Source organism: Microtus oregoni, unplaced genomic scaffold (genome assembly GCF_018167655.1).
Source record: "Microtus oregoni isolate MIOR12 unplaced genomic scaffold, Mior012 000065F_ref0000479, whole genome shotgun sequence".
In the NCBI taxonomy this organism is placed as follows: Eukaryota; Metazoa; Chordata; class Mammalia; order Rodentia; family Cricetidae; genus Microtus; species Microtus oregoni.
In genome coordinates, this window is record NW_024543875.1 from 9,881,558 (window position 1) to 9,935,065 (window position 53,508).

At 42.3% G+C, this 53,508-nt stretch overlaps 2 protein-coding genes across 3 annotated transcripts; one reads left to right on the forward strand and one right to left on the reverse strand.

The window, feature by feature from the left end:
- Positions 1-6,299: 6,299 nt before the first annotated feature.
- On the reverse strand, positions 6,300-15,126 carry Atp5f1a (ATP synthase F1 subunit alpha). Its single transcript, XM_041640874.1, has 12 exons — positions 14,976-15,126; positions 13,312-13,390; positions 11,466-11,635; positions 10,685-10,858; positions 10,422-10,588; positions 10,086-10,234; positions 9,047-9,198; positions 8,722-8,946; positions 7,846-7,953; positions 7,593-7,737; positions 6,833-6,983; positions 6,300-6,517 (listed from the first exon to the last, which is right to left on the reverse strand). Exons 1-12 carry the CDS (start codon positions 15,033-15,035, stop codon positions 6,436-6,438), a joined length of 1,662 nt encoding a protein of 553 aa, XP_041496808.1. The 5' UTR covers positions 15,036-15,126; the 3' UTR covers positions 6,300-6,435.
- Positions 15,127-27,156: 12,030 nt separating this feature from the next.
- Haus1 (HAUS augmin like complex subunit 1) lies at positions 27,157-39,539 on the forward strand. Of its 2 annotated transcripts, XM_041640872.1 has the most exons (9): positions 27,157-27,209; positions 27,831-28,005; positions 30,254-30,389; positions 32,113-32,247; positions 33,258-33,381; positions 33,730-33,795; positions 35,203-35,274; positions 36,648-36,695; positions 38,692-39,535. In XM_041640872.1, the coding sequence occupies exons 1-9, from the start codon at positions 27,180-27,182 to the stop codon at positions 38,740-38,742; spliced, it is 837 nt and encodes a 278-aa protein (XP_041496806.1). In that variant the 5' UTR covers positions 27,157-27,179; the 3' UTR covers positions 38,743-39,535. The 2 variants fall into 2 exon arrangements, with proteins under 2 accessions (XP_041496806.1, XP_041496807.1); XM_041640873.1 differs by lacking the exon at positions 32,113-32,247 and having other exon boundaries at positions 38,692-39,539.
- The last annotated feature ends 13,969 nt before the right edge of the window (positions 39,540-53,508 follow it).

Sequence of the window (53,508 nt, forward strand, 5' to 3'; positions counted from 1 at the left end):
CCCTCGTGCAACCCCAAACTCTGAGCTTTTATTCCACATCAGTCCCTATCCCACACTCACTGGGTGAACTTGGTAGGTTCCCGGGGCCCCTCTGCCCTCTATGCTGTGCACAGTCCTTATCAATACACCTCGATATTTTCCCACTTCTTGAATTTTTACAACTTAGCATATTTATCAAATGAATTAGCCTTAAAGATCATTGCTTATAAGCTCACGTTCTCCTCTAGCTTTTGTTTCTCACAGATACCTCCCAAGAAGATTGCCCAGTACCAAGACAAGAGTGGGATTTTCTCCTGCAAGCACGTAGATTAGACAATGGAAAGGCCAACGGGGAACTCAACAGCCGGACTCATTTTTATTGCAGTTTCCTCATATTCGATTTCTCTCCTCCAGAGAGCCAGAGCACATCCAACAGGGGAGCTGATGGTCATGCAGTTGAAACAAAATGGCAAGCACCCCAGGAACTTAGACTGGCCAAACAGAGGCCTGTACCAGGCCTTTTCTTTGGACCCACAACCAGCTCCCAAATCGTGACACAAGTCTTAGTCTCTTAGTTATGAATGCTCAGCCTTAGCCTAGGCTTGTTTCTTGCTAACTCTTATAACTTAACCAGTTTCTCTTTATCTATGTTTTGCCTTGGGGCTTTTTACCTTTCTTTCTTTCTTTCTTTCTTTCTTTCTTTCTTTATTGATTGATTGATTTCTTTATTTATTTATTTCTATCCTACTTTCCTGCTTCCTCATGTCTAGCAGGCAGAGGTCTGACTTCTAGTCCCAGGAACATCCCTCTTCCAGAGGTCCTAACTTCAATTCCCAGAAACTACATGGTGGTTCACAACTATCTATAATGATGGTTTATTTAGACAGAAAAGGGAAGATGGTGTGGAATTTCCCTCTATATGCTGTAAAGGTGTTTTATTATCATTGGTTAATAAATAAAGAAGCTGCTTTGGCCTATGGCAGGGCAGAATATAGCCAGGCAGCAAATCCGAACAGAGATATAGAGAGTGTAGATGGAGTAAAAGAGATAGAAATAGGTTAATATAAGTTATAAAAGTTAGCCAGGAATATGCCTAAGCTATAGGACAAACGGTGTTATAATTAATATAACTTCTGTGCAATTATTCAGGTCTGGGCAGCCAGGAAACAAACCAGTAGTCTCCATCTACAACAAACACCTTGGTTTTCAATCCTGGGGAGGTGGAAATGGGAGAATCCCTGGGGCTCGCCAGCCAGCCAGTCTGGCTAATCAAAGAGCTCAAGGTTCAGTGAAAGACGACTTCAAAACTAAGGTGGAGAGCAACTGAACATACCCAGCACTGACCTCTGGCTCTATAGCCACCCACACACATTCACGCATGCACAATATAAACCCAAATGAACACATACAGGGGAGGAAGGGAGAGAGAAAGAGAAGGGTTAAACTGTGTGTAAGTTTTACTGCCTGTAACCTCTGCACTGGGAAGGTTGAAGGAAGACTCCTATCAGATTGATGCCAGCCTAGGCTACATTCTAAGTTCCAGGCACGTCTTGGCTACAAAACAAGACCCTTTCTCAAATATAGTAAATACAAAGCTGGAGGATGGCTCAGCAGTTAGGAATACTCGCTGTCTCTTTCAGAGGGTCAGCGTTTGCTTCCTAACACCCACAGGAGGCAGTTCACAACTCCCGGCGGCTGTGTCAGAGGAACAGCACGTGGCAATTGAAGTTCAAGGTGCCAGTCCACCAGGAGGAACCCCCCAATGGGTCAATCTCAGTTAGGAAAGGCTCCAAAACCACAGATCCCAGTATGTCTTTTGCTCATGCTGGTCTTTACATGTTTGCTAACACTGTCCTTCTCTGGGATCTAGCACGGTGTGAGTGGATGCGGGGAAACTCACACACACACACACACACACACACACACACACACAAGCTGTAATGCACTGTGTCTAATGGATACATCATGTTCTACTGGGCATCTTCACCTGTGAATTACTATGGAGATGATTTCTTCCTAAGCTGTCTAACTGATAATAATGTTAGCTTATACAGAGTTTTGATGAATAAAAATACAAGGAAATACAGCCAGGACCTATGAGTTTCACTTAAGGAGCTGCATAGATCATAGCTTAAGTTAATGATTAAGAAAAATTGAGTCCCCAGGAGCCAGGCTGGCTCTAATTCTCTTAATGCTGAAAGACACAGCCACAGGTTTAGCTGTGTATCATTAGCTGAATCAAAGCTTTAAAGTAACTTTAGATCAAACATTTTGATGAGAGCTTTGAGATGAAAAACCCTAGAAAAGTTCACAAGGATACACAGCTGAGGTAAAAAATACAAAGCAGTCCAACTGTTACTAGTTGTCCTTGCTAGGGTTGGTTGACAATCAAAGGCAATGATTAATTCTTTATACCCAATTTTGACATCAATCTACTGATATAAAAAAAATTGATGAGTATGTACCCTAAGGATTTAAAGTAGAGACGACTGATTCTTCCTCATGTATAAATTTTAATTTTGTGATTCCTTTAAGATTCCTATAAGATGCCGGGCGGTGGTGGCGCACGCCTTTAATCCCAGCACTTGGGAGGCAGAGGCAGGCGGATCTCTGTGAATTCGAGACCAGCCTGGTCTACAAGAGCTAGTTCCAGGACAGGCTCCAAAAAAACCACAAAGAAACCCTGTCTCGAAGAAAAAAAAAAAAAAAAAGATTCCTATAAGATTACCTTTCAAGGTAAGCAATAATTGGCCCTTTCTTTGTAACTGCAAAAGTGCAGCCTGTAGCCAAAGGCCTGACAAGAACACCTTAACTTGCCCACATGGTTAATCTATAACAAGATGCTTGAGTATGAATGTACATGGGTTCTTGGGTTTTCTTCTGTGATGTGTAAAATGCTTAATTATGTAAGAGATATGGAAAGCATGCTGTTTTTACTGTTTTGTATTCATTGTAATCATTCACTTGAGAAACAGAATGTAACCACATTGTGATTTTTATATTGCCTGGGAGGTTTTGCTGAGATATATAAACTGTAAGGGAAAGAATAGAGTCAGAGGTTAAGAGTTAAAATGGACTACAAGGAAAACATCAAGAATGAGAGAATAGAGAATAAAGGAAAGGTTTGAAGGAAACCATCAAGAGTGTGTGTCTTTTTCCCGAAGCCCCTCAGAAAAGTCTACTGCATGCCAGTGATGTGGATTTTTTTCAAGTCTTTTGCTATCTGGAGACTGCCTCCCCGCCCCCCCCCCCCCCCCCCACACACACACAAAGCTGCAGCTAACTCTATGAGATCTGATGCCTTCTTCTGGCCCACATGGACACTGCTGAAACTGACTTTAGTCCTCTGTAAGAGCAGTTTGTGCTTTTCTTTCTTTTTTTTTTTAAATATTTTATTATTTATTATGTATACAATATTCTGTGTGTATGCCTGCAAGCCAGAAGACTCCATTACAGATGGTTGTGAGCCACCATGTGGTTGCTGGGAATTGAACTCAGGACCTTTGGAAGAGCAGGCAACGCTCTTAACCTCTGAGCCATCTCTTATGGACCATCTCTCTAGGCCCCTTGACTTTTCTTTTTTAAAAGTTGTATTGCTTTTGGTCATGGTATTTCATTAAAGCAATAGAAAACTCGTTACTACAGAATTGGAACCTATTTTGTTTAGGAATTAGATGACTTTGAACTTTGTAAAGTGGTTGGATGAAGCAAGCTTAATTGGGCCATTCTGGCAAGAGCCTGGAAGACAGTAGGACTGAGATACACTAACTGTGGAGCCCCAGCTCCTGAGCTGGAGGCATTAGAAAGAACCTAGCTGTGTTCTCCCCTTAACAACTTGTGTGAAGGGACGGACTGGAGAGATGGCTCAGAGGTTAAGAGCACTTGCTGCTCTTCCAAAGGTCCTAATTTCAATTCCCAGCAACTACATGGTGGCTCAAAACCATCTATGAGATCTGGTGCCCTCTTCTGGTTTGCAAAAATACATGCAGACAGAACACTGTATACATAAAACATAAACCATTAAAAAAATAAACTTGCATGAAACTAAATTTAAAGTGGTATACTAATTTAATGGAGGAAATTTCAAGACAGCATCACATTTTAGTCTGTGGCATGATTGTTACTGATTGCTCTCTAGAAATAAAAACAATGACAAGTGAGACAAAACTTGGAACAGAAGAGCACCTAGTTTAATGTTGCAGCCAACCAAGCCATGGTTAAAGCTGTTATTGTTTAGATTAGTGCCATTAAAAGAGAACCCTCCCAGTTTACCCTGGAAAGAAGCCTTCAAATCAAGACCCTACCAGGTAAAATTCCAATTTGTAAAATAAAAAAAAAAAAAAAACCTAGAAAAGTTCTTGCTTCCAGAATGCAACTATACATAGGCTGCTATAAATTGTGATCCAAAGGTTCATCCCAAGCTGGCAGCTAAATTTGGCAGTGTTGCCTAGGTGGTAGTGGCACACGCCTTTAATCCTTTAATCCCAACACTTGGGAGACAGAGGCAGGGATCTCAGTGAGTTCAAGGGAAGCCTGGTGTACAAAGTGAATTCCAGGTCAGAACTGTTATACAATCCTTGTCTCAAAACAAAAACACTTGGCAGTGTCATGCACATAATACTGGTCTGGAAGATAACAAATATCAAGGGGGTTGTGATTGTCCCTTGATGGTTTCATAGCTGTTGAGGCCAATGTGTAGCAGGGAAGGGACTCTTCAAGACCTGAGTGAAGCTGAAGGCAAGAACTACTCATATCATAGATGTGGAACACAACAGACGGACACCACTCCTCCCTTTTGGAATAGGAATGTATTTCATTGTGTGTTGAAAGCATGTAAATTTTATAGGTCAATTAGATTGCCTTGAGACCTAAGAGATTTTAAACTTTAAATGTTGAGACTGTTAAAGATTTTAGACTTCTGAAATTTGCAACATGAGACAGCCATGAGACTACTGGGGTACAGGGGAAAAATGAGGTTTGAATAAGAAATGTTCCCATAGGCTCATGTATTTGAACATTTAGTACTAACAGAAAAGTGACTACTACATTCACTATAGTCTAGTCCTACAAAATACTCAGATTTAATGTCCTTCCTTATTCCACCCCAAAGCTCTTAAGGTTTTTGTTTTCTTAAAGAGTACTTCAACAAACCATATCCCCTACCCAAGATGTCTTTATCACCTCATTACTTAAGATTGAGTGCCTTAGTGGTATTCAAAGCCCTGTAGAAGCCCCAGTGCATAAACAAACTCCGTATGCAAACTGATACAAACTGAACTAGTCTATAGGGAGACCCTGCCTCAAGGTGTGTTGGGGGGTGGGGGGAGACTGAAATAAAATCAGCCACAATGGCACGAAACTTACCAAGCAGGAGGCTGGAGGATAAAGAATTCAAGGTCAGCTCCAGCTATATACTAAGTTTTAGCCAACATGCATTATGAAATCCAGTCTCAAAAACTGAAGTCCTATGGTAAAACCGTTACAAAGGTGTGAGGCCAAGTTTAATCCCCAATATCATGTTACAAGAGAAAGAATGGTTACAATGGACAAAACTGAGACAGGATCTCCTGTATCTCAGGCTGGCCTTAAATTCACTACATAGCCAGTAATGACCTTGAACTTCTGTTCTTCCTGCCTCAATTAAGTGCTGGGATTGTAGGCCTGTGTATTCCCAAGGTGTTTTTTTTTTTTGTTTTTGTTTTTTTTTCCCGAGACAGGGTTTCTCTGTTGCTTTGGAGCCTGTCCTGGAACTAGCTCTTGTAGACCAGGCTGGTCTCGAACTCACAGAGATCCGCCTGCCGCCTCCCGAGTGCTGGGACTAAAGGCGTGCGCCACCACTGCCCGGCTCCCAAGTTGTTTATGTGATTCTGGGATTCAAACCTAGAGCTTCATGAATGTTAGTCACGTACTTAACAACTGAGATACATCTCCAACAGATTTCTCTTTAATCAGTTACAAAGAACTTTAGAATCTTACAGTGATCAGTCCTTAATTATCTAGCCATGCTGACTGTACCAATATTTAAGTGGAATGGGCTAAGAGAGCATTTTGTCAGTTCTGCCAGGTAGACTGCCGAAGAGCAGCCTGTGCTACTCAAGTGAGTTCTGAGACCAGCCATGGCTGATGGGAACACAAATAAGCCGCTACCTTACAGAAACAAATTTTTGAACTTAACATGAAAATAGGCAAGATGGTGCCATCATTCCTGATGACCCAAGTTACAGTCCCAGGGCCTACAGAGTGAAAGGAGAGCACTGACCCCTACAGGCTGACCACCACACACAAGCACAGTATACCCCTGCACCTACCCCAACACAAACTAACACACAATACGGAACTTTTATTTATGTGATTTCTGTACATCAGGAATACGAGAGCAGTCCTTTACAAATGGAGCTGATTTTACCAGAATAAATGACAAAAGCAAAGCAGTGTTGGACATGGATTCATGGGGCTTTATGGTTCAAACCCAGCCAAGAAGTTTGTTACAATCTCTTTTAGCTTTGCGTCTGATTGCTCTGAGATTTTCCCATCAGACCTGTTTGGAAATAAAAGTAAAAGATTCAATGATTAGTACAAATGACCTAGGCAAAGATTCGATGACAAGGCTACCTAGACAGCTGAAAGATACCAGCTAAACTTTCCTAAATATAGTGGGTGGTTCACACCTGTGGTCCAGCTCTTGCAAGGCTAAGGCTAAACTGCCAAATATTGAGAACACAGGTACACAGTGAGTACCAAGGAAAGGCAGGGCTAGTATACAAGACCTGATCCTAACCTCCAACCCCCAGAGAAACAAAGACTGTATAAAAACTGCACTAGTCACAATAAAGGCCACTAGCTCCATTCATACCTGATATTGCCCAAGAGGGACTGGTGCTGGCTGATAACATGAGACAAGAAAGCATTCTCAAACTTTGTGATCTTACTGGGCTCCAGTTTATCAAGATAGCCCCTCACGCCTGCATAGATAACAGCCACCTGTTCTTCAATAGCCATGGGAGCTGAAAACAAGCACATCATCAAATGAATTACTAATGCCATTTTACCAAAGCCACAGAGCTATTTTCTCTTTTAATACTAGACACGGTCCATGGCCCACTCACTCCGACACCCTGTACCTACAGCTATAAGCACGGCTTATAACCTGGTAATGTTTACAACACAGTATCTGTGGTAAAATTTGCTGGTTGATTTTTAGGCAAAATATATATATAATCACTAGGCTGGAGAGATGGCTCAGCAGTTAAAAGCACTGGCTGTTATTCCAGAGATCCTGAGTTCAATTCCCAGCAACCACATGGCAGCTCATAACTGCGTTACTCCAGTTTCACACAGGCATATATGCAAGAACACTAATGCACATAAAATAAAAATAGACACTACTGTTCTACTAAGTTCGCTAAATTCCATATCTTACAACATGAAGATATATTAAATATAATTGATTGTCCTTACCTCATAATACTACACTCATACGGTAATAAGGACTACATTAGCAAAATAAAACTGGTGGTTTTTCTTTGAAAGAAGATCTTGGGGTACATGCAGCACTGTAGACCTGGCAAGACCCTAAATTACAACAGGAACCTGACCAAATGAAAAGGACTTACAGTATTGTCCTTGCTTTAACAGCTCGGTCAGACGCACACCACGACTCAGGAGCTGCTGAGTGGCAGCATCAAGATCAGAACCAAACTGGGCAAAAGCAGCAACCTCCCGATACTGAGCCAATTCCAGCTTCATGGTACCTGCCACCTGAAAACACAAGTTGATGTGAACATGACTCAATGTCACATATAGCAGTAAACAAACAGTTAACAAACACTTTTCAACAAACTCCCTCTCAAAGTGAGGTAAAATTACCTGCTTCATGGCCCTGGTCTGGGCAGCAGATCCGACACGGGACACAGACAAACCCACGTTAATGGCAGGGCGGATGCCTTTATAGAACAATTCTGTTTCCAAGAAGATCTGCGATTCAAGAATACAAATATAATAAGCTCTAATAAATATACTTTTTTTGCCAAATTTAAGTCACTGTGCCAAAAGCTGAGACTCAAAACTTGAATAAGATTGCTAAGGGACTTTTCAGGGTATACACCAGTCTACACACCCACTGTTGAGAACAGGTAATATGGAGGTGGGGGAGATACTTATATTGAAAACAAACTACATGCATGTTGCATACGGCTGTGATCCCAGCACTCATGGGCAAAGGCAGAAGGGTCACTGAGATTCCAAGTCAGTCAGTCTGGGCTACACGAAGTTCCAAGCCTATCTAGACTATACAACGACACAGTCTCAACAAACTAACTAAAACAAGGGCAGTAACACAACTTCTCAAATACACTTTAAAATTACCTACAGCTAGAAAGTAATGAACCAAAACATGCCTAGCCAGGTGGGATGGCTTATGGTTTATAACACCTAGGAGGCTGAAGCAGGCCTTGTGGTCAAAGTCATTCTCAGCTAAACAGCTAGGACAGCTGTCTAGCACCCTAGAAGTGGAGTTACAGTGGTTATGAGCAATCAAATAGATGCTGGGCTCTTAACCAGTGAGCCACCTCTCCAGTCCCTATTCTCTTCAGTTTTATGTTCACTGTATTCCATAAAAATACACTAGGGTTACACAGAGAAAGTCTGCCTTGAAAAAACAAGGCAAAAGCAATTTACTAATTCATGCTTATTAGCCTCAATCAGTGCCTTAAAAATCAAACATTTTAGCCATTAATCTGTTACCTGTCCATCAGTGATGGAAATAACATTCGTTGGAATGTAAGCAGACACATCACCAGCCTGGGTTTCTATGACTGGCAGGGCAGTCAGAGAGCCACCACCAAAAGAATCGTTCATCTTGGCTGCTCTCTCCAGCAGCCGAGAGTGTAGGTAGAACACATCACCAGGATAGGCTTCACGGCCAGGGGGTCGGCGCAGCAACAGAGACATCTGGCGGTAAGCAACGGCCTGCGGTAGAGAAGAAGGTGGTGAAATTCAACTGCTAAGCAAGCTGCATCTGCTAATATCCACTAATACAAACATACAAGTTATAAAGACATCCTTTGACCTGTTTGGATAAATCGTCGTAGATGATCAAAGCATGCTTGCCATTATCTCTAAAATACTCTCCCATGGAGCAGCCAGAGTACGGAGCCAGATACTGAAGGGGGGCAGCATCAGAAGCAGTAGCTGACACCACAATGGTGTACTTCATGGCATCTGAGGAGAAAACAAGGTTTACATTCTACAAAGCTATCAATACTGTGATTTTAAATTAGAGGCTATGAAACAAAATTGTCCACTGCCCTCATTCTGTAAACTTAATGGGTGGGTGGAGTCCTAGGGGCAATGGTGCTTGCTATGAAAACATGAATTCAATTTCTAGACCCCACATAAAGGTGAAAGGAAAGAACTCAGTCGGTAGAACCCATCTTCAACAGGCTTCAAACGTCCTAGATTTGAACACAGGCACCAAATAAATCAGGCACAATAGAGCATGCCTACAGTCCTAGGAGGTGGAGACAAAAGAGCAGAGTTCCACATTATCCTTGGCTATAACAAGTCCAAGGCCAACCAGGGACAGATGAGATACAGTATACTCTTCCTCACACCCTGTGAAATAACCCCAAGCACAAGCCTCTAGTCCCCAGTACCTGGGAAGTAGAAGACGATTGTTTAAGGTTAGCCAGAGCTGCATGAGACCCCATCTTAAGAAAAGACATCAACATGGGCAATGGTGGCACACACCTTTAGTCCCAGCACTTGAGAGGGAGAGGCAGGTAGACCTCTGTGAGTCTGCAGCCAGCCTGGTCTACATAAGAAGTTCTAGGACAGCGAGGGCTACACAAAGACCTTGTTTCAACCTTCTCCCACTGCCCCAAAATTAAAATATTAAAAAAAAAAAACCCAAAACAAACAAAACCCCAAGCAAAATAGTAATCAAATCCACAAGCACTCCAGCTAGGAGGAGCTGCACAGCACTTCCTTGTTTGTTCTGATTTCTATTAGACCCTTCAGTTCCCTGGAGTTAAAATCAGCCTTGGTTATAGAGACACTTCCAAGATTAGCAGCGATAGAGCAGCCATTAGACTAATGTTCTTCAGTACCTGCATCTGTCAGTCTCTTCACCAACTGGGCAACGGTGGACCGTTTCTGACCAATAGCAACGTAGATACAGTACAGCTTCTTCTTTTCATCAGTCCCATCATTGAAACGCTTCTGGTTGATGATTGTGTCGATAGCAATCGATGTTTTCCTTTAAAGAGAGTGGCACAGGTGTCACTAAATACAGGATTTCTAGGCAAAATTGTGCTACCACTGTTAACCACCATTATCACCTGCCACTGCCCCATTACAGTCAAGGTATTTACCATTTAAACACATAAATTATTTACTTAGAATCAACACCAGTTAGAACTTTTAACAAGATTTTGAGTCTTTACCCAGTCTGTCTGTCACCAATGATCAGCTCACGCTGACCACGACCAATCGGCACCAGACTATCCACAGCCTTAATGCCAGTCTGCATTGGTTCCCGCACGGAGATTCGGGGAATGATTCCAGGGGCTTTCAGGCCCACTCGTCTACGGGTCTTGGAACCAATTGGACCCTGTAAAAAACATTAAGCATTAAAAATAAATAAAAAGGAACCCTCAAAATTGGTTTTGATGTTTACCACACCAGAATCCAATTAGCATTAACTCACCTTCCCATCAATGGCATTACCAAGGGCATCAACTACACGGCCCAACAGCTCCTCACCAACTGGAACATCCACAATGGCTCCCGTTCTCTTCACAATGTCGCCTTCTTTAATTAGCTTATCATTTCCAAACACGACAACTCCAACATTGTCAGGTTCCAAGTTCAGGGACATACCCTGCACAAAAGGGACAAGTGAACAAGGACGCCAGAGAGGCTCTCCCTGTCACATTAGTAACACAGCAAGCAGCAGAGTAGTGTTCCCTTCCACCTGCGTTAGTCTAGTATCTTTCACCTAATGTTCTCTGGTGAAGACTTCATGCAACATAACAGGAGACACTATGGTATGCTGGCCCCAATCTCCACTAGCTAAGTTCAAAGTATCAGCAGAGCTCTGGACAGCTACACACTGACTCAACTTTCAATAATGGAACTACTCTTCTTGGGAAAAGAATTTAGTTCAAGTAATCAAATGCTTTTGCATTAAACAATTTGAACAGCTACAAAGGAACTGGCAGGAATTCATTGAAATTTGTGTCAATGTTTACTAAAGTTTTAATGTTGGTGCCAGTGGAAACAACTTATTTATCAGCACTTATGAGAGAACAGGAGACTGGGACTTGGCTTAACCAAAACTTTGCTACTTTATTCTCTTTATAACCTGTAATAGGGGGAAATGCGGCAAATTGAGACTTAAATGTTTTTAATTTTTGACAAGCTCTAAATGAAATGAAAAACCAAAGCCACAGATCCTAAAATAACAAAACTCCCACTTTATAAATTACCTTTAAGCCTGAGGAAAATTCTACCATTTCCTCTGCTTGAACATTCCTCAGTCCATGTACTCGGGCAATACCATCACCAATGCTTAAGACACGCCCAGTCTCTTCGAGATCAACAGAAGTATCAGCTCCAAGAATCCGTTCTTCAAGAATGGAGGACATCTCAGCAGTGCCTGCGACAGAACAACCCAATTTAAATAATCTGGTCTAAATAGCTTCTCAAAACCATTTCCCAACAACCGCTTCATGATAACATTCAAAATCATTCTAAAACATAATACACAATCTTTTTTAAAAGTTGGGTATCCTAGGCTGGAGAGATGATGGTTCAGTGGTAGAAAGCATTTGCTACTCTTCCAGAGGCTCTGGGTTCAGTTCTTCACCCAAATGGCAACTCGCAGCTGTATCTAACTCCAGTTCCAGGGATCTAAAGCCCCCAGAGGGCACCCAACACCCACACACTTGCATACACCCTGGCAAAGCACTCATACATGTAAATAAAATTTTTTATAAAGCTGGATATTCATCACTCAAAATTATTGAAAACTCCCAAGTGATTTGAGAGGAAACACTTCTCCACAGGCAGACAGTAATCCAAACAGCTGCGAAAATTAAATTTTACCTTTCCTAATGCTTTATCTTGTTTACTCATTCAATTTCCAAAGAATCTGTACATATGTTAAATCTGAACTTTTGGCTAAACTCCACTAACACCTTAAAATGTAGTCCATTAAAGAGAAGGCAGTGAGAGCAGCAGACTACTAGTTCCTTAAGAAAAGTGGCAGTTGACAAACCCAATAACCTAACCTTGACCCCAAGACCCACAAGGTAGTAGAACAAACACTCTCAAAATGCTGTGCTCTGATCTCAAGCACACAGTGCCTCCCCACCCCCCAGCTAATAAAATAAACGGCAGCTAGGGAGATGGCTCACTGGGTAAAGGCACCAGCAAGCCTGGTACAGAGTTACAGTTCCAGAGACCCACAAGGTAGGAGAGCTGGCTCCTAAAAGCTGCCTCCACACATACATGGGCTTGTTCAATGAACAAATGCAAAAATAAACCCTTTAAAGCACCCAAGCGGGCTGAGAGATGGCTCAGAGGTTAAGAGCACTGACTGTTCTTCCAGAGGTCCTGAGTTCAATTCCCAGCAACCACATGGTAGCTCACAACCCTCTATGATAAGATATGGTGCCCTCTTCTGGCCTGCAGGCATACATGCAGGCCGATGCTGTATACATAATAAATAAATCTTAAAAAAAAAAAAAGCACCCAAGCACCAGTGCTCATCTTACTATACACACTATGTATGCATTTTACCTTTATCCTAAAATTACCACTACATGGCCAGGGACGCTGATCAGCAGTGTTTGCCTACCAAGCTCTGGGTTCCACCCCCAGTACCTCCAACAGAAAAAGAGGAAAAGCCCTCCAGCACATCCCCAAAGTAACTCCCCAATCAGTGTCTTTTTTTATGTATATTTGGCTCCCCACATCCCTATGTACCTGCAGGTATAAAACAGAAGCGATTTGAAAAGGCAATTGCATTTGAAAAAGCCTATCAATAATAAATAAAAAAAAAAAATCGCTCCTCTTCTCACACTTCTTACTAAAAAAAAAATCTTTCATAGTTGAGACAGAGCAGGTACCTATTGCATATGTATATTGTTTTCATCCAAAATAAATTATTAGAAGCCATACAGCACTAACAGAAATATACAGTTTCATTAGACAAAGAGAATCCATCAAGACATTTTAAATGGAACATTAATGGTTTGAAAACTTGAGTTTCTGTAGTATGCTTTAAAAGAGAAAAAAATCTCCACGGTGTAGATTTAAAAACTGACTTACCAGTCTTCTGAAGTCGAGTGTTGGAGGCATGGAGATTTCTTGCACCAACGAAGGATGACCCCAAAGCATTTTTGGAGACCTAGTACAAAATATTCTTTAAGCAACTTGGCCCTAGAAAAAGGCTTCACCAGACATAAGCTACACTCATATACTTGCACACGCAAGTATACACACATGCACAAGGCATAAACACAGAGCTTTCACAAGCTAGTTGTGATAGTGGTACATGCCTGTAATCCTAGCACTCAGGAAAAGGCAAGAGGATCTCCTGGAGTTTGAAGCCATGGTGGTTTAGATAGCAAGTTTCAGGCCAGCCAGAACCACAGCAAGACCTTTCTCAAAAACAACAAAACAAGCAGCGAAGCCTCCATAAAACACGTTTAAAAACGGGTTTAGGCTGACCAAATGGTAAATTTTGCTTATCAGTCAAAAACTTATAGAAAAGCATGCTGTGATTCGAGGATTTAGTGTGGAAACTGCTGGTGCACAAGACTATGGGAAGCTTATTTTCAGAAACAAATGTTAAGAAATTTCTTCCCTTAAAGGCATTACAATTTTGCTATTAGATTTCAGTTGAGGTGTGGAAATCTCAGTAAGACAACCCCTATCTAATGGGGGGGGGGGGACCTCAGGGTATTTCCTACCTTAAAAAGCAAAGACTGGGTAAACAAAACGATGCTGCAGGTAGATTAGAAAATAAGTCCAACAGCAAAGTGAAACCTGGACCCCCGCATTTCCCTTCTACAAGCAAGATCACTAGTGAGGGGCACTGACTCAACGTTTTCCAACCTTCTGTTCTATTTTACAACTCTTTAAACATGAGGTGGACAATTCAAGGACAAAAAAATTTTTTTAAATTGATTTTTATTGAGCTCTACATTTTTCTCTGCTCTCCCCGCTGCCTCTCCCCTACCCTTCAACCCTCTCCCAAGGTCCCCATGCTCCCAATTTACTCAGGAGATCTTGTCTTTTTCTACTCCTCATGTATGTCTCTCTTAGACAAGGACAAATCTTTAAACGTGTCCAAAAAAAAAAAAAGAAAAAAGAAACACCCATTAAAGTCTTCTGCCTAATTTTAGGCCATTTACAAAAATTCCATCGTCGTTGACAGTGTAAACCACACAAACTGCTTCTGTACCTAGCGATGTCTGCACGACCCCTTCCGTGTTCAGCACCAAGTGATCAACCGCCCAACTACTTAAAAAATCACTTTCATTTATTCCTTTCCCTTGAAGTGACCTCCGAGCACAGGTGAAAGGATCGGGCCTGCTGACCTTCAGACAATGTCAGGCTCTCCTTGTTCACGGGCCCAAAGCCGCTGACAGCTCCTTTGACCTTCAGCGGAGCCGGACCCCAGGAAAAAGCCTCAGAGCAGGCCAAACAGACAGCGGACAAACCCTGACCTTCACCTCGGGCCGCCCTCACCCCAACACCGGAATCCTCCTAACACCCCTTTGCCCAGCCACGCCGAGGTGCGGATCCCCTGCACCACCGCCCACCGCAGGCCTGCAAAAGCAGCCATTCGTCCGCGCAGCCGAGCAGCCACGGTGCAAGATGGCGCCGTACGCCCCGGCCCCGCGCTGCACAGCACGGCACAGCCCCGCAGCACTCCGCAGAATCCACCAGCCGCGCCCACGCCCGCCTGCCCAGGCCCCGGCGCTCACCAGTCCCGCCCGGCGAGGGAGGGCACGGGCCACGGCCGCGGCGACGCGCACGGACAGCATCCTCACAGCTAGTCGGAGAGATCCTCTGCAGCCGCAGCCTCCCGACGACTGGCACAAAATGGCCGAGCGCGAGGGAAGGTCAAGGCAGCCAGCCCACCTGACCCGGAAGTACCGCCCCTCGCCTTCACCTCCGGACGCAAATCCTTTTTTTTTTTTAATGTTCATTTTTTTTATTTTCTTTTCTTTTAAAATAGCAAGTTCTAACATTTGGAACTAAAAATGAACGAATCACGTGTTCCCAATTTCCCCCCTAGTAGTCATACTTTTTTTTTTTTTTGTCTTTTGAATCGACCTTGTGGTTGCCCCGGGCGACCAAGTGAGTAGCGGAGCTACCCTGAACCGACTGCTCAGATTTCAGCAGGATTACCAGTCTCGGCGGGGTTACACCGCATGCTGAGGCCGTCCAGGGCAGTGTAACTCCTGCACAATGCACCCATCCTGAGGATTTAGTCCTCAGGTCCTGGCCATCTGAAGTCATTTTAAGTGTTTATTATTACTAGTGTGTGGTATGTATGCTCCAGCGCCAAGGCGTGCATGTGAAGCCCAAAGGGCAGGCCTCTCTTTCCACAAGATGTGGATCCTGAGACTCAAACTCAGGTCAGGTTTGGAGTACAAGCACTTTACCCAGTCGGCCATCATGCTGCCCCACAATTTGGGTTTATAATAAATACTCAGATATTTTTAATTAAAATGTTTTATTTTATTATGCATATGAATATTTTGTTTGCATGTATGTGTGTGCACCGTGTGTTCCTGTGACCTCACAGGCCAGAAGAGACTAAGATACCGTGGTACTGGAGTGACTATGGAGGTGCTAGCAGTCAAACCTGGTCCTCTAGAAGGGCAGCAGTTTGTGCTCTTAACCTTTGCTCCATTTTTCCAACCCAAACACCCAAATCTATAGTGGGTTGAAATTCTTTAAGGTTCAATCTAAAAGAACCTTTTCAGGGAAGCTGGGCCTGATGACTCAGTCCTGTAATCCCTGTTGGGAAAGTTAAAGGATGAAGATTAACAAATTCTAGATCAGCCTGGACACAAGCAAGATCTTGTCAATCGATTAATCAACCAATCAATAAAGGGGCTAAGAACAAATCTCAATGTAGCCAACCTGCTTGCGGTGTAGCAGGCTCTGCGTTCAATGCCCAGTTGGGGAAGGGAGTGGGAAGAATCCTGTCTAAATGAGATAGGCTCAAAACTTGCAATAATCCTGTCTAAATTAGATAGGTTCAAAACTTCTAAGAATCCTGTCTAAATTAAATAGGCTCAAAATTTCTAACAATCCCAAGGAGTTTGAGAGAGTGGTCGACAATCCTACTGAGAATGGTTCAAAATCAAAAATCACCTTTCTATGTTCAGATAAATCTCAAGTTTTCTTCTGCCAACAACTACTCTTGTCACTCTAAGGATTCTATTATATTTTCACTTTTATAGTATAATAGAAATAATGTATTCTCTCTCTCTGTCACACACACACATACACACACATATCCTATACCTACTCTAGGAAATTGGAGAGCAGCATATTTTACACACAGGGGTTTTAAAGATTTATTTTATTAATGTTATTGTTGTTTTGGTTTTGTTTGTTTGTTTTTTGGAGACAGGGTCTCTCTATGTACACCTGCCTGTCCTGGAACGTACTATGTAAAACAGACTATCTTCGAGCTTACAGAGAGCCCACCTGTCTCTGCCTTCCAGGAGCTAGGAATAAAGTCATGTGCCACCACACCCATCTTAAGAGTTTATTTTCTTTTTATTTTGTGTATATTTGTGTGTGAAAGAGTTTAAGTATGTGTATTACATGCTTGCAAGTGCCTTCAGAGGCCAGAACAAGCATCAGATCCTTTGGAACTAGAGTTACAGGTATATTTGAAACACCTAGTGTGGGTGCTGAGAACAAAACTGGGGTCCTATACAACAGCCTCCTGCAGTGAAAACACTCCTTGTAGGGATAAGTCCCGCCCCTTGGGGGGGCGTGTTCGCCTCGGGCTAATGTTTGCCTATAAATTTGGCAAGCGAGCATGCTCCCAGCCATTGCTTCTGCTTTCCTGGTCTCCACAGGAAACTCTAAGTCTATTTCGCCATTAAAGCTGTATATATAAGCTGTATTACAATCTGTCTGCATTCGCTTATGCCCTTACATTTTTGGCGTCCAACGTGGGCTATTTTGACCCCGACTCAAGCGGGTAGCCCGCTAGCTAACACAGCACCCTCCTTGGTGCTGTTTTTTAGTTCATGACTCGGGCCCCAGTGCCAAGTCCGAGATGCACTCGGCCACACAGGCCCATTCTGCCTGCCTTGGCTAAGTTTGCAGTGGAACCCCACTGCCTGAATTAGCAGAAGCTCAAGTACCTGCGGTTTTGCAACAAAAGCCACCACACGGCAGATTTGGTCTGATACAAAGTGACTTGGCCAGGTGGTGGTGGCGCACGCCTTTAATCCCAGCACTTGGGAGGCAGAGGCAGGTGGATCTCTGTGAGTTTTAGGCCGGCCAGGTGGTAGTGGTGCACGCCTTTAATCCCAGCACTTGGGAGGCAGAGACAGGCGGATCTCTGTGAGTTCGAGGCCAGCCTGGTCTACAAGAGCTAGTTCTAGGACAGGCTCCAAAAATACAGAGACCACAACTGGCAGGAACCGATCATTGCAGGTAAAAAATTTTTCTTTTATAAATAAAATGTCTGAACACGTTAGTATTCAAGAATTTAACAGATTTTTTAATTGTACCATGTGGGAGATTTTACAAGAGGTGTCTATCACCCCACATCTATGGATCCTTCTGGGATTCGTAGTTTTCATTGGCACTAAATGGTTTGATAAAAGAAATATGATAAAGTCTTTACGAGACAAATCCAGGATTCTTAAGGCAGAGATTGAACGCTTAAAAACAATTGAGAATCAGTTTGAAGTTCTCCAGGCTGATGTTAAAGAGAAATTCATTACTATGGAAGAGGGAACAGCTGATCTGGATCGTAAGTTCAGTCCCTTTCTGTAGGAACTGAAACATTAGTGGCTGATATTAAGGAAAAATTCATTACTATGGAAGAAGGAACAGCTGATTTGAATCGTAAGCTTCAGTCACTTTCTGTAGGAACTGAAACATTAGTGGCTGATATTAAGGAGAAATTCATTACTATGGAAGAGGGAACAGCTGATTTAGACCATAAGATTCAGTCCCTTTCTGTAGGAAATGAAACATTAACTGAGAGAATCAAAACTGCTGAATGTGACAATCGGATTTTGTCTAAAGCTTATGACAGATTGGCGGAAAGATTATCAATACAAGAAGGCACGGTTTATGCCATAAAAATTATGTCCAAAGATGAGATGTTATCTCTAACAGACAAACTTCATACTTTAGAATCCTCAATGAAGGCTTTGGAACATAATTGTGGACAGGAGATTCAGACATTGCAGAAGGCAATGGTGAATAGAATTGAAAAGATTGAGGAATTTCTAAATTCTGATGAAGAAGAGCAAAGGGTAGAAAGGCAAATTTTAACTACATCTATGGGTAAATCTCTCCGGGACAATTTTCACAAAGCTCTACCTACAGCTCTACCTGCCTTTCCAGTAATAACAACAGAGAAGGTGATTGGTTCCAGAAACCCTAGGGTCATCAAGGAGGATACATGGGAGCCTGTCCGTATGAATGATCTCAAGGAAATAAAACAGGCTCTCATGACTTTTGGGATGCAAGCCTCTTTTGTTAAAGAGATGCTAAGAACTTGGGCCACGACAAGCAGAGCAACCCCCTCGGACTGGCTCCAGCTGAGCTCTGTGGTACTTGAGAGTGGACCGCAATTGAAATGGCAATGCTTATTTAGGCAAGAGGCTAGACTCTTAGAACAGCAGGAAAAAGCGAAGTGAATTGACATTTCCCTAGATAAAATTCTAGGTGAAGGGCTCTTTTCCGACCCTCAGGAACAAGCTAATTTGGATGAAAACACACTCTCCATGTGTACTACAGCAGCCTTAAGGGCTTGGGACAGGGTACAAGACCCAGGACAGAGAATGGAATCATTTGTTAGAGTTAAACAGGGTCAGAGAGAACCCTTTAGTGACTTTTTACAAAGATTAACTAAGGCTGTACAAATAGGAATATCTGACCCTATAATGATTGAGTCTTTGGCTTATGAAAATGCAAATGTGGAATGCAAAAGGATTTTGGGTCCTTTAAAGCTCAGATCAGCAGCCTTGGAAGAATGGGTCTTGCATACACTCAATGTTGATACATTTGATTATGGCACTGAAGCATGGGTAGAAGAAGCAATTACCAATGGTAAAAGAAGACACCAGAATACCAAATGTTTTAATTGTGGCAAAATGGGTCATATGAAAAGGAATTGTAGACAACTGATTTTCAGAATTAATAATAATAATAATAATAATAATAATGCATCTTTCAGAAATAATAATAATAATAATAATGCATCATCTAAAAATAACAGAAATAGGAGGAATCAGCCTTCAGGTTTATGTAGAAGATGTGGAAAGGGCAGACATTGGACGAATGAATGCAGGTCTACAAGAGATAGACAAGGCAACCCGATACAGTCGGGAAACGTGAGGGGGGGCCTCACAGGCCCCCATGGCAAACATGGTTCAGTCATTTCCAGTTTCTGCAGAGAACGTGCCTCGTCAGGACAATTAGGAAGCCCCATGCCTACTGTTACAAGCAATAATGATCAGAAAGATAAGTTACGTGTGTTTTGGCAAACTTCTATAAATGATCAAAGACCTAAACTGAGAGTGTGTGTAAATGGCATTTTTATTACTGGCCTGCTGGACACAGGTGCTGATGTAAGTATCATTACCCTAGAATCTTGGCATCCGTGTTGGCCTCTTCAGAATGTAAATGTTCAGCTCCTGGGAATTGGAACCCTATCTCGAGTAAGGCAGAGCACGAGATGGGTTGAATGTATAGGGCCAGAGGGACAAATAGGAAAATTAAGGCCATATGTAGCCAATATCGCAATGAATTTATGGGGTCGTGACCTATTACAACAATGGAATACCGAAATTAACATTCCTGCTACTTCTAGAGCCTATATTTCTGAGAATAATATTAAAAGATATTACAAATGGAGAAAACCGGCCATTCGGGCTGTACAAGAACAAGCAATTGATGTCCCTTCAGAGATACCAACAGCCTTGCCTCTAAAATGGTTGACTGAGAAACCAATATGGACAAAGCAATGGCCTTTAGCTGAGGAAAAGTTACAGGCTTTAGAACAGCTGGTACAAGAACAATTAGATGCTGGACATATAGAAGAATCTACCAGCCCTTGGAATTCTCCTGTATTTGTGGTTAAGAAAAAATCAGGTAAATGGAGAATGGTGACAGATCTCAGGGCCATCAACAAGGTTATTCAACCTATGGGCCCTCTGCAATCTGGAATTCCTTTGCCCTTTTTATTACCAAAAGGATGGCCTCTCATAGTTATTGATTTAAAGGATTGTTTTTTCACTATACCTTTGCAAAAAGAAGATAGAGAAAAATTTGCCTTCACAGTGCCTACTTATAACAATTCTCAACCTTCGAGGAGGTACCACTGGACTGTTCTCCCCCAGAGTATGTTAAATAGCCCCTCCCTGTGCCAATATTTTGTGAACCAACCATTGCAAATAATACGCAAGAAATTTCCCAAATCTATAGTATACCATTACATGGACGACATTTTGTTATCCGATTCAAACATGGATACCTTGAACAGACTGTTTGAAGAAATAAAGATACTTTTACCTAAATGGGGATTGCAAATCGCTCCTGAAAAGATTCAGAAGGGAGATTCTGTTAATTATTAGGTTATAAAATAGGTTTGCAAAAAATTAAGACACAGCCGGGCGATGGTGGCGCACGCCTTTAATCCCAGCACTCGGGAGGCAGAGGCAGGCGGATCTCTGTGAGTTCGAGGCCAGCCTGGTCTACGAGAGCTAGTTCCAGGACAGGAACCAAAAGCTACGGAGAAACCCTGTCTCGAAAAATCAAAAAAAAAAAAAAAAACAATTAAGACACAAAAAGCACAAATTCGGAGAGATCGCCTATGGACTCTTAATGACTTTCAAAGACTGTTAGGAAACATTTCCAGTCTATGACCAGCTATTGGAATAACACCTGATCTAATAATTCATTTGAACAAAACCTTGGATGGTGATAAAGATTTAAACAGTCCCAGAGAATTAACAGCTGAAGCAGAAAAGGAACTGACAATGATTGAGGAAAAATTACAACAGGCACATGTGGACAGGGTGAATCCAGAACTCGATTGTATTCTTGTCATACTACCATCAAAAATTTCTCCTACAGGAATTTTAATGCAGAGAGATGATATTATTCTGGAATGGATCTTTTTACCACATAAACCAAGTAAGAAACTGAAAACTTATGTGGAAAAAGTCTCTGAGTTAATTATAAAAGGCAAGCTGAGACTTCGTCAACTAGCAGGCATAGACCCAGCAGAAATTATAGTGCCTTTCACTGCTGATGAACTAAAGAAATTATGGGAAGATAATGAACCATGGCAAAGAGCTTGTGCTATTTTTTTGGGAGACATTAATAACAACTACCCAAAAAGCAAGAGGCTTAACTTCATAAAGAGAACTTCTTGGATTCTTCCTCGAATCGTCCGTGATGCTCCAATAACTGGAGCCCGTACATTCTATACTGATGCCAATAAATCAGGGAAGGCAGGTTACAAATCAGAAGACTTGGATAAGATGGAACAAAGTCCGTATAATTCTGTCCAGAAGGTGGAATTATATGCCATTCTTATGGTGCTAAGGGATTTTAAAGAACCTATTAATATAGTTACAGATTCACAATACGCAGAAAGAGTTATTTTACATATTGAAACTGCTGAATTTATACCTGATGATACTGAACTAACCTCATTGTTCCTCCAGGTTCAAGATTTGATCAGGAACAGGCTTTGCCCTATGTACATAACACACATCCGATCCCATACGGGTCTGCCAGGTCCTCTAGCACAAGGTAATGCAGAAATTGATCAATTATTGATTGGTAGTGTGCTACAAGCCTCTGAATTTCATAAAAAACATCATGTTAATAGCAAAGGTTTGAAGAAAGAGTTTTCAATTACATGGCAACAAGCTAAGGAGATTGTAAAGAAATGCCCTACTTGCTCTTTCTATAACCAAACGCCACTGCCTGCAGGGGCTAATCCAAAGGACACCCAAAGGAATGAAATCTGGCAGATGGATGTGTTCCACTTTGCAGAATTTGGCAAATTAAAATATGTTCATCACACCATTGACACTTATTCAGGCTTTCAGTGGGCAATTGCTTTAAGTTCAGAAAAAGCTGATTCAGTAATCACTTATTTATTAGAAGTCATGGCTATCATGGGTATACCTACACAAATAAAGACGGATAATGGTCCTGCTTATGTTTCTAGGAAAATGAAATGGTTTTTTGATTATTACAATATCAAGCATGTTACAGGTATACCATACAATCCTACAGGTCAAGCAGTCATAGAAAGATCAAATCGAACTATAAAGGATATGTTGAACAAACAGAAAGGGGTGGAAAACACCCCCAGAAATAGGTTACATAATGCTTTGTTAAACTTGAATTTTCTCAATGCTAATGAGAAGGGAACAACAGCTGCAGAAAGACATTGGATTATGGAAAAGTCTACTGAACTACATCAACCAGTTTATTTCAAGGATGTGCTGACCTCACAATGGAAGCCAGGAGATGTGCTATGTTGGGGAAGGGGTTTTGCTCTTATCTCCACAAGTGAGGAAAAATTGTGGATACCGTCAAAATTAATAAAGATTCGATTTGAAGAAGAGAAGCCACTTGGAAAAGATAAATAACAATTCTTTCATAAGGATGGCGAGCATACTGATGGTAAGAAATACAGATAGGTTGGAGGCAGTGTTCTTTTCTTATCTCCACAGGAAAATACTCATCTTCAAAGAAATTAAGGGACCCTGAATATTTAATTACTGATGGATGGACACATTTTGTAAGTATTAATTTATATATATATATATATATGTCTTATTAAACATTTCTTTATAAATATGTAGAGCTGGTTTTGAAGTTGGACTCTGGCTCAGTCCCTCTCCAATTCCAAGCCTGTTAGTAAGAGAAAAACCCAGAGTTTCTGGAGTTTCTGTCTCATGTCAAGAGCCGTGATATGGGACAGAAAGAAATATGAGTTTAGAAAACATCTTTGCTTTTCTTCATATCTATCATACTTTTCATTAAATATATCTATCATGCCTTTCATTGAATATATATATGTATGTCTATATATGTCTATATGATTAATGTTTAAGTTTTTCACAATGAACAATGAGTTTTTCCTGAAGTGACATTTGAAATTTCCAGGAAGAAGATGGGGCCCCACAACAACAACTCTACCTGGTTGATATGACGTCATGATACTGATAGCGCTACTACAAATCCTGTTTTGGATACCAGCTGCATAAGACGATCCCAACTTGGTTAGCTGAAATGGTGCACATCTTGTACAACATTCTGGCCAGACCTCCACAAAATACTCAGAGACTATTTGCAATTTTCAAAGACATTGATCTTGAAATTTAACCATCATTTTACTTTCACAGGATCCCCCAGAAAGAACGTCGCCCCCATGACAGCTGGAAGTAATTCTAGAGGACAATGTCCCCTCTCCCAGTAAAGTTTACCCCTGGGTTTAGGGACATCATTTAGGGGTTGGGAGGTTGGGGGAGGAATTTTATAAGCTCAGGGATCATTTTGGAAAAAAAAAAAGAGGGAATGATAGGATAATAGATTTATAATTGTGAGTTACTGCTTTTAGACAAATATATTGGTATTCGTTCTTGTATATTGATACAAAGTTAAATTATATTGACTATTGTATGCATGCATGTTTCTATCTCTGTTTAAAACATTTTTTATGTATTGACATATATTGTATTGATAAATATATGTTGTATATATTTACCATATTGCAGTGTACATTTCTACCTCTGATTAAGATATTTATATAATGTTTGTGTATTTATATACATTTACCATATTGCAATGTATATTTGTACAGTGTTTATATTTGGAGGTCATTATCCTCATTTGTTACACAGTTGTTTATTGTCTTAGTCTTTAAGTTAGATAGATATTGAGAATTATATAGATAAATTGTCATCTAAGTTTGTCATTTATAATTAGACTAATCAGGTTCTCTAGATATATAGAGATTATACTCAGTATAGATAGATAATCTTCGACCTCTTCAAAGAGCTGTAGAAAATGGCCTTTAATATAACTCAGAGTTTCGTGATAGTGAGACACAATTGCTCCTGGCAACACCGCTCTATTCCCGAGAGAATGTTGAGCACCAAAGACACTCCACCTGGAGCCTTTCTATTTGGCAGAACTGGCCTTTGGGCAAAGAAATGCCCATACCTCAACCACTGACAGAGATACAGAGCGTGCATCAATGGATAAAACAGGACTGTCATATCCTGCCAAGACAGGGTAAGATAGTTTTGAAAAGTTCCTTGCCTTTAATAATGGTATGTCAGTTATGTTAGGCCTTAGCCAAAATTGGTTGACTCAACATTGCAAACAAGACTTTGGGTGATTGCCCACGTAGTCAGTTGTCTCTGTCAATTGTTGCACATTTTGGATATATCTCGTTTGTTGAGTAGTGTTTATTCCCTTCTCAGATCTTTGATGGAGTTGAAGATTATATAATTGTAGTTACTCTCTACATTATTTGGACTCCTTGAGATAGAATGTTTAGCAAAGCTTTTGTTCTCAATATTGTTTGTTATATTTATTATTTGTTGTTATTGTATATAGTTGTATTTGGTTTGGTTCTGTCTTATTTAGACAAAAAGGGGAGATGTAGGGATAAGTCCCGCCCCTTGGGGGCGTGTTCGCCTCGGGCTAATGTTTGCCTATAAATTTTGCGAGCCTGCTCCCAGCCGTAGCTTCTGCTTTCCTGGTCTCTGCGGGAACGGTGGTTCTGTAAGTCTATTTCGCCATTAAAGCTGTATATATATTTTTACAATCTGTCTGCATTCGCTTATGCCGTTACAACTCGTAATCTCCACACTTGGGAGCTGGATGTAAGGGACCAGAAGTAGAGGGTCACCTTTGACTACAGAGTAAAACACAGAAGAAATATGCGGAATTCAAAGTCGTTCTCCGGTGCATGGCAAGTTCCCAGCCATTTTAGCCACATGAGAAAGCCTCAAATCAAGCATAAATAAATAAAAAAGGCTACGGAGATGGCCCAGTAGGTAAAGGTGCTTGCTTTCAAACCTCGATCCCAAGTTTGATCTTTAAGTTTGACCTCAGGGACCTACATGTTGGAAGGAGAAAATCTATAGACGGAGTTTCTCTGTGTCTCAGCAGTCCTTTCCAAATAATCACACAGAGATTTCTTATTAATTATGGATGCTCAGCTGATAGTGTAGGCTTATCTCCAGCCAGCTCTTATAACTTAAATGAATCCATTTCTTTTTTTAAAATTGTTTTTATTGAGGTATATATTTTTCTCCACTCTCCTCTCCTCCTCTCCCCTCCCCTTCTACCCTCTCCCATGGTCCCCATGCTCCCAATCTACTCAGGAGATCTTGTCTTTTTCTACTTCCCATGTAGATTAGACCCGTGTGTGTCTCTAAATGAACCCATGTCTATTCATCTATGTGCTACCCCGAGGCCCCCTGACCTCATCTATGCCCCCGTCATGCTGCATCTTCCCCATCTGGCTGGCGACTCCTCTGTCTCTACCCTTCTTCTCCCCAGCATTCTCCTGGCCCTCAAATCCTGCCTCGCCATTGGACAATTTGCTTTTAATTATCAATGAGAGCAGCACATCTTCTCAGTGTGCAGTTGTATCCCACAACAAGAATCTATCTGTTCTTGAAAGTTGTGCTTTGACACCCTATCAGCAACTCCCCCAAACCAAACAAATTTTGAAATGTAATAAAAGCATAAAAGCTTAAATAAATAAATCTTAAGGACATTTGGATCCTTGATAGCAGAAACTAATATGAAGATAGCTGCAGCTCCTATGCCAGAGGACAACAAAAAATTAATTTGGTTTTGGTTTTTTGAGATAGGTTTTTGTGGTGGTTTGAAAGAAAATGATCCCCAAAAGGAGTTACTCTATTAAGAGGTGTGGCCTTTTTCGAGGAAATGTGTCACTGTGGGGTTGGGCTTTGAAGTCTCTTTTGCTCAAGCTTCCCTAAGTATGACTATCAGTTGACTTCCTGTTGCCTTCAGGACTTCAAGATGTAGCATTCTTGACTCCAGCACATCTGCCTGCATGCCATTGTGGTCCCCATCATGAAGATAAAGGACTGAACCTCTGAAACTGTGAGCAAGCCACTCCAATTAAAGGTTTTCTTTATAATAGTTGCAGTGGTCATGCTGTCTCTTCACAGAAGAAAAAAAAAGAAAAGAAAAGAAAAAGAAAGAAAAAAAGAAAAAACCTAACTAAGACAGGTTTCATCATATAAGCGGGGTTGGCCTTGAATTTGTTATGTAGTTGAAGATGGTTTTACATTTCCGATCACCTTTCCTCGACCCTCTAGGTGCCAGAATTACAAGTGTATACTACCATATACAGTAAAGGATCTGCTGGAGATCCAACCCGCATGTCGGGTAAGCACTCTACCAACTCCCAGTCATGAAGTTCAACCCTTTTGAGTATGTTTGTTTGTTTGAGATAGTCTCACGCCATAGCTCAGGCTGACATGGAGCTTGCCATATCACTATGTAATGTCTTAGTTCTGGGATTACATGCAAGTGCCACCATATTCAAATATAATTTATGCAATCAGTATGGGAGCAATACCATCTGCAGACTAAAAACTGGAAGTTACAGGTATTTTAAAGACAATTTGATTGAAGTGGTAAATATAAGGAAAAAAAACTTGCCTTTAGCAGCTCTTCTAATTTTTATGATTATGACACAGTGGGCTCAGATCCAAGAATGCAGCAAAGTCTGCGAAACCTTCAATCAGACTAGGCCCTGAGGAGTTCAAGTTACTGGAATGGGTAAAAACCACAACTCCCAGAATTCCCGCGCCTGAGGGGCGGACACAACGGTTAGGGGGTGGGGCCTGGGGCGTTCCCCGCGAGGTTTTGAGAGTGAGGTGGCGGGAGCGGTAGCCATGGCGGCGCCAGAGGAGAGAGAATCGCAGGTGACATCCGGAGCTGGGTCGGGGGAACCTGCCTAACCCTCCCGGGGCCTTGAGTCTGCCGGGCTCCTCGCTCACCGCACTGTAGTTTCTGTCCCGATCGCACGGTGCCCCCGCGAGCCCTGAGGCCCCTTGCAGGCTGGGAGTCCCCTCCCCCCCCGGAGGCCGTGCCCTCCTTTTCCTGTGTCAGCCCCTCACTTAAGGCTGGAGTGGGACTCCCGAGGCAAACCCGCCTTGCAGCCCAGCCTCTGCTGCTTCAGCCTGGAATTCAAACATCCGAGCCTTAGTCCAACTCCTGGAGCCGCCTGGCACTGGGGGGTTTAGGATGTGTTGGGGACCCCTTGCTTTTCAGACCGTCACGGATCTTACTTCACACTCTTTAAGATCTGGCAGCTGTGGGTTTTTGTTTCGATTTGTTGTTGGTGGTGGTTTTTGTTTTTGTTTTGCCTGGTGCTGCGTTTGCAGCGTTGGCAAAGAGTGAGGGGTCCTTGTTCATTTCGACTTTTCCCTTGTTGACAAGTCAGGACCCCGGAATAGCCACACAAAACGTTGAGTTGGCTGCGGAGCCCTGCTTTGTCGGATTCTGTTGTGCCATTATAACAAGGCTTACCTTTTCGTGGTTAGGTTGCGGCGTGGTTGAAAAAGATATTCGGAGACCATCCCATTCCACAGTATGAGGTGAATCCACGGACGACAGAAATTTTGTATCACCTTTCAGAACGCAACAGGGTCCGAGACAGGGACATCTGCCTGGTAATAGAGGATTTAAAACAGAAAGCAAATGAGTATGAGTCAGAAGGTGAGTTAATGCCGAGTTCTGAAAGAGGTCGTAGCGTTAACTAGATTTGCACGATTAGGATAGGATACTTGGATTGATTATCACCGTTATTATTTTGGGCAATTGACTTCTGCTCCATTATAGTAACTTCCAAATTAGAAATTTACTATAGTGTGTTTTATTGGTACTCTGCTAGTAAAACAGTGAATCCTAAAAGAGAATTAAATTTGCTGGGGTGGGGGTTGGTGGGAGAGTCAGAAGGATGTCTGTGAGTTCAAGGTCAGCCTAGGTTGCACAGTAAGAGCCTTTCTCAAAAACCAGAACAAAAGCGCATTAGCCTAACAAGAAAGATGCTTGTAGTTTTCTCCCCTTCCCCTTCCGGAGCTTGTGCAGACACTAGAGGCAGCAGCCCTGAAGGGTGAGACTTGGACAAATCACCAGGGGCCGTGGATCAGGGACTTGCTTTAAAATTTCCTGCGGAGACAGACATGATGGTGAAAGCTTGTAATCCCAGCATTCAGAAGGTGCAGCATGGGAATCGTAGGGAGTGCAGTGTCAGCTTGGATCACTTGGCAAGACTGTCTCAAAAGACAGTCTTTTTCTTTCCCCTCTTTTTGTTGGTGTTGACAGTGAGAGCAGGGTACAAAGCCAAAGGGAAGGACAAAAGTCTTTCTGGGACATTCCTTCTTTGGAACTCCTCTCACGCTAGGGTTCTTTATTACTTTTTCTTAATAAATTTATGCTCATTCTACTTAAACAAAAAGTTTTGAGGATGACAGTGCACCAAACAGAGGAAGTGAGATCTGTTTGCCATATGTTTAACCAAGTACGGGACATTTGTTATATATATTTTTTTGGGGAAAAAAAAGATTTTATGTGTAAAAGTGTTTTGTCTGCATGGATTTATGTACACTCTGTGCATGCCTGGTATTTGTAGAGGTTTGAAGTGGGTGTTGGATCCCCAGGAACTGGAGCTAGTGTGATTGTAAGCCACCGTGTGGGTCCTGGGAACTGCATCTAGATCCTCTGCAAGAGCAAGTGCTCTAGCTGAGTGATCCCAGCACTTGGGAGGCTGAGGCAGGTGGGTCTCGAGTATAGCCTGGTCTAGATAGAGTTCCAAGACAACCAGAGATCCTGTCTCAGAACAAACAACAGCAACCACAACAACAAACTGAACATCTCTCCAAACACTATATGATGTTTTGAATATAGTGCAGTTATATTTAATTCTAACGCATATATACTTTTTCCAATAGTCTTTTTGTTGTTGTGGTTGTGGTTGTTTGTTTTTTGAGACAAGGTTTCTCTGTAGCTTTGATGCCTGTCCTGGAACTAGCTCTTGTAGACCAGGCTGGCCTTGAACTCACAGAGATCCGCCTGCCTCTGCCTCCCCAGTCTTTTAAAATTAGCACAGAAAGTTTGGTGTGCAAAACTTCCATGTTTACTCCTTTATTTGGATTCTCATAATATGGTCTTTTGAAATTGGATTTTTGGGGATTTAAGTGTTTTGAGACAAGGTTTCTCTGTGTAACAGCCCTGGCTGTCCTGGAAACTATTTTGTAGACCAGGCTGGCCTCAAACTCACAGAGATCCTTCTGCCTCTGCCTCCCCAGTTCTGGGATTAAAGGGGTGTACCACCACTATCCAGCTAAATTACATTTATTTTATGGATAGGGTGGCTTTCTTCTTTAGTCTTAGCATTTAGGAGACAGGAGCAGGCATATCTCTTGAGTTCAAGGCTGTTATGGTTTACATTGTGAATTCCAGGTCTACATAGTGATCCCCTGTTTTCTTTCTTTCTTTTTTAATTTCACTTACTGCTTTTGAGGCATGGGTACATGAGCGCGTGGAAGTCAGAGAGCAGCTCAGAAGAGTCAGTTCTGTGTTCTACTGTGTGTGGGTCCTGAGGATTGAACAAGTTGGTTCCCAACACAACCTACTGGACACTTCACAACTCTACCTGTGCTCAAAGTGCACAGACACACATATCATAATTAAAAATAAAATAATAATGATAATAATAATAATTTTTTGAAGTAGGGTTTCTTTGTGTAGCCTTGGCTCTTTTGGAACTCTCCATGTAGATCTGGTTAGCCTCGAAATCAGAGGTGTCCTGTTTTGGTTTTGGTTGCTGGAGTTTGAGATTAAAGGCTTTCAACACCATGCTTGGCTCACATAAATCTTTATTTAAAAAAAAACTATGATAAAAGTTTATAAAACAAGAAAGACAAAACATCTGAGACACCATAAAATTCTTTTTTTGTTTCAGCCAAACATCTTCAGGACTTTCTCATGGAGAGTGTGAATTTCTCCCCTGCCACTCTGTCTAACACTGGTTCCAGGTTTCTAAATGCATTGGTTGACAGTGCAATAGCCTTGGAAACAAAAGATACTTCACTAGCAAGGTAAATATTGTAATGCTTTTGGTCTGTGTTCGCACAGGAGGATAAATATACTGTAAGGCCTTGATTTTAGGAGGTTTTGGTTCTCACTATAATTCTGCATAGAAAATTAACAATAAATGCAAAAGTGCTGAGGTGATTTTTTTTTGTTTGTTTGTTAAGTTTGTTGATTGGTTTGGGTAGGGTGTTTTGTTGTTAGTTTGTGTGTTGGTTTTCATGCACTGAGGTCTACTTAGCACAACAGTACCAGGGGTGGATGGCACTGGACTACATAAGAAGGATAGCCGAGCAGAAGACAGAGAGATGGAGCCAGTAAGCAGTGTTCCTCTATTGCTTTTGCTTGAGTTCCTGCCCTGAGACTTCTCTAAGTGTTGTATCTGTAAGTGTAAGCTAAAATAAACCCTCTTCTGTGCTGCTTTGGTCTTGGTGTTGATCACAGCACTAATGAACAAACTAGGACAGCTGTAGACTGTTGCATTATTATGTGGGCATAACCCTGGACAAGTCCAGCACCCAGGAGCTGGAGGCAGGAAGGTCAGAAAGTCAAGGTCATTATCAACCACTTAGAGAGTTTGAGACCAGTGTATATTATGTGAGGACCCACCTACCACCAAACAAGCAGAACAGTAGTAGGTTAAATGACCTGGTTGAGCATGTTTTGGTCATATACAACATTAAATCAGACAGGGTTTCACTGTGTAGCCATGGTTGTCCTGGAACTCACCCTGTAGATCAGGCTGGCCTTGAATTTATGGAGATTCACCTGCCTCTGCCTCCTGAGTGCTGGGTTTAAGGCATGTATAATCACCACCATGCTAAAGACCCTCATTGTTTGAGATAGACCTTTCGCCTATATAATGATCTACTTCTTCCACCGTTCTCAGAGGAATCTGAAGAGTTGGGACTCAGAAAATCTGACTCCAAAGGCCATATGACTGCTGTTGGTGGCCATTTGTTAGCTAGGACTACTACTGCAGCTTACCATACCACCCAAGTACACAGAAGTGTGTTGTGCTTAACTGCCAGTGGAAAGGTTTGGGCTTTATATGATGCTTAAAGGGTGGTGTTGTAAGTGTAAAAGCATGTAAACTACATGGCAGCAGTGGTGTACACCAAATCAATTCTTCCGATACCAAACACAACTGTGTAGGTGTTAATCCTAGGGAAACAGAGATGAATCGGGAGCTAGACAGGACCTTCAAAGACAGTTTCTTAGTCAAATGAGAGAGAACAGTGGAGAGAATTCTGCCCCCCTATAACAGCTGCTCTGTACATGAGTTAGACTCATGTACTAAGACTAAGGATGCTATCCCTGGCAAGCACAGACAAAGGACAGTAATTTAGGATGGGTAAATCTTACTTGAGAGGTTTTTGGGTTTTTTCTTAGGGTTTTTGTTTGTTGGTTTTGTTTTTATTTTGTTAAAACGTGGTCTCATTATGTATCCCTGATTAGCCTGGAACTTACTCTGCAGACCAGGGGGTTCTTGAACTCTCAGAGATCTGCCTGCCTCTGCCTCCCAGCCCTGGGAATAAAGGTGTGTACCACCATACTCAGCCTACCTAGGGAAAAAGGGAGTTTTGCCTGCTGACGGGCATTTCAGGCAATGGAAACAGCATGTGTCAGTTATATAAATGGATGGAACAGTGTGATTACATAAACTCCAGAGAGATCATTTTTAGCAGTGCTTATCCTTAGCTCGTCTGTGTAACCAAGTTCCTCTTTCAGTTTTATTCCTACAGTGAACGATTTGACTTCTGACCTTTTTCATACCAAATCCAAAAGTGAAGAAATTAATCTTGAATTGGGAAAACTTGGAAAAAATCTGACTGCAACATTAGTGTTAGAAAAATGTCTACGAGAGTGAGTTAAAATGTTGACCTTTTCAATTATAAAGCATTAGTAGGACATTGTCAAACCAGACATGATGACACAGGACTGTAATCCCAGCTATTGGAAGGCTGAAACAGGAGCCACTTAAGTCCATGGCTGCCTGAACCATTCAGGAGGGGCTTAGGTACAGATTTTCATATTTTACTTTATACAGTTTATTACCCATATGTTTATTTTTGCTTTATTAAAAATATGTAGTTTTATAATTTTCAAATTTTTATACTCACAAACTATCATATAATTTAAAGACACATGTTTGGTATGTTTTTTCTGTAGCTCTAATGTCCCTCTTTGATGCTGTGAGCCTTTAGATTCTTTTTTTTTTAATATTTTTTGTGGTTTATTTAACTTTATTTTATGTGCATTGGTGTGAAGGTATCAGATCCCCTGCAACTGGATCTTCAGACAGTTGTGAGCTGCCATGTGGGTGCTGGGAATTGAACCCGGGTCCTCTGGAAGAGCAGTCAGTACTCTTAACCACTGTGAGCCATCTCTCCAGTCCCCGAGCCTTTAGATTCTTACTGGCCCAGAGATTAAAGCTGGTGGTTAGCATTTATGTAAAGGCAGAGTAATTTGGTCACATACAAATGTATTCAACAAATAAGATGTATGTAGTAGGCACTGTGTCATGTCACAGAGTAGAGAGGTCTTTGGAATTCTGTATTTCAAATTGGCTTAGGATATATTAAACCATTTTTTTTAAATAACGTGCTTAGTTGTTCCAAGAATAATTGTTATAGATTAATGTTAATGTATCTATATTCAGAAAAGTCCCACACTGGCAACATGGAGGGGTAAATGCCCTAAAGAATGCATTGTAGTCTGGGATGTTAACTTGTGGTGGAACAGCTGCCAAGTAGATTATCTATATTGACTAAGCCAGAGTTAAATCCCTAAAGAGGGAGTTGATTTTCTTGTTTTTTTAAATAATTGTTTACTGGGAAGTTAAAAAAAAAATGCTTTAATTTTACTTTTGGAAGAGATCTCAAGAAGGCAGAGCTGCATCTGTCTGCAGAGAGGACCAAAGTTGACAGTCGTCTTGAGAACATGGACTTCCTGAAAGCAAAAGCAGCGGAGTTCAGGTTTGGAATCAAAGCTGCACAGGTGTGTATGAAGCGCTGTATCTAGCTAGCCTCTCAGACCGCTGTCTTCCAGTAGGAAGTAGTATCTGTAGATGACAGAACTACAGGGAAGTCTGTAACTTGCCCACGTCTATGTAACTGTGAGCAGCTCCAGGTTCAAAGTCGGGCATTTAAACACTTACACCCGGCACCCATCTTCTCACCATGTCTCAGTGCAGAAAGGATTCACAAGTCACACAAACTAGCTTAGGTGCATGTGTGCTTTTTAATTTGTCATCCGAAGCATTCTTTATTGCATGTTGAAAACATTTTCATGATAGTTTCTTTCAAATGGATTTTTCAGCTGAACTCTTTTTTCCTCACATTGCAGGAGCAGCTCTTAGCCAGAGGCATGGATATGTCTCTGTCCCATCGGTCACTAGTGGCACTTTCAGAGGTAAGCCTCCTGTCTTAGTCTGTCCTTTGCTGCTGTCACAGAATATTCCAGACTGGATCATTTATGAGCAGTTAAAATAGAAGTTTATTTTGTTTGTGATTCTAAAGGCTAAAAAGTCTAAGACCTGAGGGCCCTCTACTGTGTTCTTCAGTGGACAGCAGAAGATGCAGGTCCCAGGGTGAGGGAGATGGCTGAGTGTTGGGAAAGTGCTTACCTGAGTTTGGGTCCCCAGCACCCACGTAAAAGCTGGGTGTGGCTGCACATGTAAACCCAGCACTGGGGAGTGAGGGGCTAAAGACGGGCAGTTTCTATGTTATCAGTCCCTTTATGTAGATGAGGGAATTACAGAAAGGATCTGTAATTTGCCCAAGTTTACATAACTACTGAGCAGCAGCTCCAGCTTCAAGTCAGACATTGAAGCCATTATACTTGGCACACGTCTGAGTAAGTAAGGGGTCACAGGTAACATAATGAGCTTGGTTACTCCTGGGCCAGGTAGTCTAGCCTATCAGTGAGTTTCACGTCTAGTGAAAGACATTGTCTCGAAAAATAAGGTGTTGAGTGACTGAGATGATACCCAGTGTCAACCTCCAGCTTCCACACAGCACATGCAATTTAGAGGAGTTTGATTTCTTTTTCCCACATTGGTCCTGGGATCCAACTTAGTTTATCAGGGGCTAGAGAGATACCCAGCCATTAAAGAGCACTGACTGCTCTTGTAGAAAGCACCAACATGGTGGCTCACAACTGTCTGTAACTCCACTTGCAGGGGACCTGACACCTGCTTCTGTGGACACCAGGAATACATATGACTCACAGTCATATATGTAGGCATAGCACTCATACACAGAAAATGAACGTAAAAAATGAAACGGGCTGGAGGGATAGCTCAGTGGTTAGCACTATTGTACTCTTGCTGAGGACCCAGGTTGTCTCCTAGCACCCACACGGTGGCTCACAACCATCTGTGACTCTAGTTCCAGGGCATTAAGTATATTATTCTTACCTCTAGGAGCACATAAAAAAGGTTACAAAACAAGCAAAAACCTTATACCATAAAATAAAATACAATTAAAAGAAAATAGAAAAACCTCAGCTCTCCAGGCTTTACCCCTGAACCATATTGTTAGCTTCTGTAGTCCTATACTGTGTAAGTAGGAATATAATTTATTCTAAACATTTGGAAAAGTATTGTTTCTATTAGAAATGAGCTGATCTGTTTGAAGTTCTTTGATTTAAAATACCTGTGGATTGGACAGTGTAGTTCAGTGGTAGATTGCTTACCAACCTTCAGGAAGCCAAGAGTCTATCTTAATGAGATACCTACATAGTAATGCTTTATTGCATTTTATTTCAGAAATGAGCACTGTTTAGTTGTTTTGTGGATATTTCTCTTTTCATTTCCAGAAACTCATGGAACTAAAACAGCAGACTTTACCCCTGAAGAAGAAATTGGAGTCCTATTTAGATTTAATGCCGGTAATTGTTATTAGGGGTTTTCTTGGAGTCTCATCTTCAAACCTACTCTAAAGACACTAAGAGATCAGCGCATAGTGGGTTTGTGGTCCAATGGTGTAAAATCAATGGCAGAACTGAGAATGGTGACTCACACTTGTAATCTGAACACTTGGAGGCTGAGGCAGAGGGTCACTGTGAGTTCTAAGATAGTTTTGGCCACAGAATAAAATGTTGTATCTGAATAACAAAACAAAGACAGTGGTGTGCTTGGCATGGTGGACCATGTCTCTGACCACGGCACTTGAGAGGCTGAGGCCTTGAATTCAAGGCCACTTTGGGCTCTGTCTTGTTACATTTACTTTTGGGGGGGGGGTGTGAGTGTCACAGTATGCATGGAGGCCAGAGCTGGTTCTCTTACTAAGGATTTCACTCATCCCCAGGTTTGGCGCAAGTGCCATTACCTAGTGAACCATCTTTCCCGCCAAGATTCTGACTTAACACCCCCCCCACACACACACATACACACATACATTGTTATTGGTAAATTTCAGTATTGTCTGGGTGCTGGGTGCTCTCGCTAACTTTCCTTGCCTTTTGAAGGGATTGTGTTGTGAAGCGACTTTCCTTTCTATATTTGTTTGTATCACTGTGACCATGATCCCTCACAGAAACAACTTAAGGGAGCAAAGACTCATTTAGTAGCAAAGCTCACATTTTCATAGTTTTAGCCATAGTGGTGGGAAAGGCAGGTGGAACAGGTCAGTACAACATGGCAGACCTGGAAGCAGAGAACAATCCAGAAACCAGGAACCAGTCTTGTGCTAGATAGTTTGATGTCAGTTTGACACACACTAGAGTTATCTGAAAGGAGGTAACCTCAATTGAGAAAATGCCTCCATAAGCTGGGAGGTGGTAGCATACACCTTTAATCCCATCACTCAGGAGGCAGAGGCAGGCAGATCCTTGTGAGTTCAAGACTAACCTGCTCTACAGAGCGAGTTCCAGGACGGGCTCCAAAAAGCTACACAGAGAAACCCTGTCTCAAAAAAAACAATAAACAAACTGACTAACTAACTAACTAATTAATTAATTGAAAGAAAATGGCTCCTGTAGGACTGGGTAGTGGGTCACACACCTTTAATCCCAGCACTTGGGAGGGAGGGAGAGGCAGGGGAAATTCCTGAGAATTCAAGACCAGTCTGGTGTACAAAGCAAGTTCCAGGACAATTAGGGCTTCTCCAGGACGGTGGAGAAACCCTGTCTTGAAAAACCTCGCCCATAGTGACCTCTTCTTCTTGAAGGTTAGAGCTTCCCAAAATAGTGCCAACAGCATCCAGCAGAGCCCATGTGAAACTTCTCATCAGACCTTTCCTTCTTTTGTTTTCCTTTTTAAGAATCCATCTCTTGCTCAAGTGAAAATTGAAGAGGCAAAGAGAGAATTAGTAAGTAGTTCCCATTTTCCTTCCTTGATTTCCCCCTTTTTAATTAGCAATTATTAAATTGAGGTAATAAGATTTCTAAGCTGTGTCAAGTGATAAGGTTCAACTGCTTGGGCATACATAGCCCAAGACAGGGTTTGTGATAGAAATTGTAAAGGAGAGCTGGAGAGATGGCTTAATGGTTAAAACCATTGGCTGTTCTTCCAGAGGACCGGGGTTCAATTCCCAGCACCCACATGGCAGCTCACAACTGTCTATAATTCCAGTTCCAGGGGGTCTGGCACTCTTGCACAGACATTCATGCAGGCAAAAACACCAATGCACATAAAAATAAATAAATATTTCGGGACTGGAGAGATGGCTCAGTGGTTAAGAGCTCTGGCTGTTCTTCGAGAGGTCCTGAGTTAATTTCCCAGCAACCACATGGTGGCTCACAACCATCCATATAATGAGATCTGGTGCCCTCTTCTGCCCTGCAGGTATACATGCAGACAGAACACTGTATACATAATAAATAAATAAATCTTAAAAAAAAAAGAAATTGTAAAGGGCCTTATCTTCTAAGACTTGATCTTAGAAGCTGCAAGAGACTGGTGACAGTTGCTGAGTTCTTTGCTTTTATTTATTCATTTTTCTTATTTACTTTGTTCCTTTTTTTTTTTTAAGTCAAAAAAGTAATCAAGGTTGTACTTTTTGATGAGGCCAGTGCTTTGGGACAGCAGTTCTGTAACGAGCGTATGAGGCAGACTGGAGTGGGGAGAAGAAACTGCAGAGAGCGGTTGGTTTATTTAGGCCAAGTGAGAAGTGATGAAGCCCTGAGAATGAAAGGTGTGTGTGCAGCACTGTGGAGCACAGACCTAGACGTCTACCCATGTGCCACTGCATCTTTCTAAGGTCTCTTCCCTTGGGGTGTTCATTACAATCATTTAGGAGTTTGAGAACTGGGGGGTATTGTTCTTGTTTTTCTTTAGCTGTTTTGGGGGTGCCACCACCCAGCTCCCAAATAAACATCCTGAAACTTATTCTTACTTATGAATCCTCGTCCTAGCTTAGCTTGTTTCTAGCCAGCTGTGTACAGCTGTGTATCTTTTGCCTCTGGGCTTTTATCTTTCACTATTCTGTGTACCTTTTTTTCTTATTTTTTTGCTGCCTGTGTAACTGGGTTGCTGGCCCCTGTTGTCCTTCTCTTCTATTTTTCTCGCTCCTCTATCTTTTCCGAGCCTAGATTTCTCCTTCTATTTATTCTCTCTTCCTGCCAATCCTGCCTGTTTTTTCTCCTGCCTAGCTATTGGCAGTTCAGCTCTTTATTAGATCAATCAGGTGTTTTAGACAGGCAAAGTGACACAGCGTCACAGAGTTAAAAGAACACAACACATCTTTGCGTCATTAAACAAACGTTCCATAGCATAAACAAATGTAACACATCTTCAACTAATATTCCACAGCAGGGCAGTTGGAGTGGAGAGAATGGGTTGATATAAAAGCAAGTGAATATTTAAAAGCACATTTGAAATTCTCAATAGTATTTTTAAAATTTCAGTACTCAGAAGGCCAAGGCAGGAGGATTACTTCAAGTTTGACATTAGCTAAAGCTACATAGCAAGACTCTAAAAACTACATACACTAACACATGCATGCACATGTGCTGACAATGTAGCTCAGCAGTAGAGGGCTTCACTAGTAGCAGACACTTATGTGCACACACATGCACACACGCACACACGCACACACCACACACACCAAGGGATGACAATGTAGCTCAGCAGAAGGGGGCTTCACTAGTAGCAGACACTTATGTGCACACACATGCACACATGCACACACCACACACACCAAGGGGTGGCAATGTAGCTCAGCAGTAGAGGACCTCACTAATTTATGTAAGTTCCTCAATTTGGTCTCTAGGACTATAAAAAATAAATAAAATTTGTTTTAGTGCTTTCCTTTTCTACTTATTTTAATCATGTTAATAATTTATGACTTATTTCTTTTCCTCTAGGATGCCATCGAAGCTGAACTTACAAAGAAAGTAGACATGATGGAACTGTGACAGCCAAGTAGACATCCATCCTTTCCCTAGAAGTAAATGACTGCTCTTAGAGGACATAGAAATGTCCTTCTTGATAAAATAACAGGTTTGGTCATGCATTTAAATGTTTTGGCCTGAATACAGTTTTTATAGGAAAAAACATTTTGTGTTACCTGTTATTTACTGTGTACCTGACAGTTAAGAATCTTTCAAAAATTGGGGAGGGGCTGTAGAGATGGCTCAACAGTTTAGAGCACTTGTTGATCTTGTAGAAGACCTGGGTTTGATTCTCAGCACCCATATGGTGACTCAAACCATCCATAAGTCTAGTTTTAGGAATCTGACATCTGGCATCTGCAGGCACCAGGCACACATGTGGTTCACAGACATACATGCAGGCAAAATACTCATTTACATTTTAAAAAAGGAATCCTTCAGTATTCTCCTTAGGTGACCATCGTGACAGTTCTCACCGTCTAGATCAGTGGACATCTGCCTGCTTCCTTCTCTAGGGCTTTGCCTCCATTCCTGAGTAACTCACACTGGCCAGTCTCCAAATGTTAATATGTTTAGTTTATGGAAAAAATTAGACCTTTAAGCCAGTGCTGGAAAGAGGAATAATATAGCTTATGGTGCTAAATTCATATTTCATGCCTTTTATTAGGATAATCAAAAGGCTCAAAGACCAATATAAAAAACTTAAAAAGATCTTGGAGTGTAACTCAGTTGATAGGATGCTTGCCTGGCATACATGAAGCTCTGTTCAGCCTCCAGCCCAGTGTGGTGTGCGTGTCTGTGCTGGTTTTTGTCAACTTGAAATAAACTGGAGTCATTCCTTTATCAGATTGGCCTGTATGCAAATTTGTAGGGCATTTTCATCACTAGTGATTGCTATGAGAGGACCCTGCCCGTTGTGGGCCATGACACTCCTGGTTACATGGTGCTGGGTATAAATATGGAACCTGAGCAAGCTAGTAAGCATTTCTCTGTGGTCTTCGCTTCAGCTCCTGCCTCCAAGTTCCTGTTTAGTACCTGACTTCTGTCAGTGATAGACTGGAAGCTTTACTAGATGTATGAACTAGGCTTTCTTAGAGTGTCCAGTGCCAGTTGAGCCACAGGCAGATGGCAAAATTCAACCATACTGGCCCGAGCCAAAGCTAACCTGATTTGGGATGCTAAGCACATTGGTAGCACCCCACATGAGATGGTGCCTGACCAGTGCCTGCCTGAGTACCTGGGAGAAGATATGTAATACTGTCAAGGGCCTGCCTTGCCATCTGCTCTTTAACTCAAGCAGACTATCTCTCTGCCTTAACTGCAAACAAAAAGGAATTCTAGGCTATAGTTTACTCTATCCAAGGAGACCGCAGAGCCATCCCCAAACCTGAACAAAATTCTAAGCAAGATATATACAGAGAAATAACATAAAAAGAAAAGGCCATGGAGACAATTCAGAGTATCTAGTTTAACTGATTTTGATTTTCAAAAGTTACAGTGAGAACAAAAAAGTCACAGGAATGATGACCTCTACTCAGTGTAAATGGCTGAGGGCAGTGGCACACACCTGTCATCACTGTGCTGAGGGCAGTGGCACACACCTGTCATCACTGTGCTGAGGGTAGTGGCACACACCTGTCATCACTGTGCTGAGGGCAGTGGCACACACCTGTCATCACTGTGCTGAGGGCAGTGGCACACACCTGTCATCACTGTGCTGAGGGCAGTGGCACACACCTGTCAACACTGCTGAGGGTAGTGGCACACACCTGTAATCACTGTGCTGAGGGTAGTGGCACACACCTGTAATCACTGTGCTGAGGGTAGTGGCACACACCTGTAATCACTGCTGAGGGTAGTGGCACACACCTGTCATCACTGCTGAGGGTAGTGGCACACACCTGTAATCACTGTGCTGAGGGTAGTGGCACACACCTGTAATCACTGCTGAGGGTAGTGGCACACACCTGTCATCACTGCTGAGGGTAGTGGCACATACCTGTCATCACTGTGCTGAGGGTAGTGGCACACACCTGTCATCACTGCTGAGGGTAGTGGCACACACCTGTCATCACTGCTGAGGGTAGTGGCACACACCTGTCATCACTGTGCTGAGGGTAGTGGCACACACCTGTCATCACTGTGCTGAGGGTAGTGGCACACACCTGTCATCACTGCTGAGGGTAGTGGCACACACCTGTCATCACTGTGCTGAGGGTAGTGGCACACACCTTTCATCGCTGCTGAGGGTAGTGGCACACACCTGTCATCACTGCTGAGGGTAGTGGCACACACCTGTCATCACTGTGCTGAGGGTAGTGGCACACACCTGTCATCACTGTGCTGAGGGTAGTGGCACACACCTGTCATCACTGCTGAGGGTAGTGGCACACACCTGTCATCACTGCTGAGGGTAGTGGCACACACCTGTCATCACTGTGCTGAGGGTAGTGGCACATACCTGTCATCACTGTGCTGTAAAAGCAGGAGGGCTGAGAGTTAAAGACCAACCCAGGCTATGTCCTGATCCTGGCTCAAGCAAAAGAGAAAATGCTTTACTCCAAAGATACAACAGTGAAGACTATTAAAAACTTCGAGCAAGGGAAGGTGGGCTTTAGTGACCTAGCATGGCCTTTGTCTCTGTAGCATGCTGCCTTGACATCTGCCTCCAGACTTTTATCTCCTCTGCCTAGGAGTCCAGTGCTAAGAGAGTTCTAGGAAATGTGTGGTGCTTGTAGTGCTAATATTAAATGAGGTAATTCAGGCCCAGAAAGACAAATACCTTGTGCTCTCTCACATATACAGATCCTGTCTTCAAATTCTTAGATTTGTGTGTCTGAGTGGGAGTGTTTGCAGAGGTGAAGAACCTAGAAAGGGTCCCTGAGAGGGAGAAGGGGACAGGTCTTTAGGGAGATAGGGCTAGTAGAACACCTGAAAACAGGGATTTCTGGCATTAAGAGTTTGAGTGGAGTGGATGGTAGGGTTATCCAAAACTAAGTATGGATGGAGAAGCCTTAGGGCTTCATACTCTGTAAACTAATTTTAAAGTACGTGTTTTTATTCATTTTTGGTTTTGTTATTCATGTTATTTTGAGACAGTCTCACAATGTAGTCCTGGCTGTCTTGGCACTTATTATGTAGACCAGGCTGGTTTGGCACTCACAGAGATCCATCTGCTTCTGCCTCCTGCATGCTGAGATTAAAGGTGTACATCACCATGCCTGTTTTAATATATGTATGTGTGTATGTGTTTATAAAGATATGTATAAAAACACACACATGTTTTAATGGAGATGCTCTGAATGGATGGACAATGCTTCCCCCAGAAGACCTGAGTTATTAAATGAAATTCTCAGTGCCTGGCGTAGGATACCTTCCTATGAATTACTAGTCAAGGAGGCTCCAGAGGCTTTCAAAACAACATAGTGTATTGCTGTTGCTCTTGGTTGAGCACCATAACTAGATGCTAAGACCCCATTGTTAAAGAAACAGAAAGTTTGATACAGAGAAATCAAGCTGGAACTGTATGCTGGCTAGTTTAACATCAACAATGGAAATTTTGAGAAGAGGGACCGTCTGGAAAATACTCCCACCAGATTGAGAAACCCTATGGTGCAATTTTTTTTTTTTTTATGGTTTTTCGAGACAGGGTTTCTCTGTAGCTTTGGTGCCTGTCCCGGAACTAGCTCTTGTAGACCAGGCTGGCCTCGAACTCCCAGAGATCCGCCTGCCTCTGCCTCCCGAATGCTGGGATTAAAGGCGTGCGCCACCACTGCCCAGCTTGATGCAAATTTTTTTGATTGATATAGGAGGGTCCAGCTCACTATGAGTAGTGCCATCTGTGGATTGGTGTTCCTGGTGTACAAGCAAGCAGGCTGAGCAATCCATGTTGAGCAAGCCAGTAAGCAGCAGCCTCCTTCGTGGCCTCTGCATCAGCTCCACCTCCAGGTTCTCACTCTGCTTGAGTCCCTGCTTTGGTGTAATAGTGCTTTGCTGTGATAACACACCATGACCAAGGCAACTTATAAACGAAAGTGTTTGATTGAACTTAATGGTTTCAGAGTGTTAGAGTCAGTAACAACAGCAAAAGTGCAGGGACAAGGACGGTTAAAAGCTCACCATTTTTTTTTTCTGAGACAGGGTTTCTCTGTGTAGCCCTGGCTGTCCTGGAACTCATTCTATAGACCACGCTGGCCTTGAACTCAGAGATCTGCCTGCCTCTGCCTCCTGAGTGCTGAAATTAAAGATGTGCACCACTGCCTAGCCATCTTTTTTTAAAGTTATACTTTTATTGATTATTTGGGAATCTCACATCATGTGTCCTGATTGTACTCACCTCCCAGTCTTCCCATGTCTGCCCCCAGCACGTCACGTGACCATCCCCCTCTCCCCAAAAGAAAAAACAAGTCCATTTTGTGTTGTCCATATATTCACTACAACATGGTCAAATTCCTAGTGGTCAAACTTCCCACCCCACCCCCCCTCCGCCCCATTGTAGAAGGAGGCCGCTTGTTTCTTCCTGGCCACTCAGACTTGAAATAATCACTCAGAAACTATATTATTTAAGTCATTACTTTATCTTTTATCATAAATAAGGAAAACTATAATTATAGCTATTCTTCAACTCCATCAAAGACTCCAGAAGGATATAATATTACCTAAGTAAACAGGAAGTACATTATAAGCAACTTCCAAAACTCTAGAATTGACAGAGACATCTTGCTGCTTGGATACTCACCCAAAGTTCTGTAACATTGAGGCACTCATCTTCAGCCTACAGGCCCATAGTATCCAGCAGACTTTTCCATGAAGAAGGAAATTTCAAAGACAGTTCTGCCTATAATGGCAATTTGTCAGTCACTTTCTTCTGTGTCCTGCAGAATGTCTGGCAAACTCTTTCATGAAGCAGGAACCCTGAAGGACAGTATCACCTTTAGGTAAGTTCAGCAGTCATTTTTCTGTGGGTCCTGAATGTCCAGTTTATACAGCATACCATCAAGTAGTTTGGGCAAGACCAGTTTCTTGCCCAAATGGTTAGCAAACTACATAAGGAGCCTGTTCAATGCCCAATTCCTCTTGAAGTAATTGATACTGCCAGGAGCAGATGTGTCGCGTCATGAAAATCCTCAGTTCTCAAACATCTTAAATGCCATATTCTGTAGTCTTTGAAAGGTTTGAAGAATAGCTATTCATCTGAAATATATCTCTATACATCTAGAAAATCTAACTGATTGATGGGCTGGAGAGATGGCTCAGAGATTAAGAGCAGTGACTGCTCTTCCAGAGGTCCTGAGTTCAATTCCCAGCAATCACATGGTGGCTCACAACCATCTACAATGAGACCTGGTGCCCTCTTCTGGCCTGCAGGCATACATGGAGGCAGAATACTGTGTACATAATAAATAAAATAGAAAAAGAGAAAACCTAACATGACTACAAGTTTGACTATTATAGATGATTGTCTATTAACTTATATTTCTTTATTATACATTACATTTTTAAGTGAGCTGTACAAATACAGTACCTTAAGAGCAGAAAATACATATAACAAGATTGATCTTAATTTTGTATCAATAAACCAAGATCCATACCAATGCAAATCTTTATAACCTATCCCCCTTTAAATGTAAATAGACATTTATAAACAATCATTTAGGGAATTTGGGCATAGTTCTCTCCAAATTACTTCCTGCTTTTAGTTGAGTGAAATAAGTTTTGGGAGTGTTTATGGTGACCTTTGGGGGATCTTGGTCCATCAAACCACATAGTCTGGAAGGATTCCACAGGTTCTCATCTTCTGTGGAATGAAAAGAATAACCTCTTTTCCAAAGCAACATATATATCCTTAGATTCAAACTTTGAAGTCAAGAAACCTTTAAATCAAGAAGCCTTTAAAATATATATGTTGGTTTAGCTTAGCAGTCCCCAGAATCAAATGTCTCTCTGCAGTCAAAAATTTTAAATAAAACACAATAATATACATAATCCAGACTCTGTGTATATTCCATTTTTATATAGCTTAGTTTTCTTTATTTCTATTACTTTTTCTGCAAGTTTAACTCTCTATACTCCTTTTCTTCTCTCTCCCAAGCCTGCCTACATTTATCCAACACTGTTACCAATTTAGAGGTTTTTTTTTTATCTGAATCTGTCTTTATTGTGTATCTGTAATTATTTTCTGACCAGAAGTATCTTTTTCTTTTTTCTTATTTTGCTAAGTGGGTGTGGCTAGGGCCAACAAGGCTGCTTTATCTTTTGGCTCTGCCCAGTTCAATATGTCAGAGGTCCCTTCATTGCCTCTGACAGCCATTCTCTCTGCCCCAGACCCAGGGTCTAGACACAGCAGGTCTGTGTTGCCATTAATCAAATTGTAGCACTCTGCTCACAAACTCCATTTAATGCTCTGAAGCTGGACCTCCCGAAAGAGTCAGCGTTTGTGCTGGCAGCATGGCCCAGGAAGCCACCATTGCAAAACCTTTTTTTTCTACTGCTGAATCAGGAAGACCTCTTTAAGGAACCACGGTGGTAAGCCATGCTTAACTCTGTTCTTTTGTGTGTGGAATTCCTTTCCAAGCTTTCTTAGGTTTAATGTGGATACAGTCAACCACATTGGTGCGCCAATTTGTTGTAGGAGGCTCTTGTTCATTTCCTGGCCACCCAGACTCCTGAAATAACCACACAGAAACTGTATTAATTAAATCACTGCTTGGCCAATCACTCTAGCATATTCCTAGCAAGCTCTTACATATTTTTTGTTGTTGTTTTGCTTTTTGAAACAGGGTTTTTCTATGTAGCTTTGGAGCCTGTCCTAGCACTAGCTCTTGTAGACCAGCTGGCCTTGAATTCACAGAGATCCACATACCTCTGCCTCCTAGTGCTGGGATTAAAGGGGTGAGCCACCAGCGCCTGGCCAAGCTCTTACATCTTAAATTGATCCATTTCTATTATTTTATATTTTACTACAAGGCTTGTGGCCTACAGGCAAGGTTCCAGCTGGCAACTTACGTCTTTCCCCTCTGGTGGCTACATGGCATCTCCCTGACTCTGCCTTCTTTCTCCCAGCATTTAGTTTGGTATTCCCCATCTAGCTCTATTCTGCTAAGCAACAAACAACTTTATTCATTAACCAATAAAAACAACATATACAGAAAGACTTCCCACATCAACACCTAAGGAAAACCATGTGGTGGCTGGAGCAGGTCAGGACCAGCTCTCCCATGACCACTTTGTGGCTTCTGCCAAGGACAGGGCCAGAGAGCTCACATCTTAATCCACAAATAGGAGGCAGAAACAACACTGGGAATGCTATGAATTTTTGAAAAGTCTGGCCCTAGTGACATGCTTTCTCCAACATGGCCACACATACCAATTCTTCCCAAAGTTGGGGACCAAGACTCCAAACATACGAGCCTATAGGAGCCGTTCTCATTCAAGCCACCACCCACTTCCTGGCCCCCATAGGCCATCTGCATGTCATGATGCACAGTGTCACCATAGTCTTTCACAGGTTTAACAGTTTAAAAGTCCAAATCTTTTCTGAATCTCAAGGCAGTCTCTTAATTGCAACCCCCTAGAAGATCAAAAGGCAAACTACATACTTCCAACATGCAGTGGCACAGAGTATGTACTGATGTTCCAAAAGGGCAGAACTGGAGCATAATGGAGAAATACCATAAAGAAGAAAGACAAAAATCCAGTAGTGTCAACTCCAAATTCTGTTGATGTCAAAGGGCTTAGATGGCTGTGCCCTTCCAGCTTGCTGCCTGTAAGACACATCTCTCTCTCTCTCAGGCTGGTTTCACCCCCTGAATGCAGCTTCTTGGCAGCTATTCCATGGCTCTGGCTGTTCTAACATTTCAGGGTCTCCAGTGCAATACAGGCTTCACAGCTTCACAGCTTCACTCAATAGTCTCAGGATCTCCACGAGTGGATTCTGCCACACACCTGGCCTCAGTAACTCCCCTTAACATCAGATGAAAATTCCACAACCCCTTTTACTCTTGTGTTTTTTTCATGACACTAAAACCATGTGGACAATACCGCCAAATTTGGCCTCCCACTTGGGATTGGAGCCTGGCCCCCTTGTGTCAAATCTGCAGAAGCTTTTCTTAGTTATTGTTCTTCAGGGGTATAACATTTCTTAGGCTTTTTGCTTTTTCAGATTGTTGGAATGTCTGGGTGGAGTCTTTCCCTGAGGGCACTTCTCCCTTTATTACAATGCAGGTCAGGCCTCATCTTGCTCTCCTTTTTTTTTTAAGATTGATTGATTGAATGATTGATTTGTTTATTTATTATGTCTACAACATTCCCTCCATGTATGCCTGCATGCCAGATCTCATTATAGGTGGCTGTTAGCCACCGTGTGGTTGCTGGGAGTTGAACTCAGGACCTCTAGAAGAGCAGCCATCTCTCCAGCCCGATCTCCTTATTTCTTTTAAGTACACACCTTGGCTCTAGCATTTTTCCAGTCCTCTTTTCGCCCTACTTGCCCTTTTTTAATTGTAGACCTAGATAAATGTGGTTACTAATAACCATGCAATAGAGCCAATATTAGACTGTTTGGAAATCTCTTCACCAAATAAATTAATCCATTCCTTTTCAATTTTGCCTCAAGCAAATTCTTAGGACTAGAGAAGAAAGCAGCCACATGTTTTATCTAAGTATCACAAGAATGGTCCCTAGCCTGGTTGCCAATATTGTTCCCTCTGACACCTCTTGAGCTGTGCCTCCACCTTCTACACATCTCGCAGTATCACCTTTCCGTGTTCCTACTAGGATGACCTATTAATCTCTGATTATGGCATTCAACTGCTTTCCTAGTATAACATTCCAAAGTCTTCGACATTCCTCTAGAAAAAAAAAAACACAGCGTAGTTAAGCATGTCATAACGATGCCCCATTGCTGGTACCAACTTCTGTATGTGTTTCTTTTCTGTCGCTGTGAAGGGACATAATAACCAAGACAGATTATAAAAGAAAGTGTTTAATTGGAATCACAGTTCTAGAGGAATATGATAATAGAGCAAAAGAATGGCAGCAGGAATAGCTGAGAGCTCACATCTTGATCCACAAGTAAGAAGCAGAGAGAGAAAGCTAACTGGTAATGCTGAGGCTTTTGAAACTGCAAAGCCCGCCCCCAGCGACACACCTCCTCCAACAAGGGCACACCTCCTAATCCTTCCCAAAACAGTTTCACAAACTAGGGAACAAACGCTCGAAGATATTCATTCTTGTTCAAACCACCACAGCTGGTGAGATGGCTCAACAGCTAAAGGAAGGCACTTGCTCATCTTGACAACCTGAATTCAACTCTAGAAACCCACATAGTGGAAGAAGGGAACCAACTCCTGCAAGCTGTCCCCTGACTTCCATGTGCATATTGTAGCATGTGTACATCCACACACAAATAACAATTTAAAAAAAAACAAGTCAATGAATAAAAGAAATCATATAGGAAGCACTGTTTTCTGCTGTGAACTTAGTTGTATGTACCGGGGAGGTGGTATGAGGGGCAGCCCCTGCTATTTTGTCTCTATGTCTGATCTTAGACTACAAGTCTCACTACTTCCCTCCTGATACTTCCATATCCATCCCCTAGGAACTGAAACATTTGCAGCTAAGCACTATAAAATGATCAAAGTTCGGAAATTTAATATTGATGAAATATTACTGTAGTATGATTCATACTCAAATTTCTCCAATTATCTTAATAATGCAAAGTATATAAAATCTCCCAATTCAGGATCATATATTATGTATAGTCCTGTTTGTCTTTGTTGTCTGCTTTTCTGAACAGGGTCTTCTTTAGACCTGGCTGGCCTCAAAGTCAGTATTTAGCCACGGATGATCTTGAGTTGTTGAGACGTCTGCCCCTGGAAGCTGCCTGGTGGGTGAGAGGCGCGGCATGAATGAGAAGACATTGCTGTGAAGATGTGGCTGGAACTATTTTAGGTGTTGGATGTCTTTGGTTGCCAGGGAAACTTTTTCTTGTGGGTTATCACAGAAGCACGTGAGAGATGGTTTGCCCTAGGCTGGCTGTGGCTCTGTGCCTGGACTGCTGAGGCTGTGGGTTGGATGGGACCCCACTGAGAGGCCAGTCTGCCACCTTTATTTGGGAGGATCCTGTGTGTGTCCCTTCTGACCTCGGCTTGCTGCCCCTCACATTGTACAGGTGTGTATTTTTATGCTCCTCTCACAGCAGCCAGCTCCCACATGTTCGGTTCTCTTTAAACTCTGCAGCATTTGTGGGCTGACAGCCTGCCTCCACAGTGCAGGGAGGCGGAAGTGCTCCCTCTCTCTCTTCAGGATCCGGGATTTCAGTCTGTTCAACACAGAGCATGGGAGCTCGTCCTGCTACTGCCTACAGTATGACCTTAAAGACCACAGGCAACTCTCGGGTGTCGGACTCCACAGCTGGAAGGCCTTCTTCACTGTTCATTGGCTCAGTTCTTAGCACCCACTAAACGTGATCTTATGTAGTGGGATTATAAAGATAAGAATTTCCCCTCAATCTCAGAGAAGCAGTCTATAAATTCAAAGACCATCAGACTTCCCAGTCTAAATCTTAGTTTTGTAAGCTAAGCAAAATTTATGTCTTATGTGGTGTAAATGTCTTATATATCCATAGACTTTGCTTATTTGTATTACGTTTTTATTATAAACACAGAAAACTCCAGTTCAGTTCCCAACACTTACATGGCAGCTCACACAACCATCTGTAATTCCAGTCCCAGGGGATCTAATTCTCTCTTCTGGCCTCCTTGGGCATTACATGAATGTTGTACATAGACATATATGCAGGCAAACACCCATACACATAAAAGTTTTTTTGGCAAAACACCATATGTATAAATTTCTTTTTAAGTGTATAAAGTTTCACCTGGGCATGGTGACACATGCCTGTCATCCCAGCACTAGGGAGATGAAGACAGGACGATCAGAAATTCAAAGTCATCTCCAATTACACACATATTAAGTTCTAGACCAACCAGGACTACAGGAGACTCTCATTCAATAACAACAAAACAAATCAAACAACACAAACATATTGAGAACTACTGATTACTCAGCAAGAGCTAGTAACCTTACTCTTTATCTCTTCCCAAAGGTAATGAGTCTGTATTTATCATGAACTCTATACTTGCTACATACTTTAAATCACATTTATTTATTTATTTATTTATTCGGATGGTTTGAATAAAAATGGTTCCCATAGGCCCATAGAGAATGGTACTGTTGGGGGGTGGCCTTGTTGGAGGAACTGTGTCACTGGGGGTGGGGGTGGGGGTGGGGGTGGGATTTGAGATTTCAGAAGCTCAAGCCAGACTTAGCAGACTTAGCATCTCATTGTCTCTTCCTAATGCCAGCGGATCCAGATGTAGAACTGTGAGCTACCTTCTAGCATCATGTCTGCCTGCACACCGCCATGCTTTCTGCCATGAAACCTGTCTTGTAAGCCAGCCCCAATTAAATGTTTTCCTTTATAAGAGTTGCCATGATCATGGTGTTTCATCACAGCAATAAAACGCCAACTAAGACATTTATTTATTTATTATTTATCTGTTTTTGACACAGGGTCTCACTGTAGCCCTGGATGGCCCAGAATTCACAGAGATTCACTTGCCTCTGTCCCTAGTTGCTGAGATTAAAGGCATATGTCACCATGCCTGGCCTTCTAAATTATTTCTAGATTATTTATAATATCCAATACAATGCAAATAGTTGCTACCCTGTATTGTTTAGAGAATGAGCAAGGGAAAGAAAGGTTGTACATGTCAGTACGAATGTATATTTAACTAAATATTTTCTATGTTCAGTAGAATCTACACATGCAAAGCCCACAGATATGAACAACTACGATATAGTACCGTTTATATCACTTAGTATATGTAAATACACATTTAGGAAAAAAATTATTGTATATTAAACTAGAAATTTCTATCAAAACATTTTCCGAAATGATCGTAGTAATCTCTACTCTGTTCAGGCCCACATCCTCATACATCTTTGGCACTGTTATTTAAGTATTTGTTAGAACAGACAGGCATGGTGGTAATTGCCTGCGATCCTAGCACTCAGAAGGCCCCAGCAAGAGAATCACCTTGAGTTCAAGCCCAGCTTGGGCTGCATAGAGAGTTCCAGGTCAGCTTGGCTTAGAGTGAGACATGCTTTCTTAAAATAGCACCCCATACCACCAAGAAAAAAATAGCATATTAAAAAAATTATAGATGTTACTAGGATTCCACTGTATTCTCTTTTTTAGATTTTTTTTTTTTGAGACATAGTCTCATGATGTAGCTCTGGCTGTCCTAGAACTCACTATGCAGACCAGGATGGCCTCAAATCCACAGAGATCTGTGGCCCCCAAGTGCTGGGATCAAAGGTGTGCACCAACATGCTTGGCTGCTTGGCTTAGATTTATTTATTCCAGTTGTGTGTTTGTGTGAGTGTTTGTGTGTGAGGATATGCACGTGGGGGGGGAGTATCCTCAAAGGCAGAGAGTTGGAGTTAAAGAAGGTTGGTGAAGCTGCCCAGCAAGGTGCTAGGAACCAAGTCCTCTGTGAAGGCCGCAGCAAGGCCTCTTACAGCTGAGTGTTCTCCAGATCTCCATCACCTCCCTCCTCACCATTGTCAGGATTATACAGTGAAAGCACTGAGCTGTCCTGGGAAACAGTCTGCCAAAGTAGGGAGCCTAATGCTCCTGAGTTGAGCAGAAAATAGTCTGCCAAATAAGTTTTGCTCTAAGCCTGGTTCTATCATATTAAAGAAACTAATCTGTTCTAATTTGGACAATTTTTAAAAAGTAAATGTAGAATTTTTTTCAAATACCTTTTTAAAAATGTGTGGAAAGACAGAAAACTAAGATAAAAATGAATGGAGTTGGGGCTGGAGAGATGGCTCAGAGGTTAAGACCACTGACTGCTCTTCCAGAGGTCCTGAGTTCAATTCCCAGCAATCACATGGTGGCTCATGGTCATCTATAATGAGATCTGGTGCCCTCTTCTGGCCTGTATGCCTGCATGGAAGGAATGTTGTATACATAAAAAAAAAATCTAAAAAAAGGAATTATTCAATTAAAAAAAATAAAAAAAGGAGTTATTCCTTTAAGGGACTGGTTCATTCATTCAGTCAACCTCTTGGAGTAGTTTCTGTTTACCCTGCCAGAACTCTGCATAGCACCAGGATTAAATAGCAGGGCAACTGAACACATTCCCTAACCTCAAAAAACAAAACCAAAAACAAATCCTGAAATGACCTGACCAGTTATCCACTAAAGTCTGACTTTTGCGCCCGTAAATGCAGAAAGTCGTTGCCACCCACTTTGCACTCGTGATCCTAAGTCTGAATAACTCAGAAACCTACCTCAGCAGTTCCCAGGCTCATGGTACTCAAATTCCCTGTCTGGGATCGCGTTTGAAAGTCACGGGCGCTGCATACATAATTTCAGACACCAGAGGGCGGTCATAACTTTAAAATATTTCCAAACAACAACAATAAGAAAGACAAACTCAATCCAGGAAAGGCTCTAGGTGGATGTGCGGAGAAGAAACAATCTGGCAGGGGTACAAGTTCCGCAACCAATCTATTGTTCTACTCAAGGCCTGGGATTTTGCTAATTGACCGTGAAGCTCAGTTCCCTGATGGAGGATAACACAATGGAACCCGATGCCCACCAGGACAAACTAGGTCACTGAGTCTCCCAAACCAACATCCACCCCCAGGGTGTTAGCGGCGCAGGGGGCGGTACCTAGAGCGTCCACAGACAGGTCACCTGTCAAGTTTGCACCGGAGGAGAGTCGTCGGGAGCCTTTGTTGAGCAACAGCTGTTTAGGCAGTGGTGATGGCTGGAGAGAAACAGACTTTCTCTAGCTACCAAGAGAAGGCTGGCTGGCAGCGCATCCTGGGGTGGCCCCAGCGAGGATGCCCTTTCCCTGCACCGGAGGAGATGGATGCTGTCATGCGGCCCAATTTCAGTTTGTTTAAAGGACCTACAGGGTTTCGTGTCTGCTAGCTCAGGAGTGCTTTCCGAAGCCCAGCCTTCAACCCCGTCTGGGCTAAGAGAACCACTTCCAGGGTGTTTTTGTTTATTTGGTTGGTTGTTTCTGAAGTTTTTGTCAAAACCTGGTACTCTCAAAATACGGGACTTTCGCAGACTTGAGGAAAATCAGCAAGAGAGAGTCAGAGCCAGGCCTGGCCACACAGTTTTGTAACCCTGTCATACATGGGAGGCTGGAGGAGGATCTGGAGTTCAGGCTCTAGCTACAGTGAGTTCAAGGCCAGCCTGGATAGTTTAATGACACCCTGTTTCAAAGTAGAAAGTAAAAAGAACCCCCCCCCCTATGGCTCAGGAAAATCATAGACAAGATGGCAGAATGGCAGAAGAGCTAGAGAAGGGGTGGGGGGGTGGTGCTGAGGAATAGCGGGGTTCAGGCACAGTACGGCAGCTCTGCTGACCTGCACGTCGCCTGCAAGAGACTGGATCTTCGAACAGTCTGATGTGGCCTGGGGCCCCCCTTCCCTGTGGATTCATGGGCAGTCAGTGACTGCTGGGAGAGGGAGAGTGTTTTCTTTTAGTGGTGTAGACACTAAAAAAGGGCCCACGCTCCTGTGAGTAAACCTAATTAAACTAATCAGGAAAAAAAATATGAGAGTAGAAAAAGTGGGAGATGGAAGAGAAAGAGCTTCAGTGGGAGTAGGGAGGGATCAAGAGAGGGCAGCTAAAGTGAATAGAATAAAAATAGATTATATACTCTTATGAGAATGTCAAATGAAACCCATTATGTATTATAT

Bases quoted from the DNA above. Each gene is read 5' to 3' on its own strand.
- Atp5f1a (XM_041640874.1), bottom strand. From the start codon at position 15,035: ATGCTGTCCGTGCGCGTCGCCGCGGCCGTGGCCCGTGCCCTCCCTCGC. The intron at 13,391-14,975 runs GTGAGCGCCGGG...ATTTTGTACTAG, and splicing joins TCCCTCGCCGGGCGGGACTG to GTCTCCAAAAATGCTTTGGG. The intron at 6,518-6,832 runs GTATGAATGGAG...ATTTCCAAACAG, and splicing joins TCCCTCTTGGGCAATATCAG to GTCTGATGGGAAAATCTCAG.
- Haus1 (XM_041640872.1), top strand. From the start codon at position 27,180: ATGGCGGCGCCAGAGGAGAGAGAATCGCAG. The intron at 33,382-33,729 runs GTGTGTATGAAG...CTCACATTGCAG, and splicing joins TTGGAATCAAAGCTGCACAG to GAGCAGCTCTTAGCCAGAGG. The intron at 35,275-36,647 runs GTAATTGTTATT...TTCCTTTTTAAG, and splicing joins CCTATTTAGATTTAATGCCG to AATCCATCTCTTGCTCAAGT.